A 72,089-nucleotide genomic window follows, 5' to 3' on the forward strand; every position below is an offset into this window, starting at 1 on the left:
CCGGAAAGGCTTCAGTTGCTTTCAGACACTTCCACAGGAACTGTATCTGAGGTATATCTCAGTCTGTTCTCAGCAGAAACAGCATGCACCTCTCCCTCTTCCTCTCTCTTCAGAGAGTCCTTTTAATCATTTAGTGTCCCTTTGATCTCTAAGCTCCCAGCCTTGACATAACAGTGTAACTTCAGGATGGAACCTGGAGTTGGCTATTGTCTTGGAATTGCCTGTCAAGTGTTTGTTGGGAGGCTGCTTATCCCTAGCCATTGTGTTGCTTTCCTGCTTGTTTTTCCAGCAGCCCCCTGTTAAGTTAGGAAAATACCTTCATACAGGAAAGTCTAATATACCTACAGTAAATTTGTGGAAGGATTGGAATTATTTTGGTCTACTAGGACCCCATAAGATAGGTGGCTCCTGGTATGTTTAGTGTGTTTACATTTCTTTTTTTTTTTCTATTTTTTCTGTAATACTTTTTACCTTAAAATTATTGTGCTTGCTTAGAAAGAACTGTGTCGGAACTTGTAACTGCTGACAATACAATGTTCAGAGTCTTCAGAGAGAAAGCAAAGTATGGGCGCTGGCTGTTAGGCTTGCTGGGGATATCATAGTGTAAGGCAAAGAGCTGTGCAGCCTTAAAACCCTCATTCAGAAGGGAGTGAGACAAGTGTCCCTGCACAGACACAGGTGACCACTGAAGACCTGAGACCTGGATGGGCACTTCTGGAATGTGGCAGGGAAAGATGCAGTTACCCTGAAATTATGACACCTGTTACTAGAGTACCATTTGTAATGTCGTCAACAGATATGATTAAAGGTGAAGAGTAAATCAAAAATGAAAACAGAGTTAGGCACAGACTTCTGTGCTAAATGTCTCTGCTATCCAGTTGCTGAACAGCATTCAACACAGAAAATGGTTTTAAATTTCTTTTTCTTCATAGTCAAAACTATTTTCTACTTCCTGATTCACCGAAAATAATCCTAAAACACACTACTGCGTGAGATCAAAGATATCATGCATTGCATTGAGTCTTTTAAAAAGATGTTATGTCATATTTTGAAGTCTCATTACAGTCCAGTCTAATCTGTGTTGCCACACAGTGAGGCATTTTGGGATACTTACAATAAACCAAGAAGTACCAAAAGGATTTTACAAGAGAAAAAATATATATTTTATGTTATCTAGTTTTTCTAAAAACATTACTTCTCGCTGTTCCTTTTTTCATATTCCCCAAATTTGTTTTTTAGTCTGCCTGCCCTTAGCAATATTTTTCATATAATTTCTTCACTGATTTTTTTTGTCTGTCCCTTTTTCATGATTATCTTAAACAAAATTCAAAAACACCTGTGTTTAAATCGAACTTTTGAACCAGTGATATTTAAATGGTTTCCAAAATTAAGTAAAATGAGTGTACACATCCCTACTTATAACAAGCACAAGTAAAAATGAACTACCCCAGTGGTAGTGCTTCATGTGTTGTACTAAAAAGAAAATATTGCAGTTTTCAAAAATTCTGCATATATAGGTGCATTATGTATCTAAATGCATATATGTACAAGCATGTATGTTTCCTCTTGCTGTGGAGGATGGCTTGATTACCTTAGCTGTAATTATACTCTGCTTGTCAAATTCCTCAGCCATCACTTTCTACTCTGGTATTGTATAAAGATGCCGCCAAGAGGTGCACCTGTATTTGTGCAACTGATTTTCTCCCGTCTAATTTCCCACTTTCAAATTCAATGACCAGCCTAACCAAAGAAATCCTGTAGGAATTACACCTGCTGGTAGATTAGTGCTCTGGCAGGTTTTCAGGTAAACCTACAATGAATGAAAAGATATAGAATGAATGGAGCATTCCCTTACTGTAGACAGTAGCATCTATGCTTGGAATTTATTTCGACTGGCAAATTTAACAACAGAGGAAAAGACTATAAATGGATAGGAGGAAGTGGGAGAGAGCTCACATCTCTTCCTCTAAGATATCTAAGTACATTATCTCTTTCCCATAGCTGTCAATGTCAACTTTGATCACTAATGTATTACTTTGGCAGAAAGATAATCTAACCTCTATCCTTAAATCTTTGTGCTTATGCAGTGCACATCTTCCTAGTGCAGTCCCAATATACAAGCCCAACTGCATTTTACATGATTTAATAAAGCACATTAATTGAATCATCTCTTCCTATGATAGAAATGTTAAGCATCAAATCAAGTGTCATTTGTTTTTCTTTACATTAAGATTTCATTTTTCCATTTAATTTACTGCAACAGCATTTTTAAAGGGAAGTCATCCATCTTCTAACCATGTTTAAAATAGTTTACTTATTTCTAGGACACTCGGGTATTGAGTAATAATAGAACCTCAAAGAGACTTTTGCAGTGAAATTGCTCATATTGACAACATAGAATTTCAAAGCACAACCAGCACTGACCAATGGAGTAACTCCCATTTAGAGTGATTTTTTGAAAGCCATTAATCGTCATGTCAATCTAGAAGCCCTTTCCAGAACTGTATGCTTCACAGGTAAGGGGTCATCATATTTATTTTATAATCAGAGCTGGATGCCTATGGCTAAAGTGGCATAACACTTTTCCATTATAACATCCTTTTTCAGTTGCTTATATCTTTTGTCAAACTTCAATCATTTGGGCTGAAATTTTCCATGTCAGCTGTCTGCCTAAGGCTGATATGTTAAAATTTCAGCAAGAATGGTTCAGCCATTTCTCAGAATGAGATTAGGAAAATATACCTTGTTTTACTCATGTTAAAACAATCTCACAACTATTTAATTGAGTGGCTATCATGTCTCCTTGATTTGGGGCAGGGACTTAAATTTGGCAGGAGGTCATTCTGGGTTCAGGGTATCAGGGATTTACCTTTTGCTGTCACCATGAAAATGTACCCAAATTTAGCCAAATCATTAGCCTCTCAGAAAATCGGTTTAGCATATGCTCAGTAGAAACTTGTTAGAGTTGGGCAGCTAAATTCTCCAATCATCTGTTCTGGTCATGGTCGCAACCCACAGCTACAGGAGCGGAGCAGAACTTTCCTAGCAACCAAAGCCAACTGTAATGCTGAGCACAGGCACTGCAAGCAGGGAGACTGTTTGTTCTGTCCTCTCAATTCCCCCCTACTTTGCAGGTACCTAAGAGAAGGAGATAGCTGCCTAACTAGAATTCAGAGGAGTGAGGAACAGGAGATCAGATGGACACAAAATACAGTTGAGGGAAATAGGAGCCCTGGAAGGAGTGGGGGGTAGAGACAGGCTGCAGGGGCTACATGTTATGGACGGGGCAGAGGAAGAAGGCAGGGAAAGAAGGGTCTATACTCCTAGGAAACATTCTTCTCCAGAATCTGAAAGAGACCCAAAGATTCCCAACATTCTGCTATTGTCAGCAAAGAGTTGTGAAACTCACTGACTAAACGTATCCCTCATATCGTCTAATGCCTGGTTCACATTGGGGATGAAAACCTACAACTTCCGTCAGTTACTCCATTAGCTCAAGTGGCACAGGTCTGCACTGTGCATCTAAATATTCTGCTGTTGAACCATCTATAGAGTCAATATGCTTCAGCAAGATGGAATTTCTGCTTTTAAGTTTGCTAGGAAAATACATTAAAAAATCTACATTAAAAGAATGTTGAAGTTGCCAAGTCAGCCATTCAAAAGTTAGGAAATGCCCGATTTAAGGGTGCCTATTCAATCTTAATTTGCCCTTCTTCTATATATATGCATTATGATATAGCCTTCAATTATATGATCACATACTACCTTTCCCCCACACAGGAACTCTCTCTAAATCAGGATGGATGGTGCTCAAGGAGTAAGATAATGGGAGCTTTGAATATATAGTGCTATAAAAATGCTAAGTACTCAGATAAATCAGGCCCTAGGTATCTCAGGTTGGGCACTCAAAATTAGTGAACACTTTTGACCTGAATCTCTCTGTGCCTCAGTTCTCCATCTGTAAAATGGGGATAATACCCCCCCCACCAGAGGGTTGTTGTGAAAATAAATTCATTGTTGTTTGTAAAAAAGAAAAGGAGTACTTGTGGCACCTTAGAGATTAACAATTTATTTGAGCATAAGCTTTCATGAGCTACAGCTCACTTCATCGGATGCATTAAAGAGAAAAGTTCATGAGAAAATGAACAGTTTGATATTCTTTGCAGGGTTTGGACCATCATCATAATGGCAAATCCCAAAGGGACGTGGCCTCCTGTCAGATTGAGTGTCACCAGGATTGGTCTCTGGCTAGGTCCTGAAAGTGGTCTTCCCCCTATGAAGGAAGTATCTAAATGTCACAGTCTAGCCCTGATTATGAAGGAATGTTAGTCCTTTCAGAGTTATGATGTGTAGTCCCAGAGGAGTGCATTGCAGATAACAAAGGTGTGCGTTACTGTAGTCCAGTCTACATCTGAGAGAAACCATTTCACCGTGTTCATGAAATGGGGATGGAAAAAGGGCAGTCTTGGCTCCAACCATCACTTTGGTGCCTCATATGTGATGAGAATCTAATACTACCCCCAATTGTGCATCCATGAAGAAAAATATGTATATTGTCCTTACATATACAACCTCTACTTGTGGAAAATTTAAACTCTGTAGGTGACAGTGAGAGGGACCCAGAAGATTTTAACTCTGACAGAAAAAGGAAGAGCTCTGAGTAGCTTGAAAGCTTGTACCTTTCACCAACAGAAGTTGGTCCAATAAAAGATATTATCTCACCTACCTTGCCTCTCAGAAGAAAAGGCTATATGTAAAAGTATATAGCTAAAGGGATACATATAAGAGAGGCAATAATTTATTGTACAGTGTGGATGTACTTATGTAGTCACATCAAATCCTTCTCCACAATAGAAGGGAAATTAATAAATTAGAAGGGCAGCAAAAACAATACATGGTTTAAAAGGCACATTGTGAAAGAAGTGATATAATAGTAGTGGGTGCATCAATTGAGCCTTGTGCGGGGATGGTCTATGCTCCAACTGCTTGAGCTAGAAGGTATTGGCATGCTATCTTATAAATCAAGTGGGGCCTGGGGAGATTATCAGATGTCCCTGCTGGTTTTAGTCTAATGTCATATTAAGGTCTCTTCTGAACAAAAGTTCTTAAAGCTTTATTCAGCCATAAATTTTCCAAGGCAAAAAATATTCTTGTTGTAATACCAGTTTAGTAGGCAAGTCCCTTTGGTTTTTTTAATCTTACAAATCCTATTTCTTGTGCCAATTGCACACAAACCTTTGAAGAATCAGGTAGCTGTTGCCAATAAATACGTCTTCATGGAACGCCTATTAATAATATTAGTAAGTAAGCTGCTGAATTTCACTCAGCCAGAGACTCAGATGGCTGTACCGCTCTACAATCCCAGTACTGTCTGTAGGGGCTTCTGCCTGTATAAAACTGGTCTTAAACTTCTGGATGATAAGTACAGTGTGATATTCATCTAGTTTACTAGAGATAAATAATAAAAAATAAAGGGATTTATTTTTCAGGTTAATTAAATGTGGGGTTATAAAAGAAATAACAGACTGAAAAAAGAAACAGTCATATTCACATTAGATATTAGGACAAAATTCTGAGCCACAAGGGCATTCAGCAACAATTTACCGAGGAAGTCACTAAGACTCCATCACTAGAGGTGTTCAAGTGCACATTAGATGTTACACTATGCAGGAATATGGTAGAAAAAATCCTACCCTTGGGTGGAGGTCTGGACTAGGTGACTCAGAAGGTCCCTCAAACCTTAGGCTCTGTGAGCTGCACAAGTGCATTAATAAGTGGTGACACTCACAGTATCTGTCCCTGCCACAGTGCATACATTATTAGATAAAGCCTGTCGCACACAATACATCATCTCAAAATTTTTGGAGTTGCTGCTGCTGCCATCTAAATAAAGTTCCCTAAAACAAAATGCAAAAAGCATGGAGTTATTTGACAGACTAGACGTGCACTTCGAGCCTTTCTGCAAGTGCCCATGCCTTTGTCAGGTTTGCTCCTTCATGATGAAAGGAGCATCCCTGCTTGAGAAAGGCTGGCTTTAAACAAACTCAGGAAAGAAAAACTATCTTGGACTTAAGCAACAGAGTAAATATTCTAAACTTACTTGAGTTGCACTGTGCAGTTTAAGACCTTGTTGGCCCAATACACACAGATTTTGTTTTGTTCCAACTTTGCAGCAAAGCTGAACTAAATAGAAGTTCACAGGAATATTGCATTATATCCTGCATGCGTGAAAATTCCTCAAAGGCAGTAGCATTTTGCAAAATTTCATCACATTTTTGATGTTTGCAGTATATTCTGTATTGATATTGGCTAACTGGGGCCTACATCTATCAAAATTTTAGCATGCTGATGCCCAAGGAGTCTTTCCTTCCCAGCCCCCACCATTAGCTCCGTCCTCTCCAGTTCATACTCTGCCTCACAGATAGGCCATCTCCCAGATGAACTTTATCTTATCTCCCTGATCACAGAATACTTGGTATTAGTGAATAAATTTGGGATGTTTTAAGAGTCCTACTGGAATGAAAACTCTAACCCATCCTTAACTATGATGTCATTACCACTCCTCCATGACAAAAAGTCACTTAATATAGACAGACTGTAATTCTCTCTAGATTTTAAGATCCCAGACCGATTAAGCAACACAGTCTGTACTACCTAATGTCACCATATAGGGTCTCCCTATGTCCTGGTGGGGACTATACAATGTGGAAGGGATAACTAATTATAGTACCACTTTCAATGGAAAGCTTTCTCCGTGTTTCCTATTTATAATCTCACACTGATGGCATAGATTAACCTGATGAACCTTCTTAATAAAATGCCTTATCACAAGTAATTTCAGCAGCAAAAGAATTAACTAAAATACTCTGGTAATTCATTTCCTCTGATCACGTAAATCTAGTTGACATCCATATATTTCCACATTTTAAAAAAGCACTGTACTCCTTCCAAGGAAAAGTAATAAATGTGTTAAATATTCATAGTCATTGGTAATTTCTATGCTGCCTCTGGTACACCAACCATTAGTAAATACTGTTCTACTAAAATGGAGGAAATTATAATAAGCAAGAAGTGTATTTAAAATGTAAATTAGTTTATTTGATTGCATAATCTACCCTCAAAACACATCAAACCTGCGAGTGGGTTTGCAAAGTGAGATTAGCTTTGTATCAGTGACGCATAATTTTGATAAAGTAAGCAATTAAGTTTCCTATACTTAGAGGAGAGGAAGCTGTTCTAGAAATAATGGTAGGAATCATTCTAATTGCCATCCATAAATTTCCTTTTTTAAAACCTGTGCAGTTGATGGAAGATAAGAAACCATCAGTTACCAACATATGTTCTTGAATTTCCCAGGCAGTTGCTTCTGGATAGTAATTTTTCAAATTAGGAAACTGCAATTTCGGTTTGCAAAGCCTCACAAACCATGAAGCGCATCTACTGTTAAACTTTCAAGTTTATAGTTCCCTCTGCATAGTTTACACAGTAATAACATGGATATTGTATCGTAAAGGTTATATATAATATGCTGCATATATTGTAATCCCTAATTCGTTTATGTCATGAGCATCTGAGCTTTCCAACTGTATCTAGGCTCAGTTCTTATTAGAGAGGCTGACATGGAACTAGACATGCCTGAACAGGACTAATCACAAAGGCATTGTATTTGAGACTGCAATTTGTAGATGACAATTTATACAGAGAGGTGCCTTACATAAGCAACTGGTACATGTCCCTATGTTATGAAGATAGAAATAAAAGGACCATGGCAAGTAGAAGTTGGGGAAAGGGTTTCTTACGGCTAAAACTGAGCCCCATGAAATACACTATGATCACATTCAAGATCATTGTGTCAATTCCCTATTTTACAGTATTCAGCAAAATCTATCTGGTAATCTCAGAGACCTCAGTTGTGGAGCTGAGTAAATTATTCACCAAAGATTTATCATATACATGTATCCTCTTTTTCTGATTGAGGAATATCCACCTTCAGAATGCAGTTTCCTAATATGTAGCCATTATTTGTTCCATGTTCCATGAAACTATTAAAGTGATTTTACTTCTATGGTTTGGCATGAGCAGTTGCCAAATATAGTAGCCAATATTCTTGAGTTGAATTGTATTGATTTGCTGTGATTAGTCAGGTAAATCTGATGGGATTGTCTTTCTTCCTTTATTGGATGAGCCTTAAAAAAAAATCATTGGACCTGCAAAGTTAAAGTAATCATTTTGCAAATACTCGTGAATGTGACTTGGAAATTGGTTTTGACCAAACATTTGTGCCAGAAAAATTTGCTCAAGTAAAAATCAGATTGCATAAGAGTTTTAGGAATTAAAAAGGACACAAGCATGACTAAAGCAAAATGATACACATATGAGAGTATATATTTGTGGAAAAATTGTTTCATTTTTCAACCAGCCACCAGTACCAAAAGGATATATACTACTATTCTGCTCCGACTAATACTTTGGACTTCTGTCCTCCTTTTATCCAATTATCTCAGAGTGATTTACACACTTTAGTGAATTAAGCCCCACAACACTATTTTGAGGCAGGTATTATTATCCCCATTTTAAAGATGTGGGAAATTTGAGGCACAAAACCCAAAGATTTTTTTAAAAAAAGTTTCTCTAACATTTGGCTCCAAAACTATGTTTAGGTATCTAATTAGTGCTCTGATAGAAGTGCTGAGCAGGCAGCAGTATCTGAAGCTCAGCATCTCTGAAAACCAGGCCACTTATTTAGGCCTTAGAGAGTAGAGAGCTTTGACTATAATTATGCACCAATACTAGCTAGGAAACCTCCATATTCCACTTACAGTATTACCCTGTAATATCTTTCTACTCACCTAAATGACATTTGTAATGTACCCAGAACTGAAGTATCAAACCAATTTAGCCCTATATAGGTATACTTATGCCTATATCCCTCTCTATTCTTTGTTCGCCATTATATTATTAATTCTTTGTTCTCATATTCTACATCATATGGTCCTACCTCTCTCCTCCTCTTTCTTGTGACACATTACTTCACAAAGCATTAGCAATATTGAAAGTGTATATTGGATAAGACATTCACTATCTTTCACTTGGCAACTGTTAAATGTTCATTAAAGTTTTTTTTTCTCCCATGAACCATCTTGAACTTGCCATTCAAAAGACCAGATGTTTTTCCCCACTGTTCATCATCCATTGGCTGCCAAAACATATGTATAATTACTGTATAGCCTTCCAGGTGGAAGATAAAAATGACAGGTAGGAAATAACAGAACAGAAAAGGAAGAAACAAAACAGAAAAAAAATAATTTCATTTTCTTTTTCCACAGCATCAGACAAGCATTAAATGGTCAGCCATCCTAACCATTCAGAACTCTTTCTAAGACTGCATATCTGCAGGCATGAAGGATTCAAGTTTTAATGTATGGAGAAGCTTTACAGAAATCTATTATTTGGTGAGTTGGAATCAGAGTGTGCCAGTATTTCAGGTGGCTAAACTCAAACAACTCCTTGTTTGAAAATGAACTTAAAACTGAAGTAGAAAATCAATCATAAAAAATGGTCATCCTGAGAGGAGCCTCTGACAGTATGGTGGACATTCTGTAGGAGAGTGAGAGAGAAATGTCTTCTTATCCCTCTCAAATGATTTTTTTCAGTAGGCTTGACAAACCACAGGGATCTACTGATTTTTTTTTGAGAATCAATGATTTAGAAAATAAATGGAAAAAGATTACTATTTACTTAAAAAACAATAAAGACATCCCATAGCAAGATTTTATTAATGATTGTTTGTATTTTGGTAGTGCCTTGACTTCTCAGTCCAACTGAGGCCTCATTGAGCTAGGAACTCTACAGATATTCTGCAGAGACAGTCCCTTCCCCAAAGAACTATACAGAATTTTAAAGTGCAGTTAAAGTTCTGTTGGAAATGAAGACCTTGGAAGCTTTGGAGGTAGCATGGAAAGCTGTAGGTGAATACATATTTTCAACACTAAATATACTTGTGTTCAGAGAGTAGTGTTCCTTATAAACCTTTGGGCTTCCAATCGATGAACAGGCACAACACAATGTAACTTGGGAGATCAGTTTCACAAGCATGAATAGAGAAAAATCAACTCTCAATAATTTTCACCTTCTGTACAGACTTCCAATGTTTTGCTCTTAGTATTTATCAAATATATTCCAATACCAAATTTAGTCACAAAAACCGGGCTTGATCTGTGAATCTTCGCAAAGCAAAAATGAGTTTATAATCTGTTATCAGTGTTTGACAAATGCCGTTTGATCTTGTTAGGATATAAATATTCAGGCCTGTCTGTAAAGGCCTATACTCTTAAGAATTTAGATGTATTCTTCTCACTTAGCTAGTTATAGAAGTATAAAAGAAAGAATCAAAATCACTGTCTGCCGGTGCAAGGGCCTTCTCTTACTGTGACTGTCTGAGGCCCTGTTCTTAGGCTAAGATCTCTGGCTAAGCAGCAGAGGCAGCCATAAGCTGGGAAGTGACCGGTCACATCCTCACATTCCAAACTAGTCACATTGAAATAAGGCAATCTGGGGCTGTTAGAAAGGTGATCTGATCTATCACCTCCAGAGAAAAGGAAGAGCCTAGAGGATGTAAAAGAAGGTTTAGTTTGATAGTTTTCTGTTTGATAAGAACTCACTTATCAATAGACACAGCTGGGAAACCCTCATGTCTTTATGGATGTAGTTGTAAAATTCTCACTTCTGTATTGTTTTGTCATTATAGTTCCCACTTTGCTATTGTTTATTTGCATGGTCTCTGTCTGGTTCTCTGATTGTTTCTGTCTGTTGTATAATTAATTTTTCTGGGTGTAAACTAAGGTGATGGGATATAATTAGTTAAATAATCATGTTACAGTATGTTAGGATTGGTTAGTTAAATTTCAGTAAAATGATTGGTTAAGGTATAGCTAAGCAGAACTCAAGTTTTACTATATAGTCTCAGTCAATCAGGAAGTGTGTGGGGTGGGGAGAATGGGTGTGGGAAAATTGGAATCATGTTTTGCTAAGGGGGGGAATGGGAACAGGGACACAGGTAAGGCTCTGTGGTGTCAGAGCTGGGAAGGGGGACACTAAGGAAGGAAACTGGAATCATGTTTGTAGAAGTTCACCCCAATAAACATCGAATTGTCTACACTTTTGGACTTCGGGTATTGTTGCTCTCTGTTCATGCGAGAAGGACCAGGGAAGTAAGTGGGTAAAGGAATAAGCCCCCTATCAGATCTGCTCAAATGAAAACACCAGACAATCAAGTAGACATTTAGGGGCATAAACTAGACATGAGCCTATTCTGAGGCACATTTGAAAATTCAGCTTCCCAGGTGAAATAGGGAAGTTATTTCATAGTCACATAAGGAAATAATATTTACTACTATTTTATAAATGTTAAAGCTATATAACAAAAATCCCAGGAAATTCAACATTAAAACTACTAGAACATAAAAATGGTTATACTGGTCAAACCAATGGTTCGTCTAGCCCTGTACCCTGTCTTCCAATAGTGGCCAATGCCGGGTGCTTCAGAGGGAATAAACAGAACAGGCAATCATTCAGTGATCCATCCCCTGTTATCCACTCCCAGCTTCTGGCAGTCAGATGCAAAGGACTCCCAGAGCATGGGGTTGCATTCTGATCCCCATGGCTCATAGGCATTGATAGACCTATCTACCATGAATTTAGCTAATTATTTTTTGAATCCCATTATAATTTTGGCCTTCATAACATACCCTGATAATGAGTTCCACAGGTTGACTGTGTTGTGTGCAGAAATACTTTCTTATGTTTGTTTAAAACCTGCTGCCTATTATATCCCTCCTTAGTCATCTCTTTTCCAAGCTGAAAAGTCCAGTCTTCTTAATCACTCCTCAAATGGAAACTGTTCCATACCTAGGGTGACCAGATGTCCCGATTTTATTGGGACAGTCCTGATATTTGGAGCTTTTTCTTATATAGGCACCTATTACCCCCAACCCCCATCCCAATTTTCACACTTGCTATCTGCTCACCCTATCCATACCCCTAATCATTTTTGTTGCCCTTTTCTGAACCTTTTTCAATTCAAATACATCTTTTTTGAGATGGGCCGACCACATCGGCACACAGTATTCAAGATGTGGGTGTACTATGGATTGATATAGAGGCAATATATTATTTTCTGTTTTATAATTTATTCCTTTCTTAATGATTACCAACATTCTGTTTGCTTTTTTGACTGCTCTGCATACTGAGCAGTTGTTTTCAGAGATCTATCCACAATGACTCCAAGATCTCTTTCTTGAGTGGTAACAGCTAATTTAGACCCCATCATTTTGTATGTATAGTTGGGTTATGTTTTCCAATGGGCATTACTTTGTATTTATCAACATTGAATTTCATCCGCCATTTTTTATGCCCAGTCATCCAGTTTTGTGAGATCCCTTTGTAACTCTTTGCAGTCTGCTTTGGACTTAAGTTGCCTCAGTACTTTTGCATTATCTGCAAATCTGGTCACCTCACTGTTTATCCCTTTTTCCAGATCATTTGTGAGTACTACTTAGCCCTAAGTAACTGAACCCTACACTACTTAACCCTTAATCTGAAGCACTGACAAAGGTAAATTGGCAACGGTTAAAGGGTTATCATACCAGCCTTAAATCTGAATGTTGTGCAAGTAAGGATTTTTGTCTGTGGCACAACTTTAATATTCCAGACACTGGACTAAATCCTCCAGTCCTTACTCATTCATAATTACCACTGTTCTTATTCAATAGCAACTAGATTGGGCTCTTCAGCATTTAGCACATAGTGTGGTTTATTCATCTTTTGTTTGATTATATTTGTTTAAAAAGAAGAAAAGAACCTTTATTAGAGGGTTCTAGAACTTGTACAATTTTACCCAAGACAGCTTGAGAGTTATTCTAGCCAATTGGAAGTATACATACTTATAAATATTTTAAAACATGTATTATTTTATTTACCCCCAAATATCTGCCCAAGCATCAGCTATTGTGTAAATACACAATTAACTTTTTGTTTTTATATTTCATTTCACATAGTTAAATATATATTCAAACATTTTTTTTTGAGAAATCAGGTAGAAATATTTACTCCCAGGCAGAAACTTTGGAGCCAGGTTTCAGCCTGCAGCTGATTTTTGTGGCAGATTTACAAACTCCAAGAAACCAGGATTTCTGATAGAAATGCTGACACAACCTTAACTCCTTTATAGTGGAACGAATTCACCGCTATAATAATTAAGCAATTAGACATGACAGAGAGTGTGAGTTTCCTGAGATAATCACACCCCTGGGGTATTACAAGTCATGATCCAGAGATAAGCGTTTTTAATCCCCCAAGGGTGTGATTATTTTATGATAACCACACCCCCTGGAGGAGACTTATAAGCCATATAAAAATCTTTAGTGTAAAGTAAAAAATGCTCATGCTGCAGTAGGCAGAAGAGCTCTAGATGTGGAGAGTGGAATGAGGCTGTCACAAATTAATTAAGAACTGCAAAATACACAACAGCCTCATAAAATCAGCCATCAATCCAACCAATTTGTATTGGTAGTGGAGGAATAAATACTCTAAATTATTAAGCAACTTTCTCCAGTTCCTGGTGCAACAAATGTTTTGGGAGATCCTGAAGATTCCCATTAAAACTGCAACCTCCTTTTTAGGCTGCTTTTCCTCCAGGTTACAAGAAGAGTGGCCTTCTCTGATGCTAATTCCAGTTCTGCTCTGAAATCTGCTCATTGCAGAAAAAAGCAAAATAACTATCACCTCTCACCTGCTTCCAGAGCCCTAGCAGAGCTCTGTTGGATTGAGGAGGGAAAGAACTACATTCAATCACACAGGGCTAGCCTTACGCACAATTCAGAAAGGCAACTGCTTGTGATCCTGTGTTTGTAGGGACCCTGTAACAGCCTCATCAACCCATGATACCACCTCCCCACACTGACACTGGAGGAGCACAGAAGACTGGATTCCGTAACATAGTAAAGAGACTAGATGGAATGCTTATGGAATCCCTGTTGTTCTCTTGCATGGGGCACTCCCATACCTGGAATCCCACATAGCAAATTACACTGAGGCTTGGCTTTTCAAATCCAATAGTTTTATATAGTTGTTACAACCACTGACCTCATCTGATAAATTGTGGAGAGGGTTATTGAGAGAATGACAGTATGCAGCAAGGTTCTTTGGCATAATCCTGGACCTGCTTTTATTTTGTAGAACTATGTGGTCTATAGATCACAAATGTGTGATACAATAAGTAAAAACCACACAGGGTACACATAAGCAGACAACTGTGATTTCCAAGGAAACAGCAGTTTGGATATAACCAATTGCACAGCACCATGTAATATGCAGCTCTGTGTTACTTACTATTGCAATTTGAGAATATTTAGTTCCCAGCTGCTTTTGTTTTAGAACAAACAAAGGCACATTTCATTTGCATTATTTAACATTAAGGCGACATGGTCCCAAGGAATGAACCTGAGTTAATTAAAAAGTTTTAGGTATCAGCCTGGCTTGAGAAAGTTTCATTGTTCTGTTACTGTAATGTGATACAACTCAAATCTTATGCTGGTGAGATTATTACACTTGAAGCCACTTCAGAGATTGCTATCTTGTAGCGTACACATTCAGACCTTCACAAATGGTGTATCACTCTCAGAGCTGTAAATATGACATTCAAAAGGCTCATACTTGCACTCTCCTGAGTTGCATTTGAAATAGTAATCCAATGAAAAATATATTTACATGTTGATGTGGACACAGCAGCAAAATGAGGACAATGGAATTAAGTGGCAGGATGCAACTTTAATTAAACTTTTAGCACAAAGGTGGGGCATTTCTCACCCATCACCCATACTCTCCTACATCAAGCATTTGATTGGTTCCAGCGCAGGAGTTACAGGGCTCCTTACCATATAATCTGTACCTGGCACCAGGGTTACAGGGCTCCTTTCCATATAATTCATAACACAGGGTAGGGCCTCCTCATCCTACCTCACAGCTCTCTCTGAAACCTAACACCCTACCATCCCCCTGTGAGGGAGAAGAGGGTGCAGCAGGGTGGAGACCTCGTCCCGCTAGTGCCACAAGGTCTGACTTCAGCCCACAAAGGCCACAAGGTCTCACCCTCTCATCTGAGCCAAAGGCCCATCACCAAAATCCCAGGTCTTTTACGTCTGCGAACTCCACCAATTTGGCCCATCAGAATAAAAATTCCTTCCTGATCTTCAAAACAGGCAATAGGTTAAACCCACAGTGTCTGTCACACTGGGTTCCCATTCCTAGTTCAGGTGGGTAGGGCGAGTTGCTGGAATGGAGTCAAAAAAAGTTCCACATGAGCTAAGATAAATCATGGGAGCTGGCCAAACAACACCCCTCTCCCACAGCTGGCCACTGGTGCCAGAGATTCCCATGGGAGGAGCTACTTATTGTCCTTGCTCCCTCCCTTGCTACTAGGACTGTCTCCCTTTCAGCATCAGTCTCATCAGTTTTCCCCACCCATTGATGTGGCTGGGTGGCATTTCTAGACATTTATAAATATTAACTAATTCAAGCTCAGAAGCCCTCTGAGGCAGCTAAATAAGTGTTATTATTCCCATTTTACAGTTTGGAAAACTGAGAAGCAAAGGGTATTGCCCAAAGTTAGTTAGTTGCAGAGCTCAGATTAGAACTCTGGAAGTTCTGATGCCTAGCTGTATGCTTATTCTGCATTGAGTGGGATCAACTTTAACAAGGGGGTTTGAAATTTCCAAATAGAAGCATACTGAAAGCATCTGAGAATCTGGCCTTTTGATCTTATCATAAGATGATAATAATGATCTTCCATTGGGGAAGTGTGGGAATAGGGAACTTGAATGACTCTTCCTTGATCCCCCTCTTTATTCCCAGTCACTAGAAATATATCCAGTTTAATGAGCAGTTTAGCAAGAAGGCCCACTCTACATTCAGACAAACTATGTATATTAGTAAGGGGAATCTTATTTAAAAGAGACCTAGCTAGATGATTGATCATAGTTTTTTTTCCCTGGCCATTATACACAGGGAAGAGTTATTGTATTATATTTATCAAGACCATGCTATAGAGTAGACCCCCATCCCATGGATTTGTAAAGCAGTTTATAATATGATTCAGCCCTTCCCTGTCTATTCCAGTAAAGGAAACCAAAGTGCCCTACTAGCAAGAACTAGGCTTAGTTCTAAAGCCTGATTCTTCCAAGCCCAATTTCAGTGTGTGTTTATGGAGACAGGTCTTAAGAGAGTATAGAAGTGGTGAGCAAGTTTGGTAATAACCTCTAGTTTTGTTAGCAACTATGTAGTTGAATGACAGTGCCAGTGACCATATTTCCTGTGCTGTAGAAGGACAAAGCAGGAGGAACTGTGAAGTCAATGTAGTGGTAAAGAAAAGGGTAAGCACACACAGAGATTTGTTTCATCTTTCACTTAGGAGAGCACAGGAAACACTTGAGATTAAGGGGAGCTCTTATATATATTATACACACAGACCTGGCCATGATCATCTCAATCCAGTTCCTGCATTCCTTCACATCCCATTGTATCTGCTGTTCTTGGATTCACACAGATGCTTCCCTCCTCCTATTGGAAGCAGTGCTGTTTCTATGCAAGGGCCTACCCCCTTCCTTATTAGATGTCCTCTCTCTTATGATGTCTGCAGAGGGAGTTGGCTGGCTGATTCCTGGGCTTAGAGAGCAGGGAAGAAGGGCCACTGTTCATCCTAGTTGCCAGAATCATGGAGGAAGAAGCATTCTCCCCCTATTCAGCACAGAGCTGATCCCTGGGACATAGGTGGGTGAGAATGGGCAGCATCCTACACTAAGACCCAGATGTAGTGAGCAGTCTATTTTGTCCTTCTTTATAAAGACCCAATGGGGTAAGAGGCCAATTGCTATCCCCCAGGGCACTGGACTCCTCCCCAAAGAAAGCCAACAACAAGTGGGTACAATAAGAAATGTCCAGAGGAAGGATATACAGGGGACACATTGTGAAAGGAAGGGTGAAAGCTAAACATGGAACTCTGGTATTCCTGAGTCCCAGCATTGTGCTCCCTCCCCTAGGCCATGCTGCCTCCGGAAAAAAAACAGCTCAAATCTTCATCTAGAGAAATTGTGTTGCTGCAATTTGGCAGACATTTTGGAAAGACAAAAATTGTTTTGTTTTTTAAAACCCTAACAAAAACTTAGTGGATACCTGTTTTGTTTGGCATTATAGCTAAGTAAGCTATCCAATTATTGTACCTTATCTGAAAATAATAGTAAGGACCTATTGCGAGATACGTGGAAGAGGTAGAAGTGGAAGGAATGGCATGCAGAGTAAAGCAAAACAGGTTTTCTGATTATCAAATTGTTTTATTCTGAGCATAAAAACAGAAGACGACTTTATGGCTGTGAAACTAAATTGTTGATATGTAGAGCTCATAAAAATAGTCATAATTGAGTATAAAGGGATCCTTTGCTTAAACTCCAGTGTATCTATCATTTACATGAGACCAGAGAAAAACCAACACTCCATCTTTGAAAGTCTGCAGCATATCTTTTGAATATGAACAGTTGCCATCACAAGTCAGAACCAAGAGATTGAATATGCTTGCATTAATTTGGAAGTTTGCCAGAAAGTGACCTTTTTATATTTAATGAACAGAGGCACAGAGGGACTTTGTCAATGTTTGGTTCTCTTTGAGGAAGAAACTATCACAGAAGTTCACATTCTGATCAGAACCTAATCCTATCTAGATTCCCTTTTTCCACATTATACAAATTCACTAGTTATGCATGCCCTGGAAGTAGAACTCTACCAAAATATATGTATTCTGCAATTAAGAAAAATCAAACTGTCAGCACAGACTGTTACATACTCTCTTTTCCAGAATACTGGTGCATTTTCTAAACAAAAGGATAGTGTCTTTTTTACATGACAACATATAAAGGAAGGAGGCAAAAAAATATTTTCAGTAAATTGCCTGCAAAGTTATAAGGGGCTTTCCTGTTGCTGGTAAATGATGTTTTAAATCTGCAGAGAAACAATTCAGCATTTTAGTGCCTTTGTGAAAAGGTTGCCATAAATACCATTTCCTAACAGATCATTTAATACATCCACTCATAGTTCAAACATGCTAACTGCTGCCTTCCAGAGCTGTCAAAACAGGTATAAGTCTTGTTTACTGACACTTCACTAAAAAACTAGGAATCATGCATGGGAGAACTATAAAGTACTTCATCCTGAGTGGTCTCCTCTTGATGAAAATGAAATTTACATGCCATCTCATCAGTTCACATATGTTGTTCACTTAAATCATTGTCTGTGTACTGGTGGTGCTGGAGGAATAACAATTTCACTTTCTCACACAGTATTAGTTACACTGCAGAATTCAAGAGACAGGAATGAAATCTTCATTTTTCAGGAGCTATGAGTACCTTAGTCCACAAAGTGTTCATCCCTGGGACAATAATTTAAGTCCAATGTAAACTTTAAGTCAAATCAGGTTAATGGCTTCAGTTTAAGCCCCTGAGCAAGTAAAGTTGGTCATAACAGTAGAACTAGAATTATTTAACTCTAAGTTTGGCAAGTTATGGGACTCCCCTTCTGCAAAGAAACACTATTTTCGCCTATGGCCTCCTACCCAGGCCCCAGAATGCTGATATGTGTGGGCTTTAATCACACACACAGCTCCTGCTTCTCTGTGAGGTATGGTCTGGGTCCCCACTGTATACTGCTCAGTAGCTATCCTAAGTGTCCATTCCCTGGCACCTTCTCTGCCTGGAGCACAGCTAGCTCCAGCATAAAGCACTGCTCTCTTCTGCATTCTGCCTCCACCGTGGACTGTGCTAACTCCTGCTTCAGTTTTGTTATTTGTTCAATAATCTTCTTTAGGGAAGTGTGTATGTCCTTCAGTTCTTGTCGACAAACTTTCGGCTGGTGTTGTAAGCTCTGAAGATAATAAAAGGCTTCCTCTGAGCCCCTCTTGGCTGTCTCAGTTTGAATCTCCAGCTCTTTCCACTCCTTATACACTTGACTGTTGATTTTCCCCATCCTAAACTATTACTCTGGGTTCATGTCACCTTTCTCTCCACTAGTTTCTACAGTCTTTTCCCAAGATCACCAGTCATGGAAGTTCCTTTATCAGCTTCTCTGGTCCAGCTCAACCTCTGCCGTAGATAGACCCACACCTCACCATGCACACATGATACAAATATAGGAAGGTGATGGCCCATCTTCTTTGGCAAAAACCCATTTTCCCAGACAATGGCATGGTTGAAATCTGAATCCACTGACAGGCCTCCCAGCCTGACCAACACCACACATGACTGAGTCCCAGTGCCATGAGAGGACCTCAGGCCACAGATATAACAGGTAACTGCACTCCATTATTGTGTATGTTCATCTAATATGTCCAGTCTTACTGCATGTGAAGCATACCAATGGACTTGCCCAGCCACCCCGAGAAGCACTTCCGCTATGCCGTGGGACTGAGCAGGGCTCTGGTATTTGGTGTTTCCACTTTAACTAACAATTTCCCATGTGGGAAATGCCTTACTGAAATCCAGGTATATTAGATCTACTGCATTTCCTTTGTCTAAAAAAGTTAGTTATGTGCTCAAAGAAGGAGATCCAGTTGGTCTGGCATGATCTACCTTTTGTAAAACCATATTGTATTTTATCCGATTATTGTTCACCTCGATGTTCTTGTCGTGGTGCCTTGCCCTCAAGCCACTCCGCCTCGCTGTATCAAGCAACAGCACTCGGGCTTGGTTCTTACCGGCAGGGCCAAGCCATAAGCAGTCTATAGTTCTGTGGCCACCTAGCAGAGGCAAACAAGCAGTAACAGTCTGAGGCTCTCGCCCTCCCTCAGGTGGGCAGAGCATTGAGCAGCCTTTAGCCTGCAGCCCTTTAGCTGAGCTGGCAGTAATTAACTATCTAAACCTCTGGCCCTCCCTCCTTTAGTGACAGCCTGCTGTGCCCTTTCCAACTCAGCAAACCTGTTCCTGAGCTCTATTTCTCCTTCACTATTGGAGTCTTTTTCTCTGCTTGGTTCTTATAGCAATATGTTTCCACTGACCACTTTCCTCACCCAGCAGTCTGCCCTCTGAGTTCTTCAGTCCAGCTTGCATCTGCAAGTCTTGACTTTTCCCTTCGGCCTCCTCTTGCCTTTGCTTCACCATCTGCTTGAACCCCCTTCAAAATTCAATCATAGTTTCTACTTGCATCTCCAAGACTCGGATCTTCTCTTCAATCAGCTCTACCAAGTGGCACTTCATACAAACAAAGTTGTTTTCAGGTACCCACTCTCAGATCATGTACATCCCACAGCTTCCACATCCAATCATCTTCATTGTCTCTTCCAGGGCTTGGGTCACTACCACTGCTGGCTCTATACCTGTCATAGCCTTCCTGCCTCAATGTCCGTCAAGGAGAAAGAAAAACAAAACAAACAAAGACACTCCTCCCCCAAAAACCCAAAGAAAATGAGACCACCACACACCCCCATCCCAAAACTCCCTTACAAACTCCCCTGTTTACAGGTCTGTTTGCTGCTCCTGTGCCACTGGCTGACTGTTTGGCTGTTATTATATACTCCCACCCCTCCAATCAGGGAAGCCCTGCCCCCTAATCAGGGCTCTGTTTCTCTCATGGCACATTGTCCCCTACCAGCCTCTATAAACTAATTACTCTCACTATTAAAAATTAGCACCTTATTTCCAGTCGGAATTCATCTAGTTTCAACTTCCAGCCATTGGATTATGTTATGCCTTTTTCTGCTAGACTTTAGAGACCATTACTAAATACTTGTTCCCCATGTAGATACTTACAGGCAGTAATCAAGTCACCCCTTAACCTACTGTTTGCTAAATTGAGCTATTTGAGTGTCACTATAAGTCATGTTTTCTAGCCGTTTACTCATTCTCATTGCTCCTCTCTGAACCCTTTCTAATTTACCAGTATCCTTCGGGTGTCTGAATCATGTGTCTGAATTGTTGCTGGGACCAGCCAAGGACAGCACCTGTATGGCCTAGCAGGCCTCTTGCCTTCAGTGCTTGCTTTCTAGTCCTAGGACACTGAGCATGGGGCTACTGAGTACTTTAAGAGTTCTGGAGAACTGAGCAGCCATATTACTTTACACTTGATTATCTTCTTCTTTGCACCCTTTGTAGTCATTTAGCGCTGTGCAAAGTGAATGCAAACAATGCAAAGGCTGCCATTTTGATCAGATTGCTTTTAACCAATTGGCCATCTGACCATGAATAGCCTTGTGAGGTGCAAGACATTGGAAAACTCTGCCCTAAACTTACTGGAGTTGGCACAGAAATAGACAACATTTATCTCTGGCTGCCTCGGGCCTAAAAGGTGCTGGGAATAACCAGATCACAGCAATATTCTGCCCTCACCCTTTTCCCTTGATGACGTTCCCTACAGACCTCTACACTGGAAAATGATACAAGAGGATGACAAAAAATTTCTCCTGTGTTTAAGGCCATGCCTACACTTACAATCTTTCAGCGGCACAGCTGTACCACGTTATGCCAACCGGACAGCTCGACATAATAAAACCAGCTCAACAAGCAATGGTAGCTATATTGGCAGGAGAGTGCCTCCTGCTGACATAGTGCTGTGTATCTGAGCGCTTATGCTGGCAAATCATGTCGCTCAGGAGGGTGGATTTTTTCACATCCTGAGCAACAAAAGTGTTGCTGACTTAAGTGCTAGAGCCTAAGTGGCCTAAGTCTACCAGTGTTATTGTCCCGTAATGCCACTGATGCAGGTTAATAGAGAAATGTATGCAACCACCAAAAAATGTAAGGCATCAGTTCAGTCTCTCTCCCTTTAGGTTTTTATAAGATTGCTCATCACTATGGTATCTCCACACTTTCTGCAAGATATAAATACACACAAAAATCGGTTTTCTGTTTATTGCTTAGAATCATACACTTGAAAAACACGGGTAAAATTCTGGCCCCATTGAAATCAATGGCAAAACACTCACTAACTTCAGCGGGGCCAGGATTTCATCTCATATCTAATCGATGTAGGTGTTTTGTTTTGTTTCTAATCACCACTGATCTCTTTAAAAGTGGCAATGGGATGATTTAACTACAGAAATCAGTTTATGAAAGGCACCCATGGGTGTAGCTTCTCATCTGCTCTTTCTCAGATGCTCTCTCACTCCCTCTCTCTCCCCATTTTCCTCTCCCTCTCTTCACATCACATCACATCCACATCAGTAGTTGGGTTCCAACCCATCACTCTGCATTAAGCTATGTTATATCAAGTTACTACATCATATCACACTGCCAAAAATAGCAAAATCAATGCCTTTCCAAACCAGATCCATCCAAGAAACACCCGCACAACCAAATGCAACAAAGAATAATATCTATATTTATGTTTTTTCCAACATCCAATGGATGGGGGAGACACAGGAAATAAAAGAAAAGGCAACATGCATTAGGCATGTCATAGCAGGGGACATTTTAAACTACCTTACTTAGAAGTTCCAATTTACCTTTACAGATCTCGGTTGGGTTGACATAATTATTAGCTATAAAATTGTGACATTGTAATAGAAGCTCAGAGCTGCCAGAATCAATACTAGTTGGTATAATATCCCAAGGGAAAATAATAAAAAATTTACTTGTTAGCTCTCTATCAAGTCAGGTCACTGCTAAGGCATCTGTGAGTAGTGCAGACTGAACAGAAATTTTGTGCATCTAAATACATCCCCATGGATGAGCACAAGTCCATGAGGCCAGATGCACTGCATCCGAGAGTGCTAAAGGAGTTGGTGGATGTGATTGCAGAGCCATTGGCCATTATCTTTGAAAACTCATGGTGATCGCGGGAAGTCCTGGGCGACTGGAAAAAGGCTAATGTAGTGCCCATCTTTAAAAAAGGGAAGAAGGAGGATCCTGGGAACTACAGGCCAGTCAGCCTCACCTCAGTCCCTGGAGCCATGAAGCCATGGAGAGGTCCTCAAGGAATCAATTCTGAAGCACTTAGAGAAGAGGAAAGTGATCAGGAACAGTCAGCATGGATTCACCAAGGGCAAGTAATGCCTGACTAATCTAATTGCCTTCTATGATGAGATAAATGTCTCTGTGGAAGAGGGGAAAACAGTGGACATGTTGTTCCTTGATTTTAGCAAAGCTTTTGACACGGTCTCCCACTGTATTCTTGCCAGCAAGTTAAAGAAGTATGGGCTGGATGAGTGGACTATAAGGTGAATAGAAAGTTGGCTAGATTGTCGGGCTCAACGGGTAGTGATCAATGGCTCCATGTCTAGTTGGCAGCCGGTATCAAGTGGAGTGCCCCAAGGGTTGGTCCTCGGGCCGGTTTTGTTCAATATTGTCATTAATGATCTGGAGGATGGTGTGGATTGCATCCTCAGCAAGTTTGCAGATGACACTAAACTGGGAGGAGAGGTTGATACGCTGGAGGGTAGGGATAGGATACAGAGGGACCTAGACAAATTAAAGGTTTGGGCCAAAAGAAATCTGATGTGGTTCAACACGGACAAGTACAGAGTCCTGCACTTAGGATGGAAGAATCCCATGCACCGCTACAGACTAGGGACCAAATGGCTAGGCAGCAGTTCTGCAGAAAAGGACCTAGGGGTTACAGTGGATGAGAAGCTGGATATGAGTCAACAGTGTGCTGTTGTTGCCAAGAAGGTCAATGGCATTTTGGGATGTATAAGTAGGGGCATTGCCAGCAGATCGAGGGACGTGATTGTTTCCCTCTATTCGACATTGGTGAGGCCTCATCTGGAGTACTGTGTCCAGTTTTGGGCCCCACACTACAAGAAGGATGTGGAAAAATTGGAAAGCGTCCAGTGGAGGGCAACAAAAATGATTAGGGGACTGGAACACATGACTTATGAGGAGAGGCTGAGGGAACTGGGATTGTTTAGTCTGCAGAAGAGAAGAATGGTGGGGGGGGATTTGATAGCTGTTTTCAACTACCTCAAAGGGGGTTCCAAAGAGGATGGATCTAAACTGTTCTCAATGGTAGCTGATGACAGAACAAGGAGTAATGGTCTCAAGTTGCAGTGGGGGAGGTTTAGGTTGGATATTAGGAAAAAACTTTTTCACTAGGAGGGTGGTGAAACACTGGAATGCGTTACCTAGGGAGGTGGTGGAATCTCCTTCCTTAGAAGTTTTTAAGGTCAGGCTTGACAAAGCCCTGGCTGGGATGATTTAGTTGGGGATTGGTCCTGCTTTGAGCAGGGGGTTGGACTAGATGACTTCCTGAGATCCCTTCCAACCCTGATATTCTATGATTCTATGATCCTGTGACTGTGCTTTATGACTTCACTTTTTTTATTCAAAAGGTAATTGTAGAAGAAGAGAAAAAGATTTGGGGAAAACATGCTATGCCTTGAGCTTCACTTTTAAGGCTTCTTCATGAAGTTTCTGGAGGCCTATTTAAATCTGGAGCTTTTAGAACAAATGTGGAGTTACTGAGCCAGCAAATGCTCCAATGATCAACTGGGGTCCAAGTAAAATGTTGCCATTCCACGTTGGGCTGGGATTTCAGCCCGGTTAATTATCTTTTACTGACAGTTCCCTCATTCCATCAGGCAGCTGACACCCAGAAAGGTCACTGCTTCACCTGACCTGAGGGCCCCTAAAGGGGGACAAGTCTGATTCAGGAGTGGGGTGGGCGTGTATGATGGTTCTAGTGAGACTGTAGGTGCCATTCAGTCTGAGGCAGTAGCAATGAAAAAATAAAAGGAGCATATGGGTCCTACCCCCATCTCTGATAGGTGTCCATGAGACTGAAGAAAGGGGTGAGTTAGCAGCAGGAAAAACCAGCAGAGACTGCGGGAGAGTAGTAATGGGAGTGGGGACTTGCCATACGCTCAGGCCCACTGTAGGAACATTCCTAGGAGGGACTGAAGCCAGAGAGCAAAGAAGCTGGCACTGGGGGCTCCATTCAAACCAGCTGCCCATCTTTTCTTTGGGTAGGCTACCCCAGATGTGTGTTCTCTGCCCTCATGGAAGCATAAAGGCAGCACAGAGGCACCAAGATATCTAACCCCCATGCCTCATAGAAAGGAGCGCAGGAAGACCCAGGAGGATAAAACAGGAGAGCAAAGTCAAGGAAAGGGCTGGAGGGAGGAGGGAATAGGAAGATTTAGAGAGGGAAATAGAAAGTGGGCATGAGAATAGAGTCGTAGGGATGTAACTGGGAAAGAGGAGAGAGAAAAGAAGAGGGAGGAGCAAATTGGGAGAGAGGAACGAAAGGAGAATGAGAAGTGTAAAGGAAATTGAAAGAGGGAGAGGAACTGGTTTAATACATAGGAGAACTGGGTATGAGTCTTTATATATTAGCTGGGGTCAGGGTTAAAAAAAGGTTAACATTTTAAAGCAGTTAAAGTAATAGGGTACAGGAGGAAATGCAGTTCCCCCTCCTCTGCCAAACCCAGAGGAGAGTTCCCCCCTTCCCTCTCTTGCTTGCATAAGCAATGCTTCCTACAGCTCCACTTCTCCTTGGCTGGTGTAGCAAGTTTGCCCCCAGTAAGAGTGACAACCTACCTTATAAAAAAAGAAAAGGAGTACGTGTGACACCTTAGAGACTAACAAATTTATTTGAGCATAAGCTTTCGTGAGCTACAGCTCACTTCATCGGATGCACTCCTTTTCTTTTTTGCGAATACAGACTAACACGACTGCTACTCTGAAACCTACCTTATGGGTTTGTCACATGACAGGTCTATCCATTGGCTATATGTTACTATATTAAAAATATGTAGATAACATAATGCCAGCTAACATTACAACTGCAAACCAAATGCAGACAGTGAATAAAACCCACAAATGGAGAGGTCTAGGATGCAGGTCACAATAAACAATCTGTGTCCCCTGATGGATGAGAGGATTATTCGGTCTCTTTTTGGACATCTGTCAATAACTACCACCTCTGAACCCAAATAACTTTTCACCACATGATCATTTTTGCTCTCCAAATAGTTCCTCCTGCTATAGCACATTCAGCCTGGGAGGTGGATCTGCCATCTGGAGACTGGGCGCGATTCTGGGGTTACTGATTCTATATGTCTTGTCTGCCACCCTGGCAGCATAAAAGAGCCTTAAAGTGGGAGAAATGAGAATATCTCTTACAAAGAGTGCTTCATTGGTCAGGTTAGAACCGTCATAAAGGCTCCATACTGGACCAGCTCTGAGTCCACAGTGTAGGGGTTGGATTGGGAGTGTGGCTGGTGTGCAGTGCTGTTCTCAGAACCCTGGGAAATAGAGGTTGCTCTAACTTAAGGCTTGTCTACACAAACATTTAGTTTGCAGCAAGCTAGGGTGTGAATCTGCCCAGCACTAGTCTGCCGTGCAATAACTGTCTCTACGGACTCAGCTGATGAACACTAATAATTTGTTAATATGTTTTGATCTACTCCCATATTAAACTGGAGTATAGCAAAGTGCATTACTGAACTGTTAGAGAAATTCAGTAGAGTCCACACAGACAGTTAATTCATGGCAGGGTGGAGCAGGGAAGATTGACATCATAGCTTACCACAAACTACATGTTTGTGTAGACAAATCCTTATACTTGGGACTTGGCAGCCCCTGCACAGCCCCAAAATGAGGACAGTACAAACATGTCTTACAGCCATGTTTGCTCCTTCCTCCCCTCAATACTGCTCTAGGTGCAGGAAGGGGGTAACAGAGTCAGGCATTATTTTCACTGATTATGTTGTCAGTGGCTGTCTGGGTTTGTGTTATTTCTGTCAATGCACGATTGCTGTCATCAGCATTTTGGATATCCTAAGAAACAAGGTCAGTGTCCTTCTCCAAGAGGATTGTCTTTCACTAAGGAACATGTGGTCTTGTCATTTTTTGGGATCCAGACATAATGCTGTTTTTCCTCTTGAATCTTGTAACATTTAATAGCTTGCTGGGTTGGGTGGCAACCCTTGTTAGAGTGCTTCCAATCTTCAGAGCTGACACCTCCCACCACATTGATTAAGAGTTTAGCCAGCTCCTCCTTGGATGAGGAGGTGTATTCCTGCTTACTCTGGTTATTTCTGACATATCTTCTGATTATAAATACAGTGTAGCAATGATCTTTGTCAGCACAGTCTCTAAATATTTGGTGGGAAGAATTTAAACCTCCTCACTACTTTCATCAAATGATATCCCAATCATATCGTCTCTTGGATTTAAAATCCTTGACCTTCTAACTTGTAAAGTAATCAAATCTCATCATCTTCATGTGACCCTGCTAGTCCTGCTCCCTTTCAATCCCCTCTGCATTCTTTGTCCCCAAATCCCACACATTCATTCTCCTCCTTGTTCTTGTGATGTGAAAGCACTTCAATGCTGTTCCAATAACCACTGGGTCCTCTCTGCTTTGTCCCACTGGATTTCTGCTCTTCTCGCCACCCTGAGGGGATGTAGCACATGCAGGGATTGGAGGAAAGGAAGGGGACAAAACTGACCTGACAAGACGACAGGGACCAGAATGATATAGCAGAACCCCAATGAAATCTGAGATGTCCCACAAAATCTGAGAGAATTAGGTTACTAAGATGATCAATAAAGAAAGAGGAAAATATTAATATAGAAAGAAAATTAAAAAATGAATTTAAAAAAGTAAAGTAGGATATAAAACTTAAAAAATTAAGATAGACTTAAAATTAAGTTTAAGTCTATCTAAAAATAACATAACACAAGCAGGTTGGAGTGTGGCTGAAATTTTGCCTGTAAATCAAATCATTGTGCTACCAACACTGGACAGTATAAAATTATATGCTGTTGAGAAAGCTCTATAAGATTCAGGCATAGTGGGGTGGGCTAAGGATGAAACATAATCCTTCACTTTAAATTTCTAGCTTTTGTCAGTTTAATCTAGTTCTTTAATTGTATTTTAATATAGTTTTTTAGTATATAATAAAAAACAAAGCTGAAATAAATGATAACCTAAGTCCCCGAGCATGTTCATTGTTGTAAGTAAAGCAGACATGCCAGATGTTCAGAGATTACTGCGGGTAGGATAGAAGCAAAAGGCAGCACAGAAAAATATAGCTGTTTGTATATACTGTGTTTGGAGAAAAGCAAAAAAAAAAAAAGCTTTTTCCCTTTCCTGATTTAAAGGTTCTTTGGTATTAGCAAGAATGACTGACTAGTACTAAAACAATTCTCTTGAGCAGACCATCTTGAACCATATACAACAGATAAAAAGCCAGCAAAATGCAACTCTTCAAATAACCTCTTGTTGTCAAATTGCATGTAATTTGGGGGAAATTTTTACTCCTTTCCTCTTTCTCTAGCACACAAGGAGCTGTGAAACCAGTGGTTTTTTGATGCATTAGACAGAAACCTTTCTCCTACCTATTAAATGAGTCTTTAGTCCATAAGCAGAGCTATCTGTGCATTGCCACTTTACTCACATTAAGGCCTCTCTGCAATACAACTGTCTATTTTGGTTGCACACATATAGCCATTACTGCTATGCTCACATTAACACATATGAAGCAAAAGCCCTTGAGGGATTTTTACCTTGACCTTTTTCTTTCACCAGCACATCCTCCTTCTGCTCTTCATTTCCAGCTTTGTTTACAAATCCATCAGATTATTTTTGTGTGTGCTGACAACAGGGTGCATGATTTGTTTGGGGATTTTTCTGGTCATAAAAGTATTCATTTCTAGAACAATTAATTGCATGGAAAACCAGCCACAATGGAGATTCCTTTGAAGGAATAGGAGGGCTCCACTTTAGTCCTGAGAAAATGAAATAATATAATCCCTGCAGGGATTTTCTCAGAGGCTATAAAGCAGGGTCACTTCCTCACATACAATAATCTGGCTCTTTGTAAGTGCACAGTTGTAACAAAAATAATATGTAAATCATTCCCTACTTCAGAGTTTCTAGTTTATACTAACATACACACATGGGTGCACACAAGTAGAGGTCCCAAGTCTCCACTAGGTCTGAGGTGTGTGGGGACACAGTGGAGAGCAGTGACTGCACAGGGTGGTTGTGGCTTCCTGATCCTTCTTAGGGCTTATTCTAAAAATCAGCTAATGCCATACACTCTGGCTCCACCAACCACTCACTCATATGCTTGGTTTGTACTGGCAGCTGAAGTAAGCTGAAATTGTAGAAAACTGATAAAGGAAGCAAAGGGACCTAAGAAGAAATCTCCGGCCAGCAGAGTTAAGAACAATCTCAGGACAGTCTCTACAAAAAGAATAAATGGACACAAATCAGACATCATGAATGGTAACATACAAAAGCCAGTAGGAGAACACTTCAGTCTCCCTGGACATTATATATCAGATTTAAAAGTAGCCATACTTCAACAAAAAAAACTTCAAAAACAGACTTCAAAGGGAAACTGCAGAACTACAATTCATTTGCAAATTTAACACCATTAATTTGGGCTTGAATAGGGACTGGGAGTAACTGGCTCACTAGAAAAGCAATTTTCCCTCTCTTGGCATTGACACCTTCTCATCAATTATTGGGAGTGGACCACACCCACCCTGATTGAATTGGCACTGTCAGCATTGGTTCTCCACTTGTAAGGTTACTCCCTTCTCTTCATGTGTCTGTATATTTATGCCTGCATCTGTAATTTTAACTCCATGAATCTAAAGAAGTGGGGGTTTTAACCATGAAAGCTTATGCCCAAATAAATCTGTTAGTCTTTAAAGTGCCACCGGACTCCTCGTGTTTTTTTTTAAATATTAGGACTAAAAAGAATTCTGACAATAGTATTGGTCTATTACTAGATAGAATGGTAGGATTATCAATAATAATGCAAAAAAGGCAGAAGCGTTCAATAAATATTCTGTTCTGTATTTGGGAAAAACAGACAATATAGTCTCATTATATGATAACACTCTTTCCATTCTGCTAGTATATCTGGAGGTTGCTAAACAGAAGCTATTAAAATCAGACATTTTAAATCAGCAGTGCAGTTAGCTAGCTCTTTTAAAACTCTTGGATGAAAGTTAAGGAGATCACTAGACCATTAATGTTGATTTTCAACTAAGTCTTGGAGCACTGGGGAAGTTCCAGAAGACTTAAAGAAAGTTAACATTGTGCCAATTTTTAAAAAAGAAGAGCAAATGAGATGTTGTGGGTAATTATAAGCCTGTCAGCCTGACATTGATCCTGGGCAAGATAATGGAGTGGCTAATACAGGACTTGATTAATAAAGAATTAGAAGAGAATAATGTAATTAATGCCAATTAGCATGGGATCATGGAAAGTAGGTCCTGTCAAACTAATTTGAGATTTTTTTTTATAAGATTACAAGTTAACTTAATAAAGGTAATAGACTTCTGTAAGATGTTTTACTTGGTACTGAATGTCATTTTGATTTAAAAAGTTAGAATGATATAAAATTACCATGGCACACATTAAATGGATTAACAACTGGCTAACTGATGGTCTCAAAATGTAAAACAGGGAATCATCATCAAGCAGGTGTGTTTCCAGTGGGTTCCGAAGGGATCAGTTCTTGGCTGTATGCTATTGAACACTTTTATTAAGGACATGGAAGAAAATCATCACTGATAAAGTTGCAAATGACACAAAAATTGAAGTGGTAAATAATGAAGAGGACAGGTCACTGATAAAGAGGAACCATGGGTTGGTTGGTAAACTGGGTGCAAGCAAACAATATGCATTTTAATACAGTAAAATATAAGTGTATGCATCTGGAAAAAAGAATATACACCATGCTTACAGAATGGGGGCTAATCAGCTGAACAGGAGCTTCCAATGTGACATGGGAGCCAAAAGAGCTAATGTGATCCTGGGATGCATAAACCGGGGAATGTCGAGTCAGAGTAGAAAGGTTATTTTGTACTTGGCATTGGTGTGACTGCTGCTGGAATAGTGTATCCGGTTCTGATACCCAGAATTCAAGAACAATGTTGATCAACTAGAGAGGATTTAGAGAAGATCTATGAGAATGAGTAAAGAATTAGGAAACATGCCTTATAGTGATAGACTCAAAGAGCTCAATCTAGTTAACTTGCCAAAGAGAATGCTAAGGGGTGACTTGATTACAGTCTATAAGTATCTACCTGGGGAACAATGGGCTGCTTAATCTGGCTGGAAGTTGAAGTTAGACAAAGTAAGACTGGAAATAAGGGTAAATTCTTGACAGTGATGGTAATGAACCATTGGAACCATTTACCAAGAGTCATGGTGGATTCTCCATCACTGAAAATTTTAAAATCAAGATTATGTGCTATTTCTAAAAGATCTGCTGGAGGAAATATTTTGGGGAAGTTATATGGCCTGTGTTGCACAGAAGGTCAGACATCACAATGGTCTGCTGACCTTGGAATCCATAAATGGTGGCTACACCAGCTTTATACCAATAGAGAATCCCTCTATAGAAGGAGAATTCTCTATGGGACTGTCTGCCTGGTGTAAGGAAATTTGCACTGCACAAAGTGGTTAGCAGACCAGGGAATCTGGCACATATTTTAGAATCAGCGGTTCAAATAATGGAGGGTGTGAGAGAATCAATGGCTAGAGGATCCATAAATGAAAGATTTATAGAAGGGCAAACATTGTACCTATCTTTAAAAGGGGAGGAAAGGAAGAAATTAAAGACCAGACAGCTTAATTTTTGATACCCAGAAAGATACTGAAACAAATTTTTGAACAATCTGTTTGTAAGCACCTAGAGAATAACGAGATATGTAATAACCAACTTGGATTTCTCAAGAACAAATCATACCAAACCAATCTAATTTCCTTCTTTGACAGGGTTATAGGTCTAGTGGGGATGGAGGAAGAAGTAGACAGGATTTATCTTAATTTTAGTCAGGTTTCTGAGATTGTTTATGAGAATGTCATGTGGGACTAGCTACGGACATGTGGTCTAGATTAAATTACTATAAAGTGGGTGAAAAACTGTTTGAAAAACCATTCTTAAACAGTGGTTATCAATGGTTCACTTTCAAACTAGGAGGACATATCAAGGGTGGGTCCCACAGAACTCTGTTTTGGATCTCATACTATTTAGTTTTTCATTACCACTTGGATGATGGCATACAGAGTAAACTTATAAAATTTGCAGATGACACCAAGCTGGGAGAGGTTGCAAGCAGTATGCACAACAGGATTAGAATTCAAATGGTCTTAATAAAATTGGATAGTTGGTCTAAAAATCAATATGAAATTCAATAAAAAAAACCCAAGTTTAAAGACCTATTCTTAGGAAGAAAAAATTACATGCACAAATACAAAATGGAGAATAACTGGCTAGGCAACACCACCACAGAAAAGAATCTTGAGGTTATAATAAGAAAAGGAGTACTTGTGGCACCTTAGAGACTAACAAATTTATTAGAGCATAAGCTTTCGTGAGCTACAGCTCACTTCATCGGATGCATTTGGTGGAAAAAACAGAGGAGAGATTTATATACACACACACAGAGAACATGAAACAATGGGTTTATCATACACACTGTAAGGAGAAAGAAAAGGAGTACTTGTGGCACCTTAGAGACTAACAAATTTATTAGAGCATAAGCTTTCGTGAGCTACAGCTCACTTCAACGAAAGCTTATGCTCTAATAAATTTGTTAGTCTCTAAGGTGCCACAAGTACTCCTTTTCTTTTTGCGAATACAGACTAACACGGCTGCTACTCTGAAAACTGTAAGGAGAGTGATCACTTAAGATAAGCCATCACCCACAGCAGGGGGGGGGAAAGGAGGAAAACCTTCCATGGTGACAAGCAGGTAGGCTAATTCCAGCAGTTAACAAGAATATCAGAGGAACAGTGGGGGGTGGGGTGGGGGGGAGAAATACCATGGGGAAATAGTTTTACTTTGTGTAATGACTCATCCATTCCCAGTCTCTATTCAAGCCTAAGTTAATTGTATCCAGTTTGCAAATTAATTCCAATTCAGCAGTCTCTCGTTGGAGTCTGTTTTTGAAGCTTTTTTGTTGAAGTATAGCCACTCTTAGGTCCCCGTTGCCAACTCTGTCCACATATCTATTCAGGGGATACCATCATAGGGCCTAATCACATCAGCCACACTATCAGAGGCTCGTTCACCTGCGCATCTACCAATGTGATATATGCCATCATGTGCCAGCAATGCCCCTCTGCCATGTACATTGGCCAAACTGGACAGTCTCTACGTAAAAGAATGAATGGACACAAATCAGACGTCAAGAATTATAACATTCAAAAACCAGTTGGAGAACACTTCAATCTCTCTGGTCACTCGATCACAGACCTAAGAGTGGCTATACTTCAACAAAAAAGCTTCAAAAACAGACTCCAACGAGAGACTGCTGAATTGGAATTAATTTGCAAACTGGATACAATTAACTTAGGCTTGAATAGAGACTGGGAATGGATGAATCATTACACAAAGTAAAACTATTTCCCCATGGTATTTCTCCCCCCCACCTCACCCCCCACTGTTCCTCCGATATTCTTGTTAACTGCTGGAATTAGCCTACCTGCTGTCACCATGGAAGGTTTTCCTCCTTTCCCCCCCCTGCTGTGGGTGATGGTTTATCTTAAGTGATCACTCTCCTTACAGTGTGTATGATAAACCCATTGTTTCATGTTCTCTGTGTGTGTCTATATAAATCTCTCCTCTGTTTTTTCCACCAAATGCATCCGATGAAGTGAGCTGTAGCTCACGAAAGCTTATGCTCTAATAAATTTGTTAGTCTCTAAGGTGCCACAAGTACTCCTTTTCTTTTTGCGAATACAGACTAACACGGCTGCTACTCTGAAACCTGAGGTTATAATGGATCACAAATTGAATGGTCAACAGTGTGATGCTGTTGAAAAAAAAAAGGCAAATGTCATTCTGGGGTATATTAATGGGAGTGTCATATCTAAGATATGGCAAGTAACTCTTTCAATCTACTTGGCACTCATGAATCCTCGGCTGGAGAACTGTGTCCAGTTCCGAGCATCACACTTTAGGAAAGATATCGACGAAGTCCAGAGTGCAACAACAAACATTAATAAAAGGCTTAGAAAACCTGACATAAGGAAAGGTTAAAAAACTGGGCATGTTTAGCCTTGAGAAAAAAAGACTGAGTGGGGACCTGATAAGAGTCTTCAAATATGTTAGAGGCTGGTGATCAATTGTTCTCAATGTCCACTGAGAATAGGACAAGAAGTAATCAACTTAGTTTGCAGCTAGAAAGATTTAGGTTGGTTATTAGAGAAACTTTGACTGTGAAAATAATTAAGCACTGGAACAAACAGATTACCTAGGGAGGTTGTGGAATCCCCATCACTGGAGGGTGGTTGTTTTTTTTTTTAAGAACAGTTTGGGAAAAAAATACCTGTCAGGGATGGGCTAGATATAAAAGGTCCTGCCTCAAAGTGTGGGTGTGTGTAGATTAGATGACCTTTTGAGGTCCCTTTCAGCTCTACATTTCTATGATTCTAAGAAATGGTCTTTAGGAAAAAAGACCTCTGGAAGGAGAAAGAAAGGGAAGGGGGTTAGGAAATTGTTCAAATCAGGGGACTGAAAGATTTAAAAAAAGCAAGAGTAAGAGGAGGAAACAAAAGGGAACAGGAATAGGAGGAATGAAGAAAGCACAAAGGGAAGAAAGAAATGTGGACACAGATGTAGATGAGGATAAGATTGTATTTGACTGTCAAGGATAGCAGCCTAGGAAGGGATTCAAGGAGCAGGCGACATGGCTGAAGTGACAGGTGGTGAGGCTGGACAGGAAAATATGACAGTGATCAAGCTGAGAGGATAACACAGAGGGGAAAGGACCAATTATAGAAATAACATACAGGAATACATGGCAGGACTTCCTTACACCTGGGATGTTTCAGGGAAGGAGACACTAAGATTATATATGTAGTGGGTCAGAAGAATAGTTGTCACTCAGGTAGGAAATTCCTGTCCAAGCCTCCTGGTAATTCCACAACTGCACACAAACCTAGTGTTATTTCACTTTATATCACTGTAAATTACTGATACCAGAAAAGAGAACTCTCCAAACTTGTCATACAAAATATATATGTAAAAAGAAAAGAATCCTATATTCTTTTTTCAAGTTCCCTACGCTATTATTTCTTCTGAGTATTTAATTTGGAGTCTTTATTGTTCATTTCAAAGGTGAGTGTCACATTTGCTTGTTGGCAGGTCAAAGCTGTGTTCCTTCCTTGTACATTTAATTTTACTGACAAAAGTGACAAGAATATACATACACAACCTCGAAAATAAGCAAGAAAATTTGAGTAGCTTTTAGCTTGGTTAAGTGATCATATAATTTTGTACTTAATCTGTCTCCCATTGATAGTAGTTGCTGTTTCCAGTTTAGGATACTGGCTATGCCCACCTGGAGCGGATATGCAATATTGTTATGAATACTGCTATGCAATAATTTTGAGAACACTGTATATGACCTGGTCAGTGAGTGGGCATATGGTATCTTGGAGATAGTGGAATGATTATTATCTGCATAAGATTCCAGGCTTGTCACTGAAGCCTAGAGTGTCTGAATCAGTGTGAAGTTATGGAAACAGCTAAAAGTATGGCATTTAGCTCTTTCTGTTCAGAATATCACCAGGTTCAGTCATCATCCTGTCAGACCCAGATGGAATGCTACGGAGCAAAGCTTCGGTGGTGGGCCAGGGGTTGGAATGTTGAAGGTGGGAGTAACAGGTGCATGGAGTGACAAAGAGGTGGCTGTGCTCCAGCCAGCAGGCACTGCAGCACTTTCCACAGACTTTGGGGAATAGGTACAAACAGTAGCATTGGTCACTATACCACAGCTCATGAAAACAAGAGCCCCCTATTTTTGGCTTTTTTGCACAGAATTTTAGATTACAACCAGTCAACAGCATGGGCTTTCAGTCACTAGTATGCACTGAATGCTTGAATTCAATGAGATCTATGTATGAAGGTGACATAAGAGTTTCCCAGATGAGAACACCCATGCATACACTTGAAGAAAAATGGGGCAAGCGATTGGGTTCAACTATCTCTGGTCTCTAATCTAACAAGTTGCAAGCCTTATTCTGTCAAAGCTTGGAGCTCTAAAGAACACTAAAAGAGTTAAAAAGCCTTTCTTAGGGGGAGAAGATGGGTCACTCATCAGAAAATGTCGAGGGAGCCAGGCTGATACAGAAACAACAAGGAGTTCGGTGTCACCTTAAAGACTAACGGATTTATTTGGGCATAAGCTTTTGTGGGTAAAAAAAACACCACTTCTTCAGGTGCTTCTGAAGAAGTGGTTTTTTACCCATGAAAGCTTATGCCCAAATAAATCTGTCAGTCTTTAAGGTGACACCGGACTCCTCGTTGTTTCTGTGGATACAGACTAACACAGCTACCCCCTGATACTTGAGGCCGATACAGAGAGAAAGACAATGTCAGGAAGTAGGGCCTGCAGCAGTGCCAGTCTCCAGGCAACCCAACAAGTGCAGCTGGCTGTAGATTGTCTGATTAGTTGGAAGAGTAGCAGATCAGCTGTTTCGAGGAGCAGCAGCAGCAATTGTAGCTGAGTGGCTGCTCAAAGTATTTGCACATGGCTGCAATAGTTCCTGTCCCTGCCTTGTTTTAGCTCTCCATCTACCTCACCTCACTCTTGCCTCTGATCCTGGGCTCCTATTCCTGGTTATGGACTCCTACTTTGACCATTAGGCATGACTGCCCATGTCCTAGTCTCTGATAGGGCAGGAGTCTAAGAAATTTTTTGATGATCCTTAGGGAAAGCTAGATATGTGAACAGTCTGTCCTAATGTTTAAGATATGTTTTCTCTGAAATACTTTGTTTCTAATTAAATAATATTTGGCATTATGGAGGCTGTTTGGTCACTGAGTACCATGGTCATTGCTCTGGAGGGACCAAAATTTCAGCTCTGGACATAAGTCAGACCTGCTGAAGTAAAATCATGGTTGAGACCCTGGGGATTGCAACCTGGGGCTTGAGCTGAGTGTAGGAAATTTGCCTGATTCCACTCAGAGACAGGTGACAGTGAGAGAGCTGAGACAGAGGGCAGTGTGCTCATCGAGACCAGAAAGGGTCAGAGGTGTAGTTCACTTGCTAACTGTGACAATGGCAACACTAGAACCTTTTAGTCAGACAACTATTTGAGGATATGATGATGCCACAAGTAGGGATAGAAAGCTCATTCAGATAAAATAATTGACTTCAGGCTTTCCCCAAACCTAAGCCATTTTTTGTTTTAATTTCCTTGAACCTCTGCACTGTCTGGGTTGGGCCATTACTGAGAGTGTACATACCAAAATAACATGAGTAGCTGTTTTAAAATATATATAGCCCACATAAACAAGTAGAATAAAAATTCTAGCAAGGAAGCTTGATTCCACAGAATTCCCAGGCTGATTTTAGATAAGTATTTGAAAGTTTGGACGCTTATCCAAACCTCCAAAGACCTGGAGGTTCACTCACAGGATTGAGTACATGATGTATTTATATGAGCAATCATCTCTGTGAAAGTGTTCCATATTCTCTCAGGTCTAAAGAACATAAATATTGCATTTCAGAACTTAGATCTCCCAAAGCTTCAAAGAAATGTAAATCTACCATATAGAAATGGGGAAACTACTAAGCTATGAGTTGCTGCAACATCTTCAAAATGTTAGCAATATACTGGGGAGAAGTAGAAATCCAGTGTAGGTACTCTAATGTGATATCCACAAACTACTGCACTGAAAAAAAAACAGGGTTTTTCCACTACAGAGATGAGTGATTGAGAGGCTCCTTGTTAACCTTGCAGAGGGCTCCCAGGCACTTTATATACCTCCCACAGCGCTCACGACATTTACTTGCAGTCTGCAATAAGTGCTCTTCACCACGCATGCTGTTAATAATGCCACGTAGTATGGACTGGATGTTCCTTGCTTAAAAGGAGTACCTCTAAACCTTCTAGGACAAATGTATATGCATACTGTAAGTACACTTCAGGCTGAGTGCTTTTGAATTATTGTCCCACCACTCAAGTACATTTCCTCCCCCTCCCCACGCAGTTTCAAATACAGCATTTGTGAAAGTGCATCTCAGTTTGAAAATGTGACAATCTTATTAATGTCCATTGTTGAGATGCATTGTGTGGCAGTGTTGAAAAGGAGATTGTTCACCAGTAGGTGAGATAGTAAAGGGTTTGGTTTTCTGGGATGAAGGTACAGGTATATAAAAGCAGATATATGCACCCTAAAGAGCTGTGTGTGTCATATGACCCAGCAGAATTATATAAAGGTCTGTCTTCACAGGTTGATTTTTTTGAGTAGAGTTGTGTGGGAAGCCTGCTCAAAAACCCCTTACTAGATTTGAGCATTATCTGTTTAAATGAAGCTTAAACCAGCATCAGGTTTGAAGAATTTCAGTCTCCAAAGATTTATAAACAAATACACAATCCACCATACAGTTCAATATCCTTCATGATATGGCTTTTTATTTTTTAGTAGAGGAAAGGAGGGAGGAGTTGCTCATTTAGTTGTATGCTGCTTTATACTTTTATAAGAGTACAAGAGCCATAAATTAAAATAAACTGTGATTTTTCTTTGTTCTTATGCACAAATTGTGAGAGTGTTGCTATAATAAAAAGCTGTGCATTTCTAGATATCAGCTCATTTCAAAGCTAAATGAGTGTCAGAGAAAATCAAAAATCAATCATTTGACCTAGCCACTTTTTGAAAATAGACATTTTGATTATGAATGGCATTTACTAACACAGAATATATTCTGCTTATCACTTTAGTAGTTAATGTTTTTTGCTTTATTTTGACTTTGCATTTAAAGGGGGTGGGAAGCCAGAGGGTTTGCATTTTTTTCTGAGAAATAATTATCCAAGACAATTATAAACCATACAAGTAAGCCATATACAGATTAGAGGAAGACCTTGCATAATAAAATAAAAGTACAGGACTCAAGCAATGTTTTCAGCAGGGAGTTATCCATAAAGAATCTTACTACTTTCCCTATAAGCCAAAGGTGTAATTCACAGAAAAAAGTTGAAAATATGGTTCTAGAGCTATAAACTCCACATTATCTTTATTAAATCCTCTTCTTTGGCACACCATGATGAAAACAAGTGTGACCATTAAATGATCATGCAGATTATCAGAGGCTCATAGTAACACCTGGTTTAAAAATAGGCAATGTAGTAAGCACTGGAACATAAATTTCTTTAAAAAAAATCAATGCTAAGATCTCATTTAGCAGTAGGTAACAGCACGAAGACAGCAAAGGGATACAAAGTGGGAAGTGTGTTTCAGAAAATACCATTTTACACTTGCAAACTACTGTAAAGAGTTTTTAGACAACAGGTGTGCCATTTAAACAGATTAGCTGAGCCATTTATCCATTGTTTAGAGACACTGAAAGACATTGCACTGATTCTGTTCCCTGTCAATAGTCTCAGTTAAGGCAGCATGTCATTTATCAGGGGATCAATTAAGTGGATTTTTGCCATATTATTAGGGTGAAGTACTGTATGGTTATTCAGTAACTACTCTATGAAGAATTCTATAGTATACACTTTGTAAGGTAATAGAAGGTGAGTGCCAAATTCCAAACTGAAAAAAAAATTCATAAAAGTGTTAGGAAGGTTGTAAACACAGAAGTAAAGGGTTGTAAAACCTAGTTCCAAAATGTCTTTTGACTTTCTATCGGTATAGTTTTACACATTGAACATTATTCTCTGCTGTGTTGCAACAGAGGCGGCTACACCTGTGTAAAGTTAGCAAGTAGGGGGAATTAAATGTCCCCATGTGTGAACTGCAGCAACTTTCCACCCCCAGGTATTTCCATTATGTACAACAGGTGAGTTGTACTACTATTAAGTAGTAACTGAAGTGAAGACAAGTCCAGTTGACTGAAGAAAAGTATAAATTTGAAAGGGCATGGATGAGCCATGAAGTTTAGGTAAAATCTACAGGGCTTATTCTTCAGTTGGGTGCCTGGGTACCAGTGTACTAATCTTAAATGCAAAAAGACCATTCAAGGATTCCACTCACTTACAAATATCCAGCAGTGCAATGGCTCTCACTGAGATACTTAGCTGCTAAAATATGTCCTTTTTCATGCTTCCTGTCATGTACATTTTTTTTGCACTATACTTATCTGGCATGTAAACCATGGGAACTGCATTATGCTTGCCTTTTTAAATACAAAAACCCATCACCTTCCCAGGCCACATTTCCACAGATCCTGTATAGGAGATACATTGATGAGTTCAGCAGACAGGAAATGAGGAAAACAAGGCTCTGGGAATATTTAATAGCTACCAGGGGAGGTCCATCAACAACCTGTTTGTGGAGTGGACAGTGGTCACTATGCAAGCTAATATAGGTATACTGTACTGGAACAAGCATTGAGGGTGAGAATATTGCGTTGGCTGTGGCATACCAGTCAGAACTTTTCCAGCAGGGAATTTCCTCTGCAGATATGTATCTCATTTGACTTACAAACTGCTTGTGCTTATTTTCATATATGCCAAACTGAGACTCTTTTATAACCTTGGGGCATGCTCCAAATTTTCCCCAAAACACTACCAGAACCAGCAAAGTGCAACCACTGTAACATGATGCAGGGTACAGCTGCAGGACTGAAGGATTTTCACTTCAGGTTCTATCAAATTTCCCTTATGTGGTTATACCTCTCTAGTTAAGAGATTATTCTATCCTTTGAGCTGCTGGGACAAGGTTGAACAGGGAGTAGGTAGGTATGGCAGCAAGACTACAGCTTTGGCTCTTCCCACTGCCTAAAGTGGTTCATGTCTTCATTTGTGCATGTCTAATGGGAAAAAAAAACCTGAGGAATCCAAATGGTGTAATTTAGTCACCCTAGAATTACTTATGGAACTGTAGCTGCAGCACTGGCTTTGTGTGCGTGATCCAAAATCAGCCCATTTATTCCAAATTGTACATTTTCAGTCACAGTAAAATGTCAATGATAATTTTATATGTGAACACTGCAGATAAAATTTGCTACTGTAACCTAGGGTTATTAGCAAATATGTAACATATAATTATATGTTTATTATTTAATCCTGACTTCTTAGCAGTTTAAGATGAGGATATGTTATCTGACAGGGTAATGCTGTGTTAATGCCTGAAGCTCTGGTCACAGAAAAGTCATTCCAAGCCCCTTTCCCTATGTAGTCTGCACAGGAATTGCTAAACTAAAGACCATATCATTGTATGGTATTATTTATATTATATATATTATATATTATATTATATATATTATTTATAATATATAAAAAACAATATCTATAACTTTATTTCTCTTTTTGACCATAGACCGTACAGTAAGCACTGGACAATAGCCATGTAAGGGAAGTGCCAGAAACAATATTTGAAATACTAATTAACAGCAGCAGTAGCTCTCTGTGTTACTCATCCAGTTCACTGTTGGCAATAGTTTTATGAATAAAATAACATGGTCCTAAAAGAAATGATGTACAAAAAGCTTGCATTCTGAGACAGTCTGTTCATTGTGTTCTAAAAATGAAAGAGTGACACTTAAAATGAACTGTTTCAGGTGTAAATATGAAGCAACACTTTATATTCAAGGATTGATAGAAAAATACAAGTATCTTTTGTAAGGTTTCTTAATTTTAGTTCACTTATTGTTAAAGAGATGTCAACTATCTTGAGGCAATTCTCCCTTGACATCTCAGTTATCACATCTGTTAGCTTGAATAGTTCTTACCTTATGCTGAATAAATTGTACCTGTACTTGCCAGTTTGCCATTATCCAAAGTTCATTGTGCTTGCTTGCATCCTTATGGAATACGAATGAGAATTAAAATAAATTGTAAAGGAAATATTTCACATCAGTGAAGAACTCCAAGAGTTAATCATCATATAATTTATACTTCAAACTTGCTGATTTTGAATCTGGATCTGGAAACAAACTTCAGTGTTTGGGGTCATATGGATCTAGGTCTTTGATGTGGTTTCATGTCTACTTCAAACACAATAGACACCAATTCTAGAATAAGAAATAACATTTCTTCTGTCCCCAACACAATGGCATGTATTATTTATGCAGCTCTATAGATGTGCATGTGTTTGACAGCTATGCAAGACTGACACACTCTCTGCCACAAAGAGGTTTCAAATAAGAAGGCCTTCTCAAACACCAGTTGGAATCAATGAAAGTACCTGCACAGATTTCAATGGGCACTGGACCATGTCCTGAAAGACCAATAATACAAGACACTGTGCACTTTCAACTCCCCTTAACTTTATCTTCATCTCCTGAGGTACAATGCAGCTTGCAAGATTGGGTCCCAAGGGAGACAGTAAAAAGAAGTCGATCATGGGGTGAAGCTCATGTTAAAACTGGAGATGAGTGAAATTTTTCGACTGAACTCTACCAAAAAAAATGCAGATTTGGGGCAACTGAAATATTTTGCAAATTCATGTTGATTTCAGCAAATTTTTTCTGTTGAAATGAAACAAGAACAAATGTGAATTGTAAAAAAAAATCATTTCAACATGATCAAAATGAAACATTTCAATTTGTCAAGCTATATTCACATGGATATTTACCATTTGAGGAGCAGGAGGAGGCGGTGGGGATGCACCCCTTATAACCTTTAGCTCAGTCATGACAGCACTCATCTGAACCAATTTTTCTTCCCTGATTTTTCTAGAACTGTCAGCAAGCCAAAATAATCAATTATTCACACAGATTTAGTTATGACACAAGTATCCTGTAAACTGGTTTGTTTCACTTAAGCATATTTCATATTTAAGTCTCACTCACACACACACACACACACACACACCCCCCTTTTACCATCTATTTTAAAACAAACAAAAAGTTATGGTGAAGAGTAGAAAAGAGGAGAAAAAGTCTGTGGAAGAAGCAGACAGGAGAGGGATGGAGAAGATGGGTAAAAGATAGGGAGAGAAGTGAACATACTAATGAACAGATAAGGGAGGTGGGGAGATAGCAGAGCCAGTGGGCAATAGAAAGAGTGGGCTGAAGTGAGCCATTTGATGGTGATGTGCTGAAGGGGAGTGTCATATCAGGTATGAAAAACAATCCATTATTTTTTAAAAAAAAGGGTCCTGTATGCCAATTAAATAGAGAGAAATAGCTCAGTCTTGAACTTTACCTAAATTACCTAGTTGGATTTTTTTACTGATTTTTTCCAAAAATGGCTTTTACATTTTACATTAAAAGGCACACCAAAAAACCCTTTATGTAATCATTTAACATGAATTTTTTTTTAAATCACATGTGAAGTAACCATCTGCTGAGTTCCTCCTTAAGAAGGTGAGTGTTAGCTGGCAATTTAGAATTTTTAGATCTAATGCAAGATCTGTTGCCCCCCCATTTGCAGTGTGGCCATTATAACCCAAGACCTTTCCCGGACCTGAAGAAGAGTTCTGTGGAGCTTGAAAGCTTGTCTCTTTCACCAACAGAAGTTGGTCCAATAAAAGATATTACCTCACCCACCTTCTCTCTGATATTCTAGAACCAATATAGCTATGACACCACTGAAAACATAATAATCCAAGGCTGACATGAGTATACATATAATATCACTAAGATATTGGGTACAGGTAGATGTGGATGACCAAAAGGTTTCTTAATAAAATGAAGATAAAGAACAATGAACAAATTACAAGGTAATGACTAAAAAAATGATGCTTGCAAGAAAATAATAATTGTGGCCACTAAGTACATTGCACATGCCTATCTTAACTTACAAAGAAGCACACTGAAAACAAATGTAACTTTTTTTAAAATGTTCCTGAGTTTTAAAAAAAATTGAAAACAGGTTGTGACTATTATAATGTACAAGTGGTGACACTTTATTCCCAATTTGTAGTACTAATCTGCTGGTTCTATTCCTGAAAGAGTTTCATATTACTTCCATAAGAGTGTCCCTTGATATATAGAGTACTCTCCTGAATGTGCTGAAGATCTGAAAGGGAAACATTTCTTCTTCTTTTCTTATTCACCATTGAGGGATGTTGTAAGCAAACATAAAAGCCATCACTGACTTAAAATATGACTTTCTGGTAATGGATGCAAAGCTTGTCTGTCACTTCTAGGTCACTGGCACACTGGATAAGATAGAGTGAGGAAGTTTTCACTAGTACTCCCAGTGATGCATTTGTTTGCTAGAAGATTTCAGTTAGTCGAGTTACTAGCATCAGGTGTGAATCCAGGCCTGATCTGATTGCTTTCTGGTGATCTATAGGAAATAACTTGCTGATTTCACTGTCAGTGGACAGATATCTGCTTTTTTGGGGTGGGAAGTGGTAAATCGACATTAATGGACACTTTCTTTCTTGGGATACAGACCAAGGATAAAAGGGCCCAACCTGGCAAAGCACTGAGCACTATAACTTTCATTGTCTTCAGTAGGAAATGAGGCCAACATGTTGTAGGAAGCACACAACTCTGAGCAAGATTAGGCCTAGAAACCTAATTTACCTCTCTTCCCTAAAGTTTGTCACACCATAATAGAAGTGGAGCGTATGTATGGGATAGGGAAGATTTCACTGTCCACTGCCATTGCTGGATGCTGCCACTATTCTATGGATAACTTCAGTTCGAACAGTTAATGTTATGCTGGTGAATTGCTAATTTTACAGCTTGTTTTATTATGCAATCTAAAACTGTCTCACAGCAAACAGTAAAGTAAACGAGACTAACAGTATGTTGGTGTCTTAGAGTTGTTCACCATTGTAAGTATAGCATTACATTATCCCTTTATTATATAACACTGTGTATTCACTATTCATCCAAATCAATCAACTAGAAAAGTATTAAAATTATACAAACTTTCAGAGTTAAATTTACATCCCTCGAGATCCAAAAGTTTACGAGTTTTTTTTAAAAGCCAATGGAAGTGCAACTATAACATCAAATAACTCAAAGGGAGCAGTCTTAAGCAAATGCCAGAGGATAAACATCAGTCCATGTCCCCCGCCTCCTCCCCCCCCCCAAAAAAAAACCCTTTATCAACAGTTGTGCAACCATGATACATCTTTAGTCCTGTATAATTTTCTTTCATGAATTGTGTCTTTCTTATATTCTAGTATACAACAGAAGATAAAATGCCTCACCTAAAACATATCATCTGATAGTCCTCATTAGCAACAGAAAAGGAGTACTTGTGGCACCTTAGAGACTAACAAATTTATTAGAGCATAAGCTTTCGTGAGCTACAGCTCACTTCATCGGATGCATTTGGTGGAAAAAACAGAGGAGAGATTTATATACACACACACAGAGAACATGAAACAATGGGTTTATCATACACACTGTAAGGAGAGTGATCACTTAAGATAAGCCATCACCAGCAGCAGGGGGGGGAAAGGAGGAAAACCTTTCATGGTGACAAGCAAGGTAGGCTAATTCCAGCAGTTAACAAGAATATCAGAGGAACAGTGGGGGGTGGGGTGGGAGGGAGAAATACCATGGGGAAATAGTTTTACTTTGTGTAATGACTCATCCATTCCCAGTCTCTATTCAAGCCTAAGTTAATTGTATCCAGTTTGCAAATTAATTCCAATTCAGCAGTCTCTCGTTGGAGTCTGTTTTTGAAGCTTTTTTGTTGAAGTATAGCCACTCTAAGATCTGTGATCGAGTGACCAGAGAGATTGAAGTGTTCTCCAACTGGTTTTTGAATGTTATAATTCTTGACGTCTGATTTGTGTCCATTCATTCTTTTACGTAGAGACTGTCCAGTTTGGCCAATGTACATGGCAGAGGGGCATTGCTGGCACATGATGGCATATATCACATTGGTAGATGCGCAGGTGAACGAGCCTCTGATAGTGTGGCTGATGTGATTAGGCCCTATGATGGTATCCCCTGAATAGATATGTGGACAGAGTTGGCAACGGGCTTTGTTGCAAGGATAGGTTCCTGGGTTAGTGGTTCTGTTGTGTGGTGTGTGGTTGCTGGTGAGTATTTGCTTCAGATTGGGGGGCTGTCTGTAAGCAAGGACTGGTCTGTCTCCCACGATCTGTGAGAGTGATGGCTCGTCCTTCAGGATAGGTTGTAGATCCTTGATGATGCGTTGGAGAGGTTTTAGTTGGGGTCTGAAGGTGATGGCTAGTGGCGTTCTGTTATTTTCTTTGTTGGGCCTGTCCTGTAGTAGGTGACTTCTGGGTACTCTTCTGGCTCTGTCAATCTGTTTCTTCACTTCAGCAGGTGGGTATTGTAGTTGTAGGAATGCATGATAGAGATCTTGTAGGTGTTTGTCTCTGTCTGAGGGGTTGGAGCAAATGCGATTATATCGTAGCGCTTGGCTGTAGACAATGGATCGAGTGGTATGATCTGGATGAAAGCTAGAGGCATGTAGGTAGGAATAGCGGTCAGTAGGTTTCCGATATAGGGTGGTGGTTATGTGACCATCGCTTATTAGCACCGTAGTGTCCAGGAAGTGGATCTCTTGTGTGGATTGGTCCAGGCTGAGGTTGATGGTGGGATGGAAATTGTTGAAATCATGGTGGAATTCCTCAAGAGCTTCTTTTCCATGGGTCCAGATGATGAAAATGTCATCAATGTAGCGCAAGTAGAGTAGGGGCATTAGGGGACGAGAGCTGAGGAAGCGTTGTTCTAAGTCAGCCATAAAAATGTTGGCATACTGTGGGGCCATGCGGGTACCCATCGCAGTGCCGCTGATTTGAAGGTATACATTGTCACCAAATGTGAAATAGTTATGGGTCAGGACAAAGTCACAAAGTTCAGCCACCAGGTTAGCCGTGACAGTATCTTGTCCTGACCCATAACTATTTCACATTTGGTGACAATGTATACCTTCAAATCAGCGGCACTGCGATGGGTACCCGCATGGCCCCACAGTATGCCAACATTTTTATGCTTGTCACCATGAAAGGTTTTCCTCCTTTCCCCCCCCTGCTGCTGGTGATGGCTTATCTTAAGTGATCACTCTCCTTACAGTGTGTATGATAAACCCATTGTTTCATGTTCTCTGTGTGTGTGTGTATATAAATCTCTCCTCTGTTTTTTTCCACCAAATGCATCCGATGAAGTGAGCTGTAGCTCACGAAAGCTTATGCTCTAATAAATTTGTTAGTCTCTAAGGTGCCACAAGTACTCCTTTTCTTTTTGCGAATACAGACTAACACGGCTGCTACTCTGAAACCTGTCATTAGCAACAGAGTTTATCATATGATTCAGTGGCTTTAAGAATATGAGACAAGACCATAGCCTACTGAGCGATCATGAAGAGCTGCACCCTGTCTCTGCTTTAAGTAGTAATTGGTAAAAATGAAAGTCTGATCACAATTTAAGGGGGAAATCAAGCAGTAAACAGGGTGTATGCAACTATCATTTTTCACTTACATTATGAAGGATTCTTAGGATTCTGTGTTGCAATATGGCCTCTTTAGGCCACCCAAAGTGTCCATAAAGATAGTGGATCTCTCCCCTCCCACCACAGGGACTACCCCTAGAGTAGCGGCTTCTCCAAGGCTGTATAATTAGCAAAAGGGCTGTACACTGCCTTCTACCTCCACAAACACCAGCAGAGGTGAGGCTACTCTTGCCTGCTACAATGACATCTAGAGGGCCATGGCATCTTAGTGTAATTTAGATCAGACCTCAGGATGCTCTAATTTGGCTGGGCAAGGGTCAGACAGGCCCCCAACCAGTCCTAGACTATGATGAGGCACAGTTAACATTAACACAAATCTCCCACAGCCTCTGGGGATGAAGTGATCCTGCAGGTGACTAGAGCACAGTCAGGATGATGAATGGACTGAGGGAGAAAAAAAAACCAAAAAAAAAACAAAAATACCTATAAGCAACTAACATGCAATGCTACAGATTCAGAGGAAGTAAATTCCTCTCCTTTGTGGAAGGAACTTGTGATTTTTTTGGTTAATAGAGATAATGTGTTGCCCCAGGCACATTCAGGGGATAATTATCCTCACAGATAGCCCCGCTTTGGAAGTTTCAGGCTGCAAGAGCAGCACCACAGAATAAACCACTTGTAATCTTTCACTGGCGTGAAGAAACAAGCATTAGCTGCCACCACCATAAATATCGTTTAAATTACACTTAAAACTTTCCCAATTTTTTCTAGATCTCTAATCTTTTAGTGAATGGCAGTGCTCCAATGTGGCCATTCATTCTGCTATTTAGTCTTCCATTTATACACACTGTTAGAATAATTCTGCTTTTCAGATGTAGCTTTCCATTCTAAACTTACATATAAACTTAAAATACGGATTTAATTGGGGTGTGTGTTGGATACAGTGCTCCTGAGAGCTAATTTCTAAGTTGCTATCTGAAAAAAACAAACAAACAAAAAAAACCCCTAGAGTTTTCAGGTGCCTAAGTAGCCTCTGGAATCATAGGTAGAGTTGCCCTCTCCCCTACCAAAATCTGAAATGGCATTCCTGGTTGTGGATCTGTTTAATTGCAGTATAGATGTTCTGGCTCAGTCTGCGACCTGAGCTCTGGGGCCCTTCCACCTTGCAGGATCTTAGGCTTGCAGGGCTCAAGCTGTGGGTCTGTTTAATTGCAGTCTGAATCAGTTGTCACAGGCCAGCCATGGGTTTTTAACTGCAGTGAAGACATACTCTTAAATGCATGCGATTTCCCAGGAAGGTGAAAACTACAGCAACTTGTTCCAGAGGTCCAACACACAAAGTGAGAGCAGTTGAGTCCCAAGAGAACAAGACTGACACTGTGATGGAGTGTAACTGCAGAAACGAGTTGGCCTGGCAGAGCTAATCCCCACAGATGGCGAGAAGGAGGCACACCAGCAGTGAGCAGAGCGCCCTGTGTCAGTGCCATATGGAGTTTTGAACAGTGAAACTTTTCATGGTCATTCTCTTGAATTCTGTGGGTTTTTTATTTCTAGTTTTGAAGCTTTACTGATTGCCCACTTTTTCTTCTGTATTTTAAAACTGGTAACTTGTGCAGTAAATTCTCATTACAGATCCAATATTTTCCATTTTTTGTCCTAAACTCATGTGTAGTGTTGGTGCTTGTTGTTTAAAAAGCTGCTATGGATCACTTAAGAGATGGTTTCATTTAGTGATCCATTAAATCATAGCATATTATATATATATATAATTAATGTATCACTATCTATATCTATCATTAATTGACTTGTATGGTGAGCACTAATGTTTGTATAATTTGTTGACATCCTCAGACCAAAGGCCATAATGCACAGTGTAAAGTATCATTTATTCGTTTGGGAAAGGTGAGATATGCTTGAAGTGTAGTGAGAGTCTATTCAGAGAATTCTTGCACAATTTGCAGAATAATGAGGTTCAGAACTAAAACAAGATCTGTAAAAATAACATATTTGTGTAACAACTGAAACAGAGCGTATCTTTCTTATATGAAAATCTGTTCAAATAATTGATCTGTATAATTGAGTGAGAAGTTAGAAGTCTCACTCCTATGAGATTTGATACTTCTTTTCCCAACTAACTTCCATAGAAATATTTATACATGTGTTATGTGTATGAGCAAGCTTTCACTTCTAGAATGTACTATAAAATACATACTCTGATCTGTGACAGGAAGTTCTGCCTTGTACCCCTCTTGTGAATGCCCTCTCCTTGGGCCCTGGAACTCCACTTCACTCAAAGGGGAGTCGGTGTGAGTCTCTGACGAGGGCCTCATGCTTCAGCCCTCTTGTTTCTCACCATGGCTCCTTGAGCAGCGCCAGTTTGGCTTGGCTCCCTACAGTAGTCTTCACTCCTGGGAGCTTTGTAACCAGAAAGTGTATGCAGTAATCAGGCCCTCTCAGAGGCCCGGGCCACTTCCAGCTTTTGAGGCCCCTAGCCATAATAAAAATAAAAAACAACGACACATGAAAAAAAAATAAAGCACAAAAAAAAAAGAGTGAGACATAATTTGAACATGTTTTTATTTGACAAATGCTATTCTAGCCTTTCTGTGCCAAAAAAATTATGTTTACCAAATCACATCTCTTATTTGATTAAATTTGCAGCTCTAAGCTGAGAGAGTGTGTCATATTTTGGTCTAATTGGCCCTGGCAGTGATACAGTTCAGCCTTTATGAAATGAAGTATTTATTTTTCAACAAAATAACACAGCAGTCATAGAAATAGGTTAAAATAACCAAAGCCTACAGGTATGAATCTCACCTAAACTTCATTTTTTCTCTGCAAGTTTTGAGCAAGTTCCACTCAGCCCCAATCCCCTATTTCTGGGCAGGAAGAGAAAACAACTACTGCAGCATTCTGTTAGCATCGGTCTTCAGAGAGTCATCTCCAGCAGCTGCTGCCCACCCTTCTTCTCAGGCCAAGGTTTAATGATTTAAAGTTCCTTTGATCCTAAACTCATGCTTGTGAAAAATAAACCTGTTAGCCTAGCCATGCAGGTGAGCTTTCCCCCAATTATGCTTTTACATTGTTTCCTCAAAAAATCTTGGTATTCTCTCCAGAGACATCTTATCTCTGTCAGTTTCATTTCCGGTTTCCCACCTTAGATCTAACTTCATGCAGTCAAGCAAAATTTTTTTCAAATAGACTCATAACATTAATAGAAATACAGCAGTCTCCCATGTGCTCCACACATGCATTTATAATTAAAAGAAAACAGAAAAGCCTGTGCAAACATTGCATGAATCTCAAAAATATGTAGTTTGTTTTATCCTGAGCAGTCCCAAAATTTGTTCTAAATTTCCGTACACTTTGGGCCAATTCCTGAGTAAAAAGAGACTTGCTCTCAGGAAAATATGCCAAAATGCAGCAGGACTAAGGGAAGAAATCCTTGGACACAGAAATCCACAAACCCAGAAACCCTGGACGCCCCATCATCTCAGGCATTGGCACTCTCACTGAAGGACTGTCCGGATATGTGGACTCTCTACTCAGGCTTTATGCCACTAGCACTCCCAGCTATCTCCATGACACCACTGATTTCCTGAGAAAACTACAATGCATTGGTGATCTTCCAGAAAACACCATCCTAGCCACCATGGACGTAGATTTCAGAGTAGCAGCCGTGTTAGTCTGTATTCGCAAAAAGAAAAGGAGTACTTGTGGCACCTTAGAGACTAACAAATTTATTAGAGCATAAGCTTTCGTGAGCTTTCATCGGATGCATGGACGTAGAGGGTCTCTACACAAACATTCCACACACAGATGGAATACAAGCTGTCAGGAACAGTATCCCGATGATATCACAGCACAACTGGTTGCTGAGCTCTAACTTTATCCTCACGTACAGTTATTTCAGATTTGGTGACAATATATACCTCCAGACCAGTGGCACCGCTATGGGCACCCGCATGGCCCCACAATATGCCAACATTTTTATGGCTGACCTGGAACAACGCTTCCTCAGTTCTTGTCCTCACACTCCTTCTCTACTGATGCTACATTGATGATATCTTCATCATCTGAACCCAGGGGAAGGAAACCCTGGAAGAATTCCACCACAATTTCAACAGCTTCCATCCCACCATCAACCTCAGCCTGGACCAATCTACGGGAAGGTCACTTCCTAGACACCACGGTACAAATAAGTCATGTTCACGTTAACACCACCCTATACCAAAAACCCACCGACCACTATGCCTACCTTCATGCCTCCAGCTTCCATTCCGGACACACCACACAATCCATTGTCTACAGCCAAGCGCTGAGGTCCAACCACATTTGCTCCAACCCCTCAGACAAAGACCAACACTTACAAGATCTTCACCAAGCATTCTCAAAACTACGATACCCACACAAGGAAATAAGGAAACAGATCAACAGAGCCAGACATGTACCCAGAAGCCTCCTTCTGCAAGACAAACCCAAGAAAGAAACCAACAGAACTCCACTGGCCATCACACACAGTCCTCAGCTAAAACCTCTCCAATGCATCATCAGTGATCTACAACCCATCCTAGACAATGATCCCTCACTTTCACAGGCCTGGGGAGGCAGGCCAGTCCTCGCCCACAGACAGCCTGTCTACCTGAAGCATATTCTCACCAGCAACTACACACTACACCATAGTAACTCTAATTCAGGAACCAATCCATGCAACAAACCTCGATGCCAACTCTGCCCACATATCTACACCAGTGACACCATCACAGGATCTGACCAGATCAGCCACACCATCACTGGTTCATTCACCTGCATGTCCACCAATGTAATATATGCCATCATGTGCCAGCAATGCCCCTCTGCTATGTACATCGGCCAAACTGGACAGTCCCTATGTAAAGGATAAATGGACACAAATCAGATATTAGGAATGACAATATACAAAAACCTGTAGGAGAACACTTCAACCTCCCTTTGGACACACAATAGCAGATTTAAAGGTAGCCATCCTGCAGCAAAATAACTTCAGGACCAGACTTCAAAGAGAAACTGCTGAGCTTCAGTTCATTTGCAAATTTGACACCATCAGCTCAGGATTGAACAAAGACTGTGAATGGCTTGCCAACTACAAAAGCAGTTTCTCCTCCCTTGCTGTTCACACCTCAACTGCTAGAACAGAGCCTCATCCTCCCTGATTGAACTAACCTCGTAATCCCTAGCCTGATTCTTGCATCTTTATACCTTTATACCTTTATACCTTAATTTCCACTACATGCATCCGACGAAGTGGGTATTCACCCACGAAAGCTTATGCTCCAATACATCTGTTAGTCTGTAAGATGCCACAGGACTCTTTGCCACTTTTACAGATCCAGACTAACACAGCTACCCCTCTGATGTTAGGCACAGTGCATTTCAAGGCCTTCAAAGGCATATAGCTTTCCTGTATCTAGTTACTGCAAGGTATTATGGAAGAGTCACGGACACAGGTTATTGCTCCCTTTCAATGTGGGGCTGAGCCATTATGCTATTGTGAGTTTGCTATGCTCGGATCCACTAGCTATCCCTTAATATTTCCTTTTCCCTCCCTCTGCAGAATTCCAATATGAGACACCCTGGAGTTATTCTCTGAGAAATTACAGGGATGGAAAGTCACCCTGAGCAGATTTCCATGGTGTAGCCTACTGATGTACCAGAGATACTGAGTAACTGTGATATTTCTCCTTACACAAGCACAGAAAACTGGTCAGAAATTTTCTTTTAAAGACCAAAATTAGTAGTATACATAATTAGTGGCCAGAATATGGTTGAATGTACAGTGCATGCACGCACACTTCAGTCTGCAAGAACAAGACCTGTGCAGGGAGTTTGCAGTGTATCAGTGGCAGCAGATGGTTCTAGAGATGGGGAGCTAAACCAATATTGGCCCATCCCACTGCCTGGATGAATCCCTCCTCTTAGACACCAATATAGATAGGAAGGGGTCATTTGTTTTTTCTCATCCTTAAATATTCCTTTATAATGCATGCGAGTTGTACTACACTAATATTAGCACAGTACCTTTATTTTATTTAACTCTTTATTTTGTTATTGGGAAGGTTACAGATCTTCTCTGCAAGAGATATAAAAAATGACCTCTGTCTCAGACATCTTTAACTAAATAAATCCTGTTTCAAGGTATGCTTGCAATTTATCAAAGATTCAGAAAAATGAGATAGGTTGCCGTCAGCTGTAATTATGAATATTGACACTGATCTATGATAGTCACCTGGCATGATTCTCAGATGCTTCTTCTGGAATGAGAAGTTATATATTTGCCCTGTAATTTATAACTGGCCAATTACTTCTGGCTCTGTCAGAAATAGTAGCATGTAGTTAGTTTGAATACTTATATATTTGCAACTGACGTGAGTAGCCTGGGAAGAGATGAAGAAAAAAGAACTCAATCCAAGTGGAAATCAAGCACTACTCAAGATTACTATTTTAGCCATTGACTATCAAGATGTGCAGTATAGTTTAAATAAACCAAATTAAGTGTTTTTCCCCACAGCCTGACCATGAAGGGTTTTATATAGAGCTCCTTATTCAATTTTTGTTTTTATGTAGAACCACTCATTAGGAATGGAACAGGCAGAGGAGAAATTTTCTCTATCACTTGCAAATAGTAAATATTAGCCACCTGAAGAATATATCCGCAGATAAAAAGAGTGAATTACAGAAGTTGACAAATGGATTAATAAACTTGAGTATTCCCTCTCTAAAGTCAAAGCTCAGTTAAAAAGCTAAAATACTGAGAGTCATTGAAGGTCTGGGGAAAGGTAACAAAAGGAAACTAAAGCTGAATGTGACTGACTAAATTCAGTAAATATAGGGTTAAAATATTAATCACTAAGGGCTAGATTGTGCCCTTGTTTTACATGGGCAAGGAGGGGGTAACACCCCTTCCGCAGCTCCCACTCCTATATTTTGCTTTTGTCTAGTTCTGGTGCAGAGCACAGCTGCTGCTCTGCATATACAGCTCCAGCCAGAAGTAGAGAGAGAGTTGGGTTAAAAAGGAGATCGAAGTGGGTGGAGACTTTGCTCTGCCCTCCCACCACTCCTTTCGTATACCAGATTTAAAGGGGAAGTAAATTTTCAAGGGATATGTAGTAATTTAATTCCCTCCCTGCCCCAACAGTAAATGGGATACAGAGGAGGAATTGTAATCTCAGTCATAATTCTTTCCTAGGGATTCTTCTGTAACACAGCACGTATGCACTGCTGCTTGCTCAGGGCTAAGCTTGAAGGCCCTGTTTAGCCCTCAATTAGGTTCAAGAACAAAATGTTGCAGTTGGTTAGCGCCATCGTGGTTTATGCCAGGAATTTTATTTGGAAAGAAATCTGAACAGAACTAAAATGCTAGCAGCCTTGCACTACAGGAAGACAACCTGAGAGGTGACATTTCATTTTCCCTATCCAGTTGCTAACTTGTCTCTCCTATACCCTGTTCATCTTTCAAATGGTCAAGACCAAAGCTGTTTATCCAATCTAATAAACATTGTCATTATGACATTGAGACATTAAGAACAGTTCAAGGTTGATTAAATCCACTCATACAGTAAAAGAACATTGAAAAAAGGACAAAGAAAACAGTTTCCTCCTTAAGACTTCAATGCTTGTTTTTTTTTAAAAAAAAAAAAAAGGACTGTCTTTATAATGGGATTTCAACTTGTGATGCCCTGTGCTATGATGCAACCCTCCCATCCTAAAATGGGAAAGTTATGTTTCATCTTGGGTTGTAGATGTGCACAAATTCAACCTACTTCCATTGCATTAAAGTTAATGGACTTATTGCAGCCCTATGAATTTCTATTGCAGCACCATCTAATAGACTTTCCACTCACAGAGCAAAATAACGGCTCTGTGATGTTATCTGATTAAAGTATGACCATATAGATCATTGTTGCAACCACTTATATATTTGCAGCAAATATTGTACAAAGACTGTCAAGTGAGGTGTCTATGAAAAGGTTATGATTTGCTGGTTATGATGCATATATCATTTTTCTATTTGAAGTTATAAGTAATGGCTCTATACTTGGATTTCAAACGTTTGCTCCTGGTGTACCACCGATAAGGTAGCTAGCCAGCACATCTTGGAGGGACTGTTCAAATTAAGTAATTCATCAAGAAACACTTGGTTGAAAATGGACCACAGGAGATGCCCATCTACACTGAGTGGACTGTCAATATGCTGTCTGGAGTGTAGGTAATGTTCCATACTTGCAATAAAAAGCATGGTTTTGTTTCTTCTCTCTTAATCTTCATAAATTGGTGTGACACAGATACCTTGGTGACTTTTAAATCTTTGTAGTGAATCATATATAGACATACGTATTTGATGTTCTTTCTAAATGACTTGCCTTTATCTATATTGGCAGATATATCTCCATTCTGTCTCTCTATTTTCCTTAAGAAGAAAAGATTTTCATTTGCAATACCCCAAATCCTCAAATTAAATTTAGTGTTATTGCATCACTTAGCCGTACAAATTGTCTTTCTTTTCACTTTTGGTCTTTCATTTTTCAATCCATTTTCTTTCTCATGCTTGCTCTTTCATAGTTTTTGAGACTGATACTCATCTTACAAGAGGGGTTTTATCAACAAATATTTAGAACTGTGGTGCTGTAGTAAGAATAAATGAGATCCTGATCAATGAAAATGCCAGATCTTTCTTCTCAACCTAGTCCTTTCTTCTCTATAAATATGTGGATGAATTTTCTCTTCTCCATAGTCTCCAATAATCAATGCATGTCTTCTCCCCCTCCCACAATTTGTGGATATTTTACCTTCCTTCTTGCCCAATCAGTTCAAATTCATTGACTGTCCAATGTACTGCCCACTACTGTTGTACCTCTGACTCACAGCTGCATTGGAGCCCTACAAATGAAAAAGTTCTGATCCCAAGGTTCCAAAGAGCCTGCATTACTCTATGCCTGATAACATTTGTTCTATGAGACTGTGTTTTGCAAAATGCATTTTAATCATAATTTGGGATAGCTGAGGAAAAATTACTTGCCACAGTTCCATCCACCAGGAGAGTTACTATTCACCAGCAGTTTGATGCTGTTGTGTGAAGTGAGCTGGTGGTCCCACTCAAGTTCCGAGTGGACCCATATCACTAAAGAAATTGCTTCCAGTTGCTCCCTTATTTTTATCCTCTTCAAATAAACCAATGGTTGAATGAGCTTGGGAACCAGAGTACCCTCTTTAACCCTTAAATGTAGTCCCTCTGGATCAGCCTGAGGCACATTGGCAGGCAGCATGGAGAAGAAGCTTGCATCTCTGCACTCCATGCTGTACTTATGCTGTGGATAATTAGATGAATTCAGTCACTAGTGCTGTCAGTCTGGTACTGTACGGGAAGACTTTGGCAAACCAGTAAAGTGCCTGAAACCATTATGGCTTATCGCTAAAAGCAGTCAAGTCAGCAGGCTTAGTTTAACCAACATGGTGGTGGTGGGAGTTGGTTGCCACAGAGAGGGCAGATTGACCCTTGTCAAGGTTCCTTCCCCACTCTCAACTCTAGGGTACAGATGTGGGGACCTGCATGAAAATCCCCTAAGCTTATCTTTACCAGCTTAGATTAAAACTTCCCCAAGGTACAAACTATTTTTTACCTTTTGCCCTTGGACTTTATTGCTGCCACCACCAAGCATCTAACAAATATAAAACAGGGAAAGAGCCCACTTGGAAACATCTTTCCCCCCAAAATCCTCCCCAAACCCTATATCCCCTTTCCTGGGAAAGGCTTGATTAAAAATCCTCACCAATTTGCATAAGTGAACACAGACCCAAACCCTTGGATCTTAAGAACAATGAAAAAGCAATCAGGTTCTTAAAAGAAGAATTTTAACTGAAGAAAAAAAGTAAAAGAATCACCTCTGTAAAATCAGGATGGTAAATACCTTACAGGGTAATCAGATTCAAAACATAGAGAATCCCTCTAGGCAAAACCTTAAGTTACAAAAGGTCACAAAAACAGGAATATACATTATCATATATAATATACAATATCCATTCAGCACAGCTTATTTTATTAGCCATTTAAACAAAACAGAATCTAACGCATATCGAGCTAGATTACTTACTAAGTTCTAAGACTCCATTCCTTTTCTGTTCCTGGCAAAAGCATCACACAGACAGAGAGAACCTTTTTTTCTCCCCCCCCCAGCTTTGAAAGTATCTTGTCTCCTCATTGGTCATTTTGGTCAGGTGCCAGCGAGGTTATCCTAGCTTCTGAACCCTTTACAGGTGAAAGGGTTTTTTCCTCTGGCCAGGAGGGATTTTAAAGGTGTTTGCCCTTCCCTTTATATTTATGACAAACCTGCATCCTTCCTGATAATTGTGTTGAAGTTGCTGATACATGCATCTTAGAAGAGCAGGATGTGCCCCACGAATGTCTTTTGGGGCCTCAAGGCTGCCAACTCTGGAAAAAAAACTACACCTGGTTAATCGATAATCAGGAGGAACCTCTCACTTGACCATTGAAACTGCTTACTTAACAAGTTTGCTTTAAGGGACATGTCATTCTATTACTAATGTATAAATAAAGGAAAAAGTTTGAGGTAGTGGGACTCTTCAGGGCTAGACTCTCTCTCTGGATGCATCTTGCGTTTCCCACCAGCAGATGGGCTACCGCTGTGCCACTCGAGAGCCACATTCAGCTTTGGTAATTATCAAGGGTTGGGGGTGTTTTACTAACCTGTTGTGGATGTGTGTATAGGTGCTTGAGACTAAGTAAAGTTTAGCTTTAAGTGAAAGCACTCTTGTGTTGTCATGTTTGTGCCAGTCATCTATCGGGAGGCTGGCCGTGTCTCCCCTGATTTATTTTCTGACACCACCTTGCACAGAGTAAAAGTTACCAAGAGCTTTGGGTTGAAAGAACCTCGAGTAACAGTACCTTCCATGATCACTAAGTTCATATTAAAATATTCTTCTTGCTGACAAACCTGGGACAGCCAATCTTTGTTGAGTAATTAACTCAGATACTGAACACCAATCCAAAATGTGCATAATTAACTGATCAGGCTACCTGTCAGAAGCAGGTAATTTCCCCCTACCCTTGGGATGCAGTCACTTGCGAGCATTTCAAAACTTGCACATCTCTTAACATCAAATACATATGTCTGTATATGATTCACTACAAAGATTTAAAAGTCACCAAAGGTATCTGTGTCACACCAATTTATGAAGATTAAGAGAGAAGAAACAAAACCATGGTTTTTATTGCAAGTATGGAATCAGAACCAGTGGCAAAAAAGAAGAAGGAGTAGCACTACAAGAAAATAATCTACTAATGAAAAAAAAAAACTTCATTTTTATGTCCATAAAAATTCAAGGTGTGTTATTTGGCTCTGAAAATTTAAGAATAAAACCAAGCATTAATGTTGATTGAAATAGTTATAGCACAGTAGAAAACAAAGGAAAGAACTGGATAATAACTGGTCCAATTATTTGTTGGAAATAAGTTTTCTGAAAAAAACACTGCATTTTTTTCTGTTAAAAAACAAATCTTGATTTCCATTAATTCTCTCTCAAAATATCTGAACAGCTTATGGAACAAATTTCAGTGTGTATGTCATTCACAAACTGTTCATTTATTCATTATTCACGGTGTGCAATTCACCACTGACAGGTGAAATCAAACAAAGAAAACCACTTCTATGGAGTGCTTGTGTGGGGGGACTGGGGGATGTAACAACAAAATATTTCCCTATCTGTGGTTTATGTCCCATTCCTTGTCAAATATGCTTCAGCCTTTCTTGAGAATTTTTTTAAATGGGAAAAAACAGAGTGAATACAAAAAAGGTACGGTTTTTGTCCAAAACTTGGACAATGTCCTCAGTACCTCTAGCTCTTTCCTCATCTTTGTCTTTTCAGAGGAAAGGGAATCTTTTTACACCCCATCCTTTTCTGAGGAGGCTTTGAAAGAACTCTGGATACAGTCATGGCTACTTTGGATACTACAACTCCCAGCCTGCCCTGCTGTCCTCATCCAGTGTGTGGAAACAAGCAAAATCAGCATCATCCCTCCTCAGTGAGAAGGAAGATGACAACCTTCATGTGGTCATCCCACTAAGATCTTCTGCACAACCAATGCAACATCAACTTGACAACTGAATGCCAATTGTTGGCTTTGCAGTATAAAAAGCAACTCAGGTGACAATCTCAAGAAAAATTATGCTCTTCAGAGCAAATAGCAAAACAAGCTCATACCTACGTGTATGCCAATTCAGTGTAGAAGGTTTCTCTCCTGCAAAATATGATTACTTGACTAAGCAGCTATGTGAACAGAAGATCGATGTCCTTGCACTACAAGGGACTCACTTATGAGATAAAGAAAAACTGAAATGTCACATTCCAGGATACCATTTAGCAGCAAGCCACCACCACCCAAAACATGGACTGGCAATGTTAGTGAGACAAGAGCTCGGGAACATCTGCTCCATGGTTTTAAACTCTTCAGTACCATACATGATTACAAGAAGAATCAGTAATCTTATGATCATCAACATCTATAAGCTACCAAATGTTGTCTAGCCACACCAGCAGTACCAAATCACAGCCACAGGTCAATATGAATCAGACTTCAATGGCCATCATACATCCTGGGATTATGATGGGGATAGGAATGGCCTGATTCAGAAAGTATCCAAAATAGGACACTGCAGAACACTGCACCTAGTGACAGTTATGCTCACTAACCACACATTTTGCATACATCTAATGGAACAAAAGAGCAGAACTTTTCTATTGAACAATGGGCTTTCACAGGGATCCATCTTGGCATCATCATTTTAACATTTATATCAGTGACATGCCATCAACTCAGTCACAGAAACTTGGGTGAAAGTGCTCACTTGGGTAGCAAGCACGAGATCATCCACATATCCAAGTAGAATGCAACCTCACAGAAGATCTAAATAAAAAAAAATGGGAGAAGTAAAACTGATTATGGTGACTCTGATCAAACCCTCAGAAACTGTCTCCACAGCCAGCACTCAGTATGCAAAGAAATATGAATGTTACTTTTTTTTGTGACACCAAACTTAGGCACGAGGATTTTCTGAAATATCCTGGAGTGGTTTTGGATTGTAGCCTCATATACTGCCTCACATCTGCCAAGATAAAGCCTAGGAACAATATAATCAACAAAGTAGCTGGGGCCAGTTGGGAGCAGATGCTCACATCTTGTGGACAGCCACCTTGGCCCTCATCTTCTCAGTAGCTGAATACTGTACACCAGCATAGGCAGATACTATACATACAAAACTTGTTGACATGCAATTGAATACTGCTGTGACGATCACCACAGGAGTGCTAAAGTCAGCACTGACAGTCTACCTCCATGTCCTAACACATATTTTACCACCGTACCTCTGAAGAGAAGCAGCAGTAATAAGAGTCTATGACTGTGTGATAATGAACCCAGACTTGGCTATCTCTGAAGGTCTCCAAAACCCCTGAGATACCACCTTAAGTCTAGGACCCATTCTGGTTAGTGGCCAGAGCTTTTAAAACCTCAGGGCTGTCACCAAAAGGCAAGTGGCAGAGGCTGTGGGGAAAATAGGGGGTGGAAGATTAAGAATAGAGACCTGATTATTATCCTACAGATCAGCCATCTGGCTTCACCATGCCATGTAAGGATAACAGTGAACTTCAGCAGAACCTCACATGGACATTGCAATTACCTGTTACACAAAATGGAAAATGAAGGGCAGCCCAACATATGAATGTGGAGAAGACATCCAAAATATGGACCATCTAATGAACCACTCCCCTCTAAATTCCTTCTCCAGAGGGACAGCTTTGATTCATTCCAGGTCACCAAATGACAAACCTGGACATCAGCCTTTCAAGCTGCTTTTCAAGTTGCCAGACAAAAGAAGACTGAGTCTGTTGGTAATTTCCATTCCACACTGGGTTTGATATGATGCAGACACACAGCTGTTCATCACTGAATTGCAATCTCATTCACAAACTAACCCACTCAGCAACTTCATATACTTGAACCGGAGAGGTAACAATATAGACCATTGTGGCACCTCACAGGGGAGAATCCAGAGGAACAATTGCATATGACTGTCTTCTGTCACCCATGTAATATAGGCACTGCAGAACTATTCTCTCTACCCATGCAAGGCTTGCAACAAGATTAACAAAATCTCATGATTCATGTCAGTGTACTGGCAGATCTAAAAAAATCAGCAAGGACACTATCTTCATCCATTGCTACAAAGAGATGTAGTCATTGCAATTTGTGTGCCGTACCTAAATCTAAACCAGATTGACCAGGGCCAAAGAAGTTGAGAAGATGAGGTGCCTTACAGATTGACTTAAAGAACTACAGGCACCCTGCATTCCATAGGAAATGAAGGCCATTGTCCTTCAGCAACAAGGACTGGCACTGGTCCATCTCACAGGATGTGCACTAGCATGGCCATAAACTCACTGAGCAATAATGGCTGCAATAAACAGAGAAGACTTCGATTTTTGTCCTTTATTGCAATCCTCACTTATATTTATTTGTTTTGTTTTTGAAATAACATTTATTTATACCATAATTCATTGTTTATTGAATCATGCTATTAATCCAACACAATATCCATTATCTATGGTTGCAGCCATTATGAAAGTTTTCAGTGCATCCCTTAGATCTGATGTTTAGATCTAAACTGCTCAGCATGTTTGGCAGAATGTGCACCACACAGCTATCTTTTTAGAATAAGTGTCCCTCTCTATTCCAGTTAATTGAAAACAATCCTTAATTGCCCTCCTGTGTTTAAAGAATCAGGGATTAAGATAGAGGTGGAAAAGTATCAGGGTTTTAAATACATATAAACAACATAGTTGTTTGAACAGTTGACAAATAAATTCAAGCTCCACAGGATACTCTTGTTTAGGATTTTCCCAATTAGGCATTTTATTTGATCTCTGGGTCTGGGTGAGCCACAATTCTCTAGAATTGAAGAGGAGATTAATGGACCAGATACAACGGCTAATTTATCTCCAGGGTTCAGTTCCTGGCTTGTCTTTGCTAGTTTAATACCAGCATATGCAAAGTCAGATAAATCAAAATGAGAATTAGGCTGAGAGCAGCCAATCTTTAGAGGGAGCCTCCCAAATTATAATATGTTTCTTTCCTCCTCTAAATACAAACTTTACAGTAGAAATTTTTCAGAGAATGTGTGCAAGCCAAATGGTAAGAAAACAATTAAGAAAAGAGATGTTGCCATTCTACATGCTGGACAGATGTGTGCATAAAATAATTTACAAAAGAAGCTAAAGATCACATTTCCAATAAGGATTGGGAGATGTGGCCCCAGGAAAATATTTGAGAAAAAAAACTGATGCAATGTAGGGCACATATAAAGGAGAAAGAAGGTTTTTCTTAATGATAGCACTTGAATCTGAAATTAAGCACAGCAGGTAGGAAGATACTGCAGGGATTTTAAAAGGTATCACATCTGTATGCTAACAAACTTTGTTAGCTGTAGCTGTGTGAGCCATGTAGTTTACATTCACAAGTGGAAATTTTTTTTTTTTTTTGCATATACACTTTTATGTAGACCCAACATTTAGAACAAATAATTCTATTTAACAACATTTGTTTTTGTTTTGATCAAGAGTCTTTTTACACAGGCTGTATTTTACCATAGGCTCTTTTCCAAGAGTCTGTGTTTTCACCTCTGTCTGTATATGATTTATATGTTGTGGACCAGATCTTCATCTGGTATAAATCTGTGTAGCTCCATAGAGTTGTGCTTATACAACAACGAGTGGTTGTCATTGTTAAAAAGTCAGAATTTTACCCATATTTACTACAGATACTGCACTACTGTGTAGTACTTGTTTATATGAAGAACAGGAAATAAATAGCAATGGTATGGTAACTGACTAAAAACAAATGGCCACATAATGCCCCTGGGAAGTACTAAGTAAGGGTGCCCTGCATAGGCAGACCTTGCCCCTTTCATAGCACCCTTTCCAGGACTTCAGAGGTCCATGGAAAGTATTGATTCCATAAGCTGGTAGGTGGTTGGCTCTAGTTCTTCGGGGGATGAATCCATGTTGGAAGGCAGTGGCTGCAGCAAGGCTAAAGGGGATGTATATCAGCTCCCGACACACACAAGCCCTGTGGTGTTTCCTGGGGCTTTGCAACCTTTTCCACAGGGTTTCTTTCAACTTGGTTAACGCCCCCTTCAAACAGAGGTCTAGTGGCAGCTGTGGCTAGTGAGGCCCTGGGAATGCAGTTCCAGTGGAAAGGATCTAGCAGTCCCCCTCCCTTTCCAATAGCGTGTTTCATTTGTTTTTATGTCAGACCTTAAAACTGATACACTGCGACCTATAAAAAAAGCTTCCTTAGATCATTCTAAAATGTCTTGATTTATAGCTTCTCTCGTCCTCTGCACGAGTATACACAGCTCGTCTCAGGGTACTTGTGCAGCAGACAGAGGAATGCAAAAATTAGAAACTATAAAGCAAAATGTTAAAATTCACTGCAATGTTTCTAAAACTTTTCCTGTGAAATATGCAGCATAAAAAAAAATACATGGTGTGTATGTGAGAGAAGGTTGTTGGCACTTTTGGGAAGGTGGGACTATCTAGTGGCTAAACCACTAATTAGATATGCAAGTCATATCAATAAAACCTTTATGCCACACCCCACTGTTACATACCTTCTCTACATAAAAATGTTAAAACATCCTATATTTTAAAAGCCAGTAATTGAAAACAACAAAAGCAAAAAAATTGATGTATTTGCGTGTTTCATAGTGCATTTCAACAATTACATACTGTAAATCTTAAACATTCATTTGCATCATAGTTCTTTCTGACAAACACAATTATACCATTTTCTGGTGACTTTACGGACTCTTACTTTAGTTAGGTAAAATAAGGTCTTTGTTTTAAGGGTTGCTACAGTGTAATTGTGAAAAATGCAATTTGGTAAACAGCAAATTAGATAATCTTTCTGATGTTTGATTAAATTCCATTTCTGTATAAGCTTGAAAGCTTGTCTCTCACCAACAGAAGTTGGTGCAATAAAAGATTTTACCTCACCCTCCTTGTCTCTTGTTAGAGACATTTGGTGGGGGAAGGGGAATTCTCAAAAATAGTCATTTTTGGAAAAAATGCAATTTGTGATTTGAAAACTTTTGATTTGAAAAAAATGTCAACAGCTCTGTTTCTTGTAAATTCAAAATATACTCAATTGCTGTTCCTGTAAATGGCCCTGATTCAGAAAAGCACTTAAGCATATGCTTAACTTTAAGCATGGTCTTATGTGTCATCGAATTCTATGAACTTAAGCATGTGTTTAAATATCTTGTGCCCCAAAGCAGCAAAGATGAGTAGCCTCAATGAAGTCAATGAGACTACTCATGCACTTAAAGATAGGCTCATGCTGGAGTGCTTTGAGAGAGTGAGATTTACACATTCACATGAATATCTCTGACTTCTCAACAGATGTAAATCTTCAACCCCTGAGTGATGCTGTACAATCCAGGCCTTGGAGGATTTTAAAGTTCTTACTGATACTATTTTTCATAGAAAGCCACTGAGATACCGATGGCCAATTTTTCTAAAGAGCTCAGCACATTAGAGTTGATATCCTGGCGCCAAGAAGTCCAATGGCAAAACTCCCATGGACTTCAGTGGGTCACAATTTCAGTCTGGGTGCTGATCTCTTGACACTTTGGCCACCTATTTGGAGCCTGTATGAGAGCCGAGCTGTGTTGAAAACCTGATCCTTCATTGTCATACATTTCTCCTTTCTAACTATAAAATCTTCCATCATATCTATAATTGTCAAGTTCAATGTCACACATCATAGGACATCCTATTTATCTCAGGCACCACTTTTTAATCTTGTTGTCAACACTGTTTGATGCCCAGAAAGATTTACTCGAACTGCAAATATTATCAAATACCTACTGTTCCTCAGGGGCGATTCTAAACTGACCATCTTAGATCTCAGCACTTCAAAGAATTCCCCTGAAACCTTGTTTACAGCAAAAGCAGAAAAATAAGGTCCCATTTCCCTTTTTTACTACCATTAACCACATTAAAGCACAAACACTCCACTAACTAATTCCTCTCCAACATACACACAAACACCACTGCCAGCTAAAATGGGTCAATTGCTTACATTTTAGCATGGTAATTTAACACCACAAACCTGATGCAAAGAGAGACAAGAATGTTTTACAGTCATTTCTGTCTCCACCTCACTCACCTCTGTCTTTGCCAGAGCTTTGTGGCAAGATGCAGAGACAACTTTATCACGCACAGGGTTGAATAAATTAGGGCTATTGGGTGATCTCTCTTACCCTAATGTCTCACAATGCCAGCTGCAAGTGCAGCTCCATACTTATAAGTCAGAGGTCATATTAGTCACATCACTCCCTTGGAGTGTGTATTGTGTCTGGATGACTGCAGTTTTGAATTCATGAGTGACCTTCACTCTAACAAAGTATTCAATGAGAGAAAAGAGAAAAAGTTTAACTTTCTAGTGGGAATAATTTTATGGTAGCTGTATTTTAAGATAAAAATATTCAGGAGCAGTATAGCCTTTGTAGGGAACAAAGAGTTGGAGATTCCAGTGTTTTTTCTATGCTGTGCAGACATTTACTGCAATACACAAGGCTCAGTGTATCTGAGTTGCCTACCATTAGCTTGGATCAAGGTTGCATTAGTTGCATTCTCCTCAATAATATACAGTTGAGATGTGGTTTCATTTCAGTGGCATATGAGAAAAGTGATCCCAATAGGCTCAATTTTTTTTAAACAGAAAGCCCATTTGCACACGCTAAAAGCTACATACAGTATTGCATGTGTGTGTGATTTTGGTATGTGTGGGCACAACACCCAACTAGGTTGTAACTAGCTATTAGCATGAAAAAAGACATGATTTGCCACCCAGCTGTGATTGCTGGGCCTGATCCTCCTTTTAGCTAGTGCAAACCAGAAATAACTCAATTGAAACAAATGGCATTATATCAGTGCATGCAAATATAGACATTTTAAAAAGTGGCCCTCAATGACTTGGAATTCTATAGAACAGACTTAAAGATAGTACAGCGGTATTGTTGTATCCTTGGGGCAGGAGTTTTAGGAAGAAATCACTTGAGACACAGAGAGCTGTAAACCTTGAAAAGAAGCCATTTATTGCCACACACTGAACTAACCAGCAACCAGACAAAAACATCTGGGCTATCCCCTAATAATCTAACTCAGCTGCCATAGCAACAAGATTCTATTACTAGAACAACCAAATATACAACACATTCCTCCCCCCCTTAATGAGAACATCCCCTAAATAAAACAAATACTAAACTAGAGAGGAGGGTAGACTGCCTCCGTTCCCGGCTAAACCCTGGGATTATTTTGCCCCATAACTGTGGGCTCGCCCTAGCTAAAGATCCAGCTTTCTGTCTCTAGGCGGATATGGCGGACTTCTGGTGTTTGTGCACCCGAAAGTATCTTGGCGCAGGCCTGACAATGGGCTCAGTAGTGCGAACAGGTGAGGATGTGGTATTAGCTTGTTCAGGGAAGGTGTGTATCTCCACCGCAGGCAGTAATGCAGGGGGAAAAAAAAAAAAATCAGGAACAGGTGACTTTTCATTTGGTGTCTCGCCAGAAGTGGTGAAGTCAGGCAACTCAACTGAAGAGGTGTCCTGGGGACTGGCATGACCTGCAACAGCTGATCTACATGTCACCACCAGGTGAGATCCTCAGCAATGTAGGATACAGCCTGGTTTGAGCGATGACAGTGGCAGGGACCCATTTAGCTCCAGAAGCATAATTCAGAGTCAAACTACTGGCTGTCCCAGGCTAAATGTTTTGGTCTTTTGCTCTGGGTGCATGCCTGATAACTTGATCTTGCTGCTGACTTTGCACAATTTGTCAGGGTTCAGAAGATTTCAGCAGATCAAAGCAAGTGTGCAGCTGTTGTCCCATCATTAGAAAGACTGGGGATGCCTTGGTTGTAGCATGAGGTGTGTTTCTGTAAGATAGTAAGAAGGTGTCAGGCACTTTTGAATGGATAATTCTCCCCTTGCCAATTTCAAAGTTTGTTTCATTGTCTGCACAAATCTTTCAGCTAATCCATTGGTGAATGGATGATAAGGTGCTGAAGGTATGAGGTGTATCCCATTTGCCTTCATAAAATTTCCAAACTCCTGAGAGACAAACTGTGGTCTGTTATGACTCACAAGTTGTTCTGGCAGACCGACACAGCTAAAGAGTTCCCGTAGTTTTTGGATAGTACTCTCTGCAATAGTGGACTGCATTATAATGATGTCTGGCTATTTAGAATGGGCATCTACCACCACCAAGAACATGCTTTCTTCAAGTGGCCAGCGAAGTCAACATGAATACGCTGCCACGGATTTTCAGGCCAGTCCTAGGGGTGTAGGGATGTCCACTGGGGTGCATTCTTCACACTCTGACGTGACATACAAGCTCTTGCCTTCTTTTCACTATCACTGTCCAATGCTGGCCACTTCATGCAATTTCCTTCATGCACACTATTCCACAGTGACCGGAATGTAGCTATTCTAACATCCATGATCTCAGTGGTGGTGGGATAACAACATGTCTTTCCCACAACAAACAACTGGAATGGACCAATAACTCAGTTTTTCTTGGACATGTAGGTAACAAGGTCAGGTGAGACAAAAAGGTTCGTCGAGATGTTTCTATACATCACCAAGTCCACAACTTGGGACAATACTGGGTCAACATGAGTTGCCTGCTTTACATGACTAGCGGTGATGGGTGTGTTCTCTACCTGTTCAAAGTAAAAGATTTCCTTCTGGGCAATATCTCAACATTTGACTGGCAAAGGCAGCCTTGTGAGATCTGCATTGCCATGCAGAGTGGATTTCTGATACTGGATTTCATGTGTGTGTGTGGAAAGCAACAATGCACATCGTTGCATGTGACTAGCAGCTAATGGGGGAATGCCCATGCATGGTCCAAAAATTTAAGTCAGAGGTCGATGGTCTGTGAGAAGTGTAAACTTCCATGCGAACAGGTACTGATGAAACTTCTGAAGTCCGAAAAAGATTCCCAATGCCTCACGTGTGATTTTGGGCATAGTCTAGTTTCTGCTTTGCTTAGGGTGTGTGAAGCAAAAGCAATAGGTCTCTCTTCTCTCAAGGCATAGTGTGTGATATGACCGCTCCCACTCCATAAAGGGAGGCATTACAGGCCAACTGTAGAGGTAACTCCTTAATTTAGCAATGCACCCTTAGCTTTGTTAAATGCAACAATCACAGGCTTCAGTCCACTTCCAGGCCTTGTTCTGCCCCAGGAGTTCGTAAAATGGTTTTAACAGTGTGGCTAACTGCGAGATGAACTTTCCATAACAGTTCAATAGTTCTAGAAATGAGAGAAGCTGGTTAACATTTTGAGGAGGTGGAGCCTCCACAATAGCCTCAACTTTTGCAAGGGCCTTACAAAGACCCATAGCATCAACGATGAGTCGCAAATATTCAGAGGGCTGGAAGAATTCACACTTGTCTTTACAGACATGTAAGCCATACTCTTCCAGTCTTTGTAGGGTAGCCTCTAAATTCTTTAGGTGATCCTCCTCATTTGTTCCAGTGACCAGGATGTCATCCAGATAGCACTGGACTCCTGGCAAGCCACACAAAAATCTGTCCATAGCCCTCTGGAACAAGGCAGGAGCAAACATAATTCCAAAGGGTAGGCGACAGTATCGATAAACCCCTTTATGTGTCACAATACTCAACAGATCTTGGGACTTATCAACTTTCAATGCATCTGTAAATATGCTTGACTCAGATCAATCTTACTCAACTTTTGTCCCCCTAGCCAGGCCTGTGGAGAGATCATAGATGCAGGGAAATGGGTATTGCTCTTCAGACAACACCAGGTTGACAGTAACTTTAAAAGCTACACAAATCCAGAGGGAGCCATCTTTCTTCAGTATTGGAATGACTGGAGTTGCCCATGGGCTATGGGTAACTGGTATTAGGACTCCGTTTGTGACCAGACGCTCCAAGTCCACTTCAACCTTTGGCCTGAGAGCATATGGCACAGTTCTAGATTTCAGATATTTTGGTTGACTGCCAGGTTTAATGTTCAAAGTCACAGTGATTCCCTTCATACTTCCCAGATCCTCTCCAAAAACAGCAGCATGTTGCCTTAGTACAGCGGTCAGACTGGGTTCATCTTCAGTCATTCAGTGAACTTCTGCCCAGTTCAGCTGAATCTTCCTCAGCCAAGACCTACCAATTATGGCTGGGTAATTGCCTTTCACCACAAACAGTGGCAATTTAGCAGCCTATCCATTGAACTCCACCTTAACATGAGTAGTGCCCAACATGGGCACAACTTCTCACATGTATGTCTTCAGAACAGTTTTCATTGCCTTAAGCAGAAGATGCTGTAGCTTTTCTTTATACACAGTCTGTGACCTGCAAGATGGCTGCACCTGTGTCCAGCTCCATGTGTACAAGTTTGCCGTCCCACAACAGGTTATCCAGTATTCATGTGAGGACACTGCCAAAGACAGAACGTGGAGTGGCACTTCTTCTGGTGAGGTGTGATCTTGATCATCCTGGGTCTGCTCTAGGGTATGCAGATTTTCCTTTTTGGTCCACCAGACACAGGCCTCTTTTTGTTTACAGGCACACTCAATGTGTCCCTTTTTGCCACAGTGTCGACACACCGGGTCCTTACACCAGCATTCTGATGCCTGGTGACCCGGCTTACCACAGCAGTAACATTCCCGATTCCCCACAGTTTTGTGGGTAGGTTCTTGTGACACCTTATGCACCCTAGGGGATGCACTAATGTATTACCCCTCTTTTGTATCCAGTTCCATGAAGACTGCAATATCAACGGTATTCTGTAAGATAAGCTGAGCCTCTGTCAATAGGTGCTTCTGCAATAGCTTCACTTTGCAGGCCACACACTAACCTGTCACATAGGGTGTCATTTAACATCTCCTTAAATTCACAGTGTTCCGCAAGCTTTTTCAAAGTTGCTACAAATTGTACAACTGTTTAGTCTTCTTTCTGGTCTTTTTTGTGGAATCTATATCTTTCAGCAGTTACCAGTGGTTTTTGAGAAAAATAAAGCTCAAAAACGCTTAGTATATACATGTCATTGCACTGTAATCTCCTCAAAAGGTTCCAATGTAGCCATGTTTTAGTTTCAGTTTGCACTGTCAGTGCAAACAAGCCAGTTCTCACCCCCTTCCAACAGCAAAAAGGTTTTATTTATTTTAACCTTGAATTCTACCTTCTTCTGTTGCTGGGGAAGAACAGGAGTACCACCCTCGTCGCCATGTTGTTGTATCCTGGGGGCAGCAGTTTTAGGAAGAAATCACTTGAGATGCAGAGAGCTGTAAACCTTGAAAAGCAGCCATTTATTGCCACACACTGAACTAACCAGCAACCAGCCAAAACCATATGGGCTATCCCCTAATAATCTAACTCAGTTGCCAGAGCAACAAGATTCTATTACTATGACAACCAAATACACAACAGGTATCACCACAGTTACAATGATTAACAATTAATAGCCATAATTCGGTGTTTTTACCTGGTAACATACAAAATTATCAAAAGATAATTTATGATTTTACAATTGTGTAATGGCAAATTCTAGCATGAGAACATAAATGCTTTCAATGCTATGATGCCCACTTAGACATATAGACTAGGCCCGTCTCAGACAGGATCAGACTTTTCTTTCCAATGATATCTCCTGATTACTTTGATGAGAGGCTTACTAGATGAGGATGTGTTTTGAACCACTGCTTAGTTTTGGAATAAAAAAAAATAAAGGCAACTTTAAGAGCTAGATAGTGTTAATCACACATGTCTCTCTACAAGTGGTGATGTGTGGAGCTGCATTGCCCTTAAGGGACCACCAGAATAGATTGTGATTCCTGATGTGCAAGTGGGGTAGCCATTTCACTTCTTTCTATAGGATACTGAAAGTTGTTCTTCTCGGTGTCTCAGACCTGATCTGCAGCCAGGTATAGAAGGGGTGCCGTGCCACATATTCTTCCCATAGCCTTCTGGGCAACTTGCTCACCAAGAGGGAAGAAGAGAATGAAGAGTATAGTTCAATATCTTCCTGAAGGAGTGAATGACTGCACTGGTCATTGAGAACACTGTGCCTTATTATAAAGGATTGCCATTTCCATTATTCAGCTTTGTTTTCAGGGCTTTGAACTAGCCATAAAAATGTTTTATGTTTTAATGATTGGCATCTATAATCATAATGTGTACAAATGTTTTTTGTAAAATCCAAGTGTTTCTGTTTGAGTCATAGGGATGCTAACGAGAAATTTAGCTCTGTAAGATGTTTTTTAAACAGCTTTCCATATGTTTCTGTTGTCAGCAAATTATTTCCCCTAATTTGAAGGGGAAATATAACTTTAATGAACCAGCTTGCTTTAAATAGTATATTATTTATTCATAAGCTTGGTAAATAATGATCCAACATTTTTGTAAAGGTTGTTAGGTTACAGATTTTTTTTAAGCATTTAGCAGCTTTGTCATTATACACCAGACATGTACTCGATCCAAACTCTGTTCAAGTCTATGGGATTTTTTTCAGTTTCAGTGATAGATATGATAATCTTCAATGATTAGCATGTCACAAAGCAGCATTTCCCAAAAATGTGTGGCCGTCCTCTTGGGGCAAATGTGAAGGACTCCACAGAGAGTTTGGAGGAAAAAAAAAAATGGAGCTCTGAGCTTTCA

At 40.0% G+C, this 72,089-nt stretch overlaps 1 long non-coding RNA gene across 1 annotated transcript; it reads right to left on the bottom strand.

The window, feature by feature from the left end:
* Positions 1–19,907: 19,907 nt before the first annotated feature.
* Positions 19,908–45,393, bottom strand: LOC122460303. Its single transcript, XR_006281542.1, has 3 exons — positions 45,383–45,393; positions 43,492–43,495; positions 19,908–20,420 (listed from the first exon to the last, which is right to left on the bottom strand). It is a non-coding gene; the product is annotated as an uncharacterized LOC122460303 (long non-coding RNA).
* Between the last annotated feature and the right edge of the window lie 26,696 nt (positions 45,394–72,089).

The sequence above is a fragment of the Dermochelys coriacea genome, chromosome 5, assembly GCF_009764565.3.
Source record: "Dermochelys coriacea isolate rDerCor1 chromosome 5, rDerCor1.pri.v4, whole genome shotgun sequence".
NCBI lineage: Eukaryota > Metazoa > Chordata > Testudines > Dermochelyidae > Dermochelys > Dermochelys coriacea.